Here is a 59790-nt window from a genome sequence, read left to right on the forward strand (position 1 = left end):
GTGTTCTTTGTTTGGAATATATGTAAATCTTAAGTGCGCCATACTTGAATGAGTATATTTGTTTGTTGGTTGTTGGGATGACACGATCTACTAGGCTGCCAAATCCTTTTTGACAGTGTAGATACATCACCTACGCGAAAGAAGATTTGCTCAGGAATCGAAAGGCCTTGACAGCTTCAACAAACGATAAGACACAGTAAAGTCCCTAAATACAGGCTGCCAGTTAAATGCAGAAATCACACAGCTAGAACGCAGGACAAAAGAGCTGGGAAAACGACATCAATCCAAAGGGATAATCTACAATAGTCAGACGCATTGCACAGGCATAAAAGTGGAGGCAAACGTTTGGCAAAATCAGGAAGCAAACAGGATTTGTCTGCGCATGCGTTGCTGTATTCAGCACGTTTGAATGGACAGCGCGCCTCTGCTGCATCTTCACTCATGAGACAGGTAATAGCGGAGCTCCGTGGTGCCTCTGGCCATTTGCCCAGGGGCGGAAATCCCGGGGGGGCCGGGGGGGACACGACCCCCCCATCCTGGGAAAAACATGAATTGTCCCCCCCAATATATCACTGAAATATAACTATGTAATTGAAATAATATGATGAATAATACGCAATGAAAGCAATTGTGCTGATTATAGACAGTTAATAGCGCGTTTTTAAGTTTGAAAAGATTGCAACCCCCCCCCCCCAACCCTTTTCCTCACAATGGTTTGATCCACTGCCAGTTCCTTAGCTTGCTACGTAACTGACGTGAGGTTAATCCAGTCAATCGCGCACACACACTAGCTGAATATGCAGAGCTAGCGCGCAAATATGAACTATTAAGCTAGCTAGTACCTATTCCATTTATGTGGCGTCGTCAAAGATGGAATCAGCATGCAGATGATGTTAGTTAGTGCTTCAAAGTCCCTGTGATAAGGTTAGCGATAAACTGAAATCCAAACTGAACAGAACTACACTCTCTTCTAGCATTGTCTTAAATATATTTAATGGTGTGGTTGCAAAAGCTAAATTGTCGCAAGTGAACTTTTATTTATTTATTGAATTTCACCTTTATTTAACCCGGGTAGCAAAGATTATAGCAAACACCACTGAAACTGAATTGGTGCTCGCTAGCTTTGCAAATTCAGCTATTGTTGGAAGCCAGCCAATATGAAACAAACTTTTAAAATGACAAAAGGTTGCAGCATATGTTGTGTAAATGGTGAACTCATACAGCTGTCAACTCTTGTCATTTTAATCCGTTTCACATTTGCTAGCTACCTTTTAGATCGAAGGCCAAATAGAATAAATATGTGTGTGTAGCCAGCCAGCCAGCCAGGTAGAAAAATGGCCGAAAAATAAAAGACGGACATAAGAGTATTTTTCAATACACCAAAACGCATAGTAAGAACCCTAGTAGCCTAATATCTCAAAGACTAGTTGATAAAATGTTCATAAGAAAGAAATGAATTTGTAATGGAAATGTTTGACAATGATGTCATTAGGCAGAGCAGGCAACAGATGGCACACAGACAGCAGAGTTGGGGACAGATTTGCAGGGACAGACTGGCAGAGACAGGTAGTCTCAGGTAAGTTTGTTGAGTCTTTGTTTGGCAACATTATGAAAGGTAGTCCATTTTTTTCACTTGTAAAATAGGAACATAATTGGAAAATGCCATGGATACCCCCACTCTCAACTTAAACTGGTGACTGAACTAGGATTTGTTCAAGGCAATGGTATTGCTGTTGTGATTAGTTGTGTAGTTTTGGGTACCGGTAGTTAGGAGTACGGCAAACACCTTATTTCTTTGGTTCCTCAATATACATTTACCATATTACAATGTAGGCTATGTGTTACAGCACTACTTTTGGTGTCCCCCTCAGGAATTGCTCTTGAGAAAAGGTCATGTAATTGTCCCCTCCAAAGTTGATATCAGATTTGGGCCAATGTTCAGTACACCCCCTCATCCCCCCTCCTGTAATTGGTCACAGAATCATCCACTTGATTCCGGCCACGTTTTTTCCCAACCCTTTCCCTGGTCAGTTGGTGTAAGATGTCGTCCTCGAGAAAAAGTTGTATAGGCATCTGGACCTTTTTTGGAGCTGCCTACAGATAAAGAGAGAAAAGTAGCAATCCGTTTAGAATGAAGTAGTACAATGTAACTTACCCTCATTTGACACTTGAGAAACATACATTCACATGAAGTAGTGTTCCAAACCAGCAGAAAATGTGCAGGTGAACAAAACGGTTAAGTGAATATGATTTAAGAGCAGTCAAATGAAGTTATAGTGACATAGATTGGAAGAAATGAAATATAACATGTTCTCCTAAGTCATGTGAGCATAGCATTGTGGAAAGCAATGACTTTAGAAGAGCATGTATTGAAAGGTGAAGATGATTTCCAGATTAGGTTTGTTGAAAAAGTAACGGTATCATTTGAGGTACTCTACATGAACATGTGTTTGGAGTTTTGGAACCTCTGCCTATTTGATGATCTGTTGTAGTTATTATTGTAATATTTTTTTTGGACCACATACTTGTGCAAATTGCATCAGGTTGAGGGATGAATGCGCTGTGTGGCCATTGTGAGTAGCACTTTTGATCCAGCAGGTGGCGCGAAAATCCCTCCCTATGTGGCTTGAATGATGAGCAGACGTATTCCTTACAGGCATTAATGAATTGAAGGCAAGTGTTGGCAACATGACTTCTGGTCAAGCAGGTGGCGGTGAAATGCCTCCCTATCTATATGAGTTGACCTATTCCTTTGAGCTCCTAAATGAGGTGTCAATCAACATTGCATCTCGCCTGAACCCTGTTGTGGGCGGTTTTCTTCCCTTAATTGGACATGATTCTGGTGTTCTGCATGTCTTCCTTCCTGTCTTGCAATGTGGGTTCCACTGAGGTGTGTGTTTGTGTTTGAACTCACTGGGCACTTGAATAATGGAACACCAGTCACTTTCATCATGTGGAGCTAGTTTACATGGCTCATGTCATATGGATATACACTATTCTATTCATGTAGGTCTATGGCGGTCTGGCATTCCTTTAGTTAGATTTGTGTGTACATGGTTAGATCTTACTTGTTAGACATGACTGTGCTGTTGGAGCTAGTAACACAAGCATTTCCCAACAATAACATCTGCTAAACAGGTGTATGTGGCAAAAAGTTTGGTGATTAGATTAGATGTCCACTGTCAATTATGCTGCAGTCTAATTACCACCAATGTCATTGTGGTCCAAGGGAAACTCCTAGCCTATAGGGTGTGTTATTTGTATTTACATCATTTAGCAGACACTCTTATCCAGAGCAACTTACAGTAGTGAATGCATACATTTCATACAATTTCATACTTTTTTTGTCATACTTTTTTTTTTTTTTTTCTGTGCTGGGCCACCGTGGGAATCGAACCCACAACCCTGGTGTTGCAAACACCATGCTCTACCAACTGAGCTACAGGGAAGGCTCTACATGTGAAGTACATGTGAAGTATCTGCACTCTAGCCTATAGAGGAACACAGCTGTTGATAATAGGGGAATGCAAGCAAGCAGTTGAAGGGAACAAGTGACAGAGTCTAACCTGCTGTTGAACACCAGGCCCCAACCAGGTACGCGGACAGAGTATTGTTCACTCCCAGTCCTATGATGTTGCTCTGTGAAGGAGGTTAGCATTTCAGCGTCCAATTCCTGGCAGCCTTCTCCCTAGTTGATTTGTGATTGTGAGTGATTAGAGAATGTTTGCCTTCGGTAACCAAGGTGTTTGAGAATGTTGAGGACCAGTGTTCCGAGGGGCTGACTGTGACATCATAAAGCGGAATGTAGTTAGTGTGCTGTTTGAGGGATTCCAATAGAGTCCGGTGCGCTCTTCCAGACAGTGCAGTTGTGCTTCAAGTCTGCTCTCTGTGTGGTGACTTGTAAGTGGGTAAGCCTAAAACTTTACCTAACCTTAACCTATTTCTCCTAACCTGCTATGACAAAGGGACTTCATGACAGTAGCTGTATCCCACCTAGTTGAAAGCTTGTCAGTCCTTCTCCTAAAAGGCAACCTGTGTTCCTTGATGTACTAAACCGAGGCCTGGCAGCCAGTAAGTACAAGTAAGAGACAATTATGGGCCCAATCAGTTGTAAGATGAAAGCTAGTCACATTTGAGATGTTATTCAACTGCAGTGATTGATCATATTGTCTGAGCAGCTCACAAATCACTGCAGCTGTACATAGGCCATTTCTATATAGGGCAAACAACTACCTCTTCCCCTATTGTATTGATTTGTTTATTTTGCTCCTTTGCACCCCAGTATTTCATGTAGTGTCAAATGTACCATTCCTGTGTTTTATTTGGCCACCATGGCCTATTTATTGCCTTTACCTCCCTTATCTCACCTCATTTGCTCACATTGTATATAGAGTAATTTTTCTACTGTGTTTGTGTAACTCTGTGTTGTTATATGTGTCAAACTGCTTTGCTTTATCTTGGCCAGGTGGCAGTTGTAAATGACAACTTGTTCTCAACTTGCCTACCTGGTTAAAGAAAGGTGAAATAAATTGAAATCCAAAATGTCTCCCTTTTGAAATGACCTGTTGAGATGGGCCCTCCTTCTGTGGCGGTCATTTTATGCAACATCTGAGGCCATCTGGCGGGCATAGTGCTATCTGGCCTATAAATGATCCCCATCATAGCAGGAATTCCATAATAAGACGCTTTGTTATTGGTTTGTGAAGAAAAGTACAATACAATATTTGCACATCCCTATCACCTCTGTACGCATAGGAACACTATCCCTTCATTGGGTGGGTGTCTGAGGAATGTTTTACTGCGTTTCACCTTACAGAGGTATCACCGCCCTTCCCATCGGCACCTCGGGTCCTCTTGGCTCCCTGACAGTCAGGCTGGATCGTGTCTAGGGAAGAAAAAAGAAGAGTGATGTTACATTACATGGCCTTCAATAGCAAAATGACTGATGAGGTGACATATACTGTCTTCCCTGTGGCTCAGTTGGTAGAGCATGGTGTTTGCTATGCCATGGGTTGTGGGTTTGATTCCCACGGGGGGCCAGCACCAAAACAATATTAATGAAATGTATGCATTGACTACTGTAAGTCGGTCTGGATAACAGCATCTGCTAAATGACTAAAATGTCAACAACAAAAAAACATGATGGGCCCCTTTGACTTTATGGCATTCCATGTGTATTTGTTTCCCGTTGCCTATATCTTCCCCCTTTGGATTTGACGGTGTCTCAATTATGGCATGAAGGTTTTGTGTGTTAATTGTTGCGATTATGTGTGTGGAAGAGTCACCTTTGTTTGTCCTTTCTACTTGGGACCTCTATTTGAGTTCTTTAGGCCTATCTCTATTAGGGGGGTTCAACGTGTGAGGGGCAACTGCAGTGATTCACAGCTGATTCAACTACTTATCACCTTGTCCTCAATGAGTTGAATCAGGTGCAACAACAACAACAACAACAATGTTAGGAGTCGGACACAGAGTAGTAGTTGATCCCTCAGTTGTCACAGTTTGCCTTTGTTATATCATGTTAGTTGCTTTCATTTGTTCTCGGCTCCTCCCTCGTTCCCTAGAACGAGCACCCTCCCCTTTGCAACAGAGGCCAGGCAAAAGCGCGCGCTTTCTGTGCCACTGGCTTCAATCAGGTCCACCAAATGCAGATAATAAGCGCACCGCGCACTGCGGCGTACGTCATTCATTCACTTGAACTCCGCTAGCGAACACATATACACGATGTCTGGAAGAGGCAAAGGCGGCAAGGGACTCGGAAAAGGAGGCGCCAAGCGTCACCGCAAGGTTCTCCGCGATAACATCCAGGGAATCACCAAGCCCGCTATCCGCCGTCTGGCTCGCCGTGGCGGCGTGAAGCGTATCTCCGGGCTGATCTACGAGGAGACCCGCGGTGTCCTGAAGGTGTTCCTGGAGAACGTGATCCGTGACGCCGTCACCTACACCGAGCACGCCAAGAGGAAGACCGTTACCGCCATGGACGTGGTGTACGCTCTGAAACGCCAGGGACGCACCCTGTACGGTTTCGGCGGTTAAACGCCCTCTTTTCGGAACGTCAACATCCCGACTTGAACCCAAAGGCTCTTTTAAGAGCCACCCACATCCGCTTGAAAAAGGCCAATTCCATAGTCGTAGGAAGATTGTAGATGTCCCCTATTTAGTAAGAAACCATGAGCCACTCTGAGTGGACAGGGAGTGTTAATGACAGGTGTGTATGTTCAGTGTAGCTCAGTTGGTAGAGCATGGTGTTTGCAACGCCAGGGTTGCGGGTTCGATTCCCACGGGGGGCCAGGCCAGAAAAAAAAAAGTATGTCGCTCTGGATAAGACTAAAATGTCTATGTAGAAAGTGTGGGATTTAGAGGCACCCAACATAAAGCCACCGTGAGTCGGAAGACGTGGCTGGAGAAGAACGGGATGTCTGACGGCTCCCTTTTTGAAACACACAATTCCCCACCAGTGACAGAGCATAGACGCTATGGAGTAGGGGGAGGTAGGGCGCGCAGGTCTTTGTTAGGGAAGCAAGCCTCTGAGTGGAAGGCTCTGACGCGCACTCAGCTCCACTGGGCAAATGGCAGGGGCGTGTCCACGGCCGCTAAATTTGCTTAGCTTCCTCTTCATAAGACGGGAAAGCGCCCTCCACCCCCTCATTCGTTTCTGAGAAGCAACGAGACATCAGCATCATGCCCGAGCCAGCAAAGTCCGCGCCCAAGAAGGGCTCCAAGAAAGCCGTCACCAAGACCGCAGGGAAAGGCGGCAAGAAGCGCCGAAAGTCGAGGAAGGAGAGCTACGCCATTTACGTGTACAAAGTGCTGAAGCAGGTCCACCCCGACACCGGCATCTCCTCCAAGGCCATGGGAATCATGAACTCGTTCGTGAACGACATCTTCGAGCGTATCGCCGGAGAGTCCTCTCGCCTGGCCCACTACAACAAGCGTTCCACCATCACCTCCAGGGAGATCCAGACGGCCGTGCGCCTGCTGCTCCCCGGTGAGCTGGCCAAGCACGCAGTGTCCGAGGGCACCAAGGCCGTGACCAAGTACACCAGCTCCAAGTAAACAGCCCATTCGGAGTGCTGTACTAACCCAAAGGCTCTTTTAAGAGCCACCCACCCTGTCAGTGAAAAAGCAAATCCATCAGGAACAAATGAATGTGTAGGTAGGCTGCGTTACACGGACATTATATCATTTAGTGGGGGGGTTGGCGCCTTTTTAGGTGTCTTTGTCTGCAGGACATGTCAAACAGGGGTGACATCAATTCCAGGTGAAAGGTGTTATTGTGGAATAAGTCAATAGAAGATATGGCCCTAATGATGCTGACCTGAAAAGAGGCCCTATCCAGTGGAGGAAGACTAGAATAGGAATGTGGGATTCCACTAGTGCTCCAATGACTATACAACAGGGAGGAGAATAAACAAGTGCAGACAACTAGAGAGAGAGAGAGAGAGAGAGACACTCCCTAGGCCTATATCAGGGCCACCAAGCACATGGGGCGCCAGCCTCCATAGCGCCGGCCGGGCAAACAGACAGACAGACACCAAGACCCACAGACACAAAGACCGGCACGAGTCACGCTGCGGAGTCAAGCGAGGAAGGACTGCGAGATGGACACAAACCTATGCCTGTTTAGAGAAAAGGTGAGCCTTTCTCCACCTATTGTAGTGAATCCACCTAATTCCCCTACTGACCTGAGGCTACTCAACTATTTCTGCACCACCTATTCTGTATCAAATGTGAAAGTATGTGCGGGTTTTGATACTCATCTATGCATAGGACTTAACACCCAGTCATTACTTCCCCTACCAAAGGAACCACTTCTGAACAAGACCAAACACCTAAGTGACCTCTACTACACCTACATAGGCTTCTTGCCTGTGAATTTCAGTATTAAATTGTTTCTGCTCCTAGGTCTCCCTTGGTTTAGTTAACCTTTTGACCAAAGCCCACCCAATACACTTATAACTCAACTCTGGAGCACTAAACCATTTCACCTGCCTTTGCTCATTCTCCCCCTCTAATCATGGCATAATTTGGATGTGACAGACCAGGTGGGTGTAATTCATTATTGCTCTAATCAGTACTACTGTCTGATTAGACTACAACAAATTCCTTCAACTCCCCTTGTCTGTTTAAGGTTACCTTTTATGCTTCTTTAAGTCTTTTAATGACTCTAGACTACTACTAGGCTACAAATCAATTCCATTGAATATTATTGGCCCATCCATACCCTATTGACATTTACCTTTTATAATGGTTACAGCAAGAGTAGGGAGATCCCAGGGATGGATGACTTTACTAACCTTTGCCTAATCTGCCTTCAATCACTTGAGATATTTCCCAACGAGTCAAAACAACCTTCTACCGCCTAAAATGTGTTCTCACCATAATACCCTAATACAACATTCCCCAATCTATCCTACCTGGGGAACATTATAAATGCTTAGGAAATAGCAGGCTAACAAACATGGCCTTTCCTATCACTTTGGAGGAACTCCTTTTTCTATTTACACATCATCCCATAAACACCTTTTCTAAACACGATTAACCTACCATTTCACAGTCATTACCTCTACATGGTCAACACCTGCCAGTAACTTGCCTGCAACAGTTGGCTGATTTGATTGCAAATCTATTTCCTAATGACTCTTCGTGAGAGTAGTCTTTTGGAGCTGCACATTAGTTACATCATTTCTTCTAATGTATCTGTGACATTTTGGAGCATTGGAAAGTTTCAGGAACAAAACCATCATTGATGTAGGACACCACCTGAAAACCTCATTAATATGCCATTATTTCCAACCTGAGCTGATTGAAGAAAAAACCTAATAGTGGCAGAACAAACATTTACCCTGCCTGTGTAAATACCACTCTACAGTACAAAGGGTTGAAGGCTGCAGTTAAGATTTAGCCTTGACTTTTACACTTCAATCAGGGAACAACTGATAGCATCCTTTTTCAACCAACCAGATTACCATTTCTAATCAATTCACACAACTACACACAGTGGTGTGAACGCCTGCAAGTCATTTGCCAGAAACACCTGGACGTCACATCACAAGTGCACTTACTAATAAAATGGCTCCTCAACAACCAGCACACTTCACTGGGTAGCTTTATCACAGTATGGTAAGTTAAAGATGTTCAAAATAGCATTAGGCCACTGTGACCTTTCATGTGTTTATCAATCTTATATACTCACTACTTCATATAAGCTTGACATGGCATGTCTTCAAGTAGCCTGAACTACAACTCGTGGATATAATGGCCTATTGAACACAATTGGCTAACTGATGTATGTCATATACTTTTTCTACTAAAATATGATTGATATTGACTGCATTAACATGTCATTTATTCTTCATGTAGTATATTGACACTAGCATGTGACTGATTTGGAGTAACACTCCACTTGCTACACCAAGGCCTACTGTCAACCTCTTGTACCCACATCTCAATTGTTAGGCTTTTTGAAGACTGTTAAAGTGCGTTGTTGGCATGGTCTGTATTATGACCTATCATAAAAAAATATATACTTCCAATGACATTGATACACATTTTAGCATAACTTCCCATTCCAACACTGATTTTTAGGTTAACATTTAGAGTCTGTCAACTTCACTTTGAGCTGATTACCCATGTTTCTATTTGAATAGAGCTATACGTTGGAATTAATATACTTCTTCCCACCAAATAAATAGACTTTGGAGTTGCACTTACACCTGAATGATTCACCAAGATTTATGACAGCAGTTAACTACAGGCCATTAATAACTAGGGCAAAATGACCTTAAACTTCACCACAAGTGCTTGCATATTAAGCTTCCTCGTCAATATCTTGCTGAACAGTATATTCGTTTTTGTTCAGATTGCTCAGGCAAAATCTTTGAAACTATAGGCTATTTTTTAGAAACTCTACACACTAACAACAAAACCTTACACCAAACAGCTAAACATTATACATCTCTTGCTAAAACAATCAATTCTTGCCAAACTCTTCACAAAAAAATGCTATTTTTGCATCAATACAGTAAACACAAACCATCATTTGAATAAGCACACAAAGCACCACCTACACACTGAGAGTATATATTCAAAACACAGGTTTTTCTGTGTGCAAGGCATAGCCATTTTAAAGGACGTTTTGTAATACATGTAGCAAACCAAAATACACACAGGTATCAAAATGTGTAAAGTATGGATGTGTATTCCAAACATAACACACTCAATACCAATCATTTCCTCAGTGTTCTAACAATCCTAAAACAACAAGAGCAATAGGAGAAAACCAAAACATTTGTGCTACAAAAAATACCTACATTTTTTAGCATACATCTCGCCACCTTTGTCCGTCTGGCAAGAAGACAGCGTGGAAAGTATCACCTGGAACACCGTATCCAGCCCTGGCATGACCCCTGATCGATGTCTCCGCAAGCCTCATCTATTGCCTGTAGAAGGGGTATGCATTGGTGGGGCTGGGGATCATACACCTTCCAACACCATGTAGAGAAGAATTCTTCATTACGTATGGGTTTAGGATTGCATGATGGTGAAGGATGCCATTTTGACTAATAGCCGCATGTATTGTTATGTTGCCACCATGTTCCGCTGGACGTTGATGATGGCATGGGGTCAGATTCTGTTTCTGCCACAGCCCCTTGTTTTTGAAATGTCCAAACCTGCCTTGTAAACATATATTAGCTCATGATGCACTACATCTGCTTCTAGCTCCATGACTCTCTAAAAGAGACAAGACAAAACAATGTAGCGCAGTACAAAAACACAGGGATCACTCAATATGATGTAGCACCATACACTTCCAGATCTAGTACCAATGATAGGATAGTATGGCTTACCTGCACATATTCATATCTCAGTTGTTTTACACTCTCTGAGTTTCTTTCAAAAGGGACTCTGTACAGCTGCTTCATCTTAATTCGATTGCGTTTCAGTAGACGAGACAATGCAGATAGACTCACTCTGACGTTTTAGAATATGGTGTTGTCTGCCATTAGGTGGTCCTGCAGTTCTGAGGCTGATGCAGTTATTTGAAATGACCTGATTTACAATGTGGGTCTCCTGCTCCATGGTGAACAGGGAACCTCTTCCACCAGATACTGAAAGGTTTTACTGATAGATCCTTCTCATTGTGAAAGTACAGCACATATTACTGACCCAGTAAGACTAGGGCACTTACAGTTACTTACCGGTTCTTATTTACAAATATCCAGATGATACCTGCAACAGTATAGCAGCTCAGATTTGGTTGAACCAATTGCCCAGCCCCTCTCATGCTCATTCCATGGTTGACTACATGGTCAACCACAGTCGCTCTGAGTTCATCAGTTATTGTGTTCCTGACTCCTCTTCCCCATCCTCTCCTTCTCCCAGTCAAACTTCACTTCTTCCTCCTCTTAATTCTTCACCTCCTCATCCTCCTCTTCCTCCTCTAGTTCTCACCCCTCTTACTCTCTGTCCAATTTTAGCCTCCATTGTTGGCCAAACCAAATGTTTAACTATTTATAGCCAATTTATAGTGCTCAAACTCTGATTTGTAAATGAACTTATTATCTTAAAGTATTTTAACACGTGTCAATGTGGAAAGGCAACTGGTGAAATAGTGTAGCGATGTAGAGACCAATGTTTACAGTTTTGCTAAAAGTGCCTTATATAATTACAACCTGAGTGGAAAGCAGAGAACGTGCATTCAGTTTGGCACACTTGATCAATGCATTGGCTACAAGTGTTCATGGTTTCAGAGATGGTGCCTCAAGATTCATTAATTGAAATATTCACCATTTGCTGCTTAACTTTTCAATAGGCCTATGATAGCTTTGCAGGGCACTCCCAACAGGTGCCTGTAAGAATGTATTGCTTTATTGGCCATTGGTAGGTTTCAGGGCTTTAGTCTACATTTTTCTTGATGGACTCAATTCAACCTGACCTCAGCATAAATGTTTTGATTGTCAATCTAATACTCTTGTGAATCTAATACTCTTGTCTATGACCAGAGACATTGTGACTGCCACATACATTATTTTGCCTTTTGATAATTACAAATGATAACAATGAAATATGAACAGCCCAGATAATCAAAAACAATATGGGATCTGGATCATGTATGTTTTCCCTTTTAGATCCAATATTACTCTGATCAAAACACCACTCTGCATTGAAAGTTATGCTTATTATAAGCCATGGCTGCAGCTTGCCAATGACAAGTGATAACAAACATGTAAGTCCTATAGTTTCAGATGTTGAATATAATTATTTTATTTTAAATTATCTACCTCCATTTATTTAAGTTATAAGGCATGAGGGAGTCTGGTATATAGTTAATATACCACAGCTAAGGCCTGTTCTTAGGCACAACACTTTGCAGAGTGCCTGACACAACCCTTAGCCGTGGTATATTGGCTACATACCACAAATCCCCAAGGTGCCTTATTGCTATTATAACCTGCTTACCAACATAATTAGTGTTAACGCTGCAAAATCACAGAGTATTCTAATCATGAGTGAGTTTGGGTGAGCTGATGCTGTAACCCAAAATGATTTTCAGTAAACTATTTGACCTGTATCAAACACACTGACAGTCAAGCTGAAGATGACATGATTAAAGAGAAACCAACACATACATGTACACAGAAGGCCCATAGTCTAGAGCTCACAAACTACACTCTGGAACTCGAAGCAAGTTCAACTGCATTTGTTCATTGTTCCCTTCATATCAGGGACTGATTTAGATTTGGGACACCAGGTGGGTGGAATTAATTATCCGGTAGAACAGAAAACCAGCAGCCTCCGAACCTCATAGGGTAAGATTTGAATACCCCTGGTCTAGAGGCTATGCAAGCACAACGCAACAACAGGTGGACTTACGGTGCTCTGAAGCTGCAATGGGAATACATCCTGAGAGAACAAGTAAATCTATCAATCTGCTGCCTCTACCTCAAGCTATCTTGTTGAGAGTAGAGAGGTGATTAGCTAGTAAAGACTGTGTGGAGGGGCTTTATTTTATGGCTGACTACTATGTGTGGACTGACAATTTATGACCTGTGGGTATAGAATCCTATGAGGACAAGATCAATGAAAAGTTATTGGGAAAGGACATTTCACTTAGTTACTACATTGTTTCCTTTGAAAAGATAATGTTTAATATGGATACAAACATCTGGATTTAATATTTTATTACAGTATAGCCAAGTTCAACACGTCTATGTTGCATGCCATGTATTATCTAACCCAGTAAACAAACCAAGCTACTGTATTGTATCCTCTTGTTTCTATAGTGCTTTGGCTCCACTGACGTGGTGCTGCTGACTCACTGTCTTCAGTCAGTTAGTTCAACTCTCCCCTAATACACTCCTAACAATTATGTCCTCTGATAGCATGCAATCCCTACACTACCCTCTCACTACTAAGCTTTATGGCTGACAGTTCCTATAGTGTTTTGCTGAGTAGACTTGTCATATGTTAGATAAGATGAATGTATTACTGAATTAACATTATAATGTAAATTAAAACCATATCATTTCCTGTGTTTTTAGCTGCTTCATTGGTTCTGTTCAGTTTGAAAATATTATTTATCTGTTCCTCTACTCAGCTTGAGTCTGTCTTACTAACCCACTCTGAATGCTTGGCAAAGAAAATACTAGCTTTCCTACTGTAAGCATTTGAAACAGGACAGGGGTAAATTTAAATTGAAGGCAAATTTGAATCTCAAAGAAATTGAACACTTTTGGAAAAAATAGCTTCTACTCCTCCATTTGTTTAAGTAATTGAAAATAGATAAATAACAATTCCCCCAAATACATAACATGTTAAGACCCCAGCCCTGATTTGTACTGTATGTCATGTCACTCCTCAGTCTCCCTCGCTGTCTTCCTCAGATCATGGCTGACTTTGACATTGTTCTGAAATGCTGGGGGGAAGTGGAGGTTGACTACAACACACACACACACACACACACACACACACACACACACACACACACACACACACACACACACACACACACACACACACACACACACACAAAGAATTGGTTCGAACCCGGTCAGTGGAAAACATTGACCTGTACTTAGCTTTGGCCCAGGGCGTTATGTTTTGCCTAGACTGCAGACTGTTCTGTGGTATACGGTCTGATATACCACAGCTGTCAGCCAATCAGCATTAAGGGCCAGAACCACCCAGTTTAAAATCACTTTATATCGCTTCATCTCTGTTGGAATATTTGTTTTGGAATACACAATGCATTAACACAGAGGGTGAGTGGGTGATTTATTTCGGAATGAATGTGGAGTTACAATTCATATTTTAGCGTAGTTTATACTTTTTGGCCGTTTGGGGAAATCAATGCTGGTGTTTTGAGTATGACATTGTAAAATATTTATGCATTTCAACACATTTGAATAAAGTCAACTAATAAATTAGCCTTTTACTATATGAACAGTTCGGAATGGAATGAGCTATATTTTCCAGGAAGAATGGCGCCAGAGGGGATATCTGAAGTTTTATGTGCTCTTAACCAACCCTGCTATTTGGTTAGTTTTTTTTCTCGCATTGTTTGTGTTTTATTTTGTACATAATGTTGCTGCTACCGTCTCTTATGACCGAAAAGAGCTTCTGGAAATCAGAACAGCGATTACACACCTTCGATTAGACAAAAAGAAAATCTTTAATGAGTCAGACGAGAGGGATTTACTCCTGACACCCGAACAGGGCCTCATCCCCGTCATTCGCAGGAGAAAAAGGTGGTTTCGCGGTAGATCGGGGTGCCTTGTTAGGATCCAGCAATGAGTGGCTAATCTGCCTTTGCCATTGGTACTATTGGCCAACGTACAATCGCTGGATAAAAAATTGGACGAATTAAATGCATGTATATCCTACCAACGGGACATTAAAAACTGGAATATCTTATGTTTCACCGAGTCGTGGCTGAACGACAACATGAATAACAAACAACTGGATGGTTATACGATGTACCGGCAGGATAGAACAGCAGCGTCTGGTAAGACAAGGGGCAGCGGTCTATGTATTTTTATAAACAACAGCTGGTGCACGATATCTAAGGAAATCTCAAGCTATTGCTCACCTGAGGTAGAGTTTCTCATGATAAGCTGCAGACCACATTACCTACCAAGAGAGTTTTCATCTATATTCTGTGTAGCTGTTTACATACCACCACAGTCAGAGGCTGGCACAAAGATAGCATTGAATGAGCTGTATTCCGCCATAAGCAAACAAGAAAACGCTCACCCAGGGGCAGCGCTCATAGTGGCCGGGGACTTTAATGCAAGGAAACTTCAATCAGTTTTACCAAATTTCTATCAGCATGTTAAATGTGAAACCAGAGGGAAAAGAACTCTGGACCACCTATACTCCACACACAGAGATGCATACATAGCTCTCACTTGCACTCCATTTGGCAAATCTGACCATAATTCCATTCTCCTGATTCCTGTTTACAAGCAAAAATTAAAGCAGGACGCACCAATGACTAGATCAACAAAAAAGTGGTCAGATGAAACAGATGCTAAGCTACAGGACTGTTTTGCTAGCACAGACTGGAATATGTTCCGGGATACCTCAAATGGCATTGAGGAGTACGGTCATTGGCTTCATCAATAAGTGCATCGACGACATTGTCCCCGCAGTGACCGTACGTACATACCCCAACCAGAAGCAATGGATTACAGGCAGCATCCGCACTGAGGTAAAGGCTAGAGCTGCCGCTTTCAAGGAGCGGGACTCTAACCCGGAAGCTTATAACAAATCCCGCTATGCCCTCCGACAAACCATCAAACATGCAAAGCATCAATACAGGACTAAGATCAAATTGTACTACACCTGCTCTGACACTCGTTGGATGTGGCAGGGCATGCAAACCATTACAGACTACAAAGGGAAGCATAGCCGAGAGCTGCCAAGTGACACGAGCCTTCCGGACGAGCTACACTACTTCTATGCTCGCTTCGAGGCAAATAACACCGAAACATACATGAGCCCACCAGCTGTACCGGAAGACTGTGTGATGACGCTCTCCGCAGCTGATGTAAGACCTTTAGACATGTCAACATTCACAAGACCGCAGGGCCAGACGGATTACCAGGATGTGTACTGCGAGCATGTGCTGACCAACTGGCAAGTGTCTTCACTGACATTTTCAACCTCTCCCTGTCCAAGTCTGTAATACCAACATGTTTTAAGCAGACCACCATAGTGCCTGTGCCCAAGAACACTAAGGTAACCTGCCTAAATGACTACCAACTCGTAGCACTCACGTCTGTAGCCATGAAGTGCTTTGAAAGGCTGGTCATGGCTCACATTAACACCATCATCCCAGAAACCCTAGACCCACTCCAATTTGCATACCGCCACAACAGATCCACAGATGATGCAGTCTCTATTACACTCCACACTGCACTTTCCCACATGGACAAAAGGAACACCTATATGAGAATGCTGTTCATTGACTACAGCTCAGCGTTCAACACTATAGTGCCATCAAAGCTCATCAATAAGCTAAGGACCCTGGGACTAAACACCTCCCTCTGCAACTGGATCCTGGACCTCCTGACAGGCCACCCCCAGGTGGTAAGGTTAGGTAACTACACACCCGCTTCACTGATCTCTACATGGGCCCCTCGGGTGCATGCTCAGCCCCCTCCTGTACTCCCTGTTAACTCATGACTGCACTGCCAGGCACGACTCCAACACCATCATTCAATTTGCCAATGACACAACAGTGGTAGGCCTGATCACCGACAACAACGAGACAGCCTATATTGAGGAGGTCAGAGACCTGGCTGTGTGGTGCCAGGACAACAACCTCTCCATCAACGTGATCAAGACAAAGGAGATTATCGTGGACTACAGGAAAAAGAGGACCGAGCACACCGCCATTCTCATCGACGGGGCTGCAGTGGAGCAGGTTGAGAGCTTCAAGTTCCTTAGTGTCCACATCACCAACAAACTAACATGGTCCAAGCACACCATGACAGTCATGCCCGCTTGACAGTCATGACAGTCATGCCCGCATGACAGTCATGCCCGCATGACAAAACCTATTCCCCCTCAGGAGACTGAAAAGGTTTGTCATGGGTCCTCAGATCCTCAAAAGGTTATACAGCTGCACCATCGAGAGCATCCTGACTGGTTGCATCACTGCCTGGTATGGCAACTGCTCGGCCTCCGACCGCAAGGCACTACAGAGGGTAGTGCGAATGGCCCAGTACATCACTGGGGCTAAGCTTCCTGCCATCCAGGACCTGTATACCAGGCAGTGTCAGAGGAAGGCCCTACAAATTGTCAGAGACTCCAGCCACCCTAGTCATAGACTGTTCTCTCTGCTACCACACGGCAAGCAGTACCAGAGCACCAAATCTAGGACAAAGAGGCCTCTAAACAGCTTGTAACCCCAAGCCATAAGACTCCTGAACATCTAGTCAAATGGCTACCCAGACTATTCGCATCCCCCCCACCCCCCTTTTCCACATCACTGCCACTCTCTGTTGTCATCTATGCAGAGTCACTTTAACTCTGCCTACATGTACATACTACCTCACTAACCGGTGCCCCCGCACATTGACTCTGTACTGGCACCCCCCTGTATATATTGCTATTTTTTTTACTGCTGCTCTTTAATTACTTGTTACTTTATCTCTTATTCTTATCCGTATTTTTTTGAAACTGCACTGTTGGTTAGTGGCTCGTAAGTAAGCATTTCACTGTAAGGTCTACACCTGTTTGTATTTGGCGCATGTGACTAATAAAATTTGATTTGATCCAGCTAAGGCACCCCCGGTTCCATCGGTGGCAGCCCCCAGATCCGACATCACCACCACCAACAGAAATGCCAGCACTCCCCGATGTTTCATTTGATGCTGCTGCATTCTGTAAGAACCGACGCTGGAGATGAGAAGCAGGTACGGGGAGTCAACATTTAATTGGAACAGACATGGAACAAACAATCAACAGCGTCAGCATCGGGTAACATAAGGACAGATGACAAACAATGCAGCAGCGGGGAACAGAGCTGGGGAACTGACAGATATAAGAGAGGTAATGACAGAAGTGATTTAGTCCAGGTGAGTCCTATAATTGTTGATGCGCATGACGGGGGAAGGCAGGTGTTCGTAATGATGGTGGCAGGAGTGTGTAATGCTGGACAGCCTGGCGCCCTCGAGCACCAGGGGGGAGAGCTGGAGCAGGATTGACAAGCTAGCTAGATGGCAACTTACATTGATTTCCATACCATCTAAATAACTTTCTGTTCACTGTCAAAATGTGGCTACCAGTACTAGTAGTAGATGAAGTGGTCATCAATTTGTGCCTGGAACGTTGCAGTGCACTAAATACTCTTGTCGTACACGGCTGTAACAGGTTAATTGCATTTTCACTGTTGCTAAGGTGGTTGGTTGGCTGATTGCACCTCTGCCATGACGGCGCTGCTCTGCTCTACTCTACATCTATGTGGTGGAAAGTGCATGAATTCTGAATTCTGGGAGTCGCTAATCTTCTTCTTCTATGGTATAATGCCGTTCTCAATATTAAATGTACATTCCACCACCAACTGTGCGGGTGGATATAAGGATCCCAAAAAAGGAAAACGTTTGGCTAAAATAAATAAAAGATCAAACAAACTACTAAAAAATAAATTAACTAAACAAAATCAATCTGCTTTTCTGTAAAAAAAGATTCGAATCAGGTCCCTAAACAAGCTCAGAAGTCTCCTGTGAGGGTGGGACATTTCCTAGCAACAAAAGTCCTTGTAGTGCTTTTGCCAAAAAGTCTTTGGGTGCCCCAAAAACTTCTCAGCTGCAGATATAATGGCATCCAGCTTATTGGACTTCTTAGACACTTGTGCTGTAAAATTAATCTATGTGGCTATAAATGCCACAAAATCCATCACGAGTGTATCCAGATCACCCGATTGACTTAAAATACTAGCAACTGGTTGCAACGCATCCACTTCCATATCTTCAAGATTGTTGCCTCTTGCCCCTTCGACTCTCTTCACCGCCTCAACATAGGAGATCCACTGTGCAACCCTGATCCTTGACATCTCAACCTCTTTCACCCTAAGAGGGCACTCAAGGAAGTCCAGAGTATGATCCCCACCATAGTTGCAACATTTTCCATTCACACATACTTCTATATCATACTTCTCCCATCTGCAAACATTTGACACGTGACCATATAATTTACAATTTCAATACTGTAATGTTTTGGACACAAATGCTCTCACTGCATACCTCACATATCCAAGCTTCACATATTCAGGTAGAGTCTCCTCAACAGTAATATAATACCTTTCTTCCATTTACCATACAGGTCAGGCGACGTGCACTGACCACTCCTGAGATTTTCTGACTAAGGTACTCATCATCTATATCCAACAAAACTCGAGCTATAACTCCTTTGGTAGGCGGTCTGTTCCAAAGATCAATAAATGTTACTTGTGACATGGACAATTTTGCCAGATCCAGTGCACGCTCTTCTTCTGTTCTTCATCAACATAATTAACCAAAACAATGCCTCTTCTAGTTTCCCGCTGCTTTCTTCACAGTCCTCGATATCACAAATGGATTTCCCAAATGATTCTCCTTGCCAAAAAACGCAGCCCAAGAAGAAATGCATTATTGGACTGGTCCGTGTCTTCTACTACAACTTTCGCTTGTTTTGTTCCGTTCTCTGATTTCACTATTTTCCATTCATTATCACATACTTCACTTGCCGCACATTCTGATTCAAGCACCGTTGCCATTTCCTCCTCAAAGTCGTAAATTGTGACTGACTGAATGTCTGGTCAAAATGTATATTATTGCTCAAATGTTTTACAGATCGTATCATAAAAGTAGCCATACAACATACTAGGCGGATTTTCAGACATACAACATACTAGGCAGATTTTTCGTGGTCACTTGTCCAAGAAAAGCCCTAACTAGTCGCTAATGTTTATGTTTAAGATTAGATATCAGATGTAAGATTACAGCTCGTGTTCACTAGCACGCGGTAAATTGCTGAGTGCCGTTTAGGCCGCCCAGGGTGGCTCGCTTTTTAAAATATTTTATATTTTTCTTATTTCACCTTTACTTAACCAGGTAGGCCAGTTGAGAACAAGTTCTAATTTACAACTGCGACCTGGCTAAGATAAAGCAAGGCAGTGCGACAAAAACAACAGAGTTACACATGGGATAAACAAACGTACAGTCAATAACACAATAGAAAAATCTGTATACAGTGTGTGCAAATGAAGTAAGAAGGTAAGGCAATAAATAGGCCAATAGTGGCGAAGTAATTATAATTTAGCAATTTACACTGGAGTGATATATGTGCAGATGAGGATGTGCAAGTAGAAGTACTGATGTGCAAAAGAGCAGAAAAACAAAAACAAATATGGGGATGAGGTAGGTAGTAGGTTGGATGGCCTATTTACAGATGGACTGTGTACAGCTGCAGCGACCAGTAAGCTGCTCTGACAGCTTACACTTCAAGTTATTGAGGGAGATATAAGTCTCCAACTTCAGTGATTTTTGCCATTTGTTCCAGTCATTGGCAGCAGAGAACTGGAAGGAAAGGCGGCCAAAGGGGGTGTTGGCTTTGGGGATGACCAGTGAAACATACCTGCTGGAGCACGTGCTACGGGTTGATGTTGCTATGGTGACCAGTGAGCTGAAGTAAGGCGGAGCTTTACCTAGCAAAGACTTATAGATGACGTGGAGCCAGTGGGTTTGGCGACGAATATGTAGCAAAGACCAGCCAACGAGAGCATACAGGTCGCAGTGGTGGGTAGTATATGGGACTTTGGTGGCAAAATGGATGGCACTGTGATAGACTGCATCCAATTTGCTGAGTAGAGTGTTGGAGGCTATTTGTAAATGACATAGCCGAAGTCAAGGATCAGTAGGATAGTCAGTTTTACGAGGGTATGTTTGGCAGCATGAGTGAAGAAGGCTTTGGTGCGAAATAGGAAGCTGATTCTAGATTTAATTGTGGATTGGAGATGCTTAATGTGAGTCGGGAAGGAGAGATTACAGTCTAGCCAGACACCTAGGTATTTATAGTTGTCCACATATTCTAATTCAGAACCGTCGAGAGTAGGGATGCTAGTCGGGCGGGAGCGGGCAGCGATCGGTTGAAGAGCATGCATTTAGTTTTACTAGCATTTAAGAGCAGTTGGAGGCCACAAAAGGAGTGTTGTATGGTGTTAAAGCTCGTTTGGAGGTTTGTTAACACAGTGTCCAAAGAAGGGCCAGATGTATACAAGAACGGTGTCGTCTGCGTAGAGGTGGATCAAAGAATCACCCATAGCAAGAGTGACATCATTGATATATACAGAGAAAAGAGTCGGCCCGTGAATTGAACCCAGTGGCATAGAGACTGCCAGAGGTCTGGACAACAGGCCCTCCAATTTGACACACTGAACTCTATCTGAGAAGTAGTTAGTGAACCAGGCGAGGCAGTCATTAGAGAAACCAAGGCTGTTGAGTCTGCAGATACAAATACAGTGATTGACAGAGTCGAAAGCCTTGGCCAGGTCAATGAAGACAGCTGCACAGTACTTTCTTTTATCGATGGCGGTTATGATATCGTTTAGGACCTTGAGCGTGGCTGAGGTGCACCTGTGACCAGCTCGGAAACCAGATTGCATAGCGGAGAAGGTATGTTGGGATTCGAAATGGTCGGTGATCTGTTTCTTCACTTGGCTTTCGAAGATTTTAGAAAGGCACGGCAGGATGGATATAGGTCTGTAACTGTTTGAGTCTAGAGTGTCTCCCCCTTTGAAGAGGGGGATGACCGCGGCCGCTTTCCAATCTTTATGAATCCCAGAAGATACAAAAGAGAGGTTGAACAGACTAGTAATATGGGTTGCAACAATGGTGGCGGATAATTTTAGGAAGAGAGGGTCAAGATTGTCTAGCCCAGCTGATTTGTAGGGATCCAGATTTTGAAGCTCTTTCAGAACATCAGCTGTCTGGATTTGGGTGAAGGAGAAGCGGGGGGGCTTGGGCTAGTTGCTGCGGGGGGGTGCAGAGCTGTTGGCTGGGGTTGGGGAAGCCAGGTGGAAAGCACGGCCAGCCGTAGAGAGATGCTTATTGAAATGATCGATTATCGTGGATTTGTCTGTGGTGACAGTGTTTCCTAGTCTCAGTGCAGTGGGCAGCTGGGAAGAGGTACTCTTAATCTCCATGGACTTTACAGTGTCCCAAAACTTTTGGGAATTAGTGCTGCAGGATGCAAATTTCTGTTTGAAAAAGCTAGCCTTTGCTTTCCTAACTGACTGTTTGCATTGGTTCCTGACTTCCCAGAAAAGTTGCATATCGCAGGGACTATTCAATGCTAGTGCTGTACGCCACAGGGTGGTTTTGTGCTGTTCAAGGGCAGTCAAGTCTGGAGTCAACCAAGGGCTATATCTGTTCTTAGTTCTACATTTTTTGAAAGGGGCATGCTTATTTAAGATTAGGAAAGCACTTTTAAAGAACAAACAGGCATCCTCTACTGACTGGATGAGGTCAAAATCCTTCCGGGATACCCGGGCCAGGTCGGTTAGAAAGCCTTGCTCGCAGAAGTGTTTTAGGGAGCGTTTGACAGTGATGAGGGGTGGTTGTTTAACCGCGGACCCATAACGGACGCAGGCAATGAGGCAGTGATCGCTGAGATCCTGGTTGAAAACAGCAGAGGTGTATTTAGAGGGCAAGTTGGTCAGGATGATATCTGAGGGTGCCCATGTCTACAGATTTGGGGTTGTACCTGGTTGGACCCTTGATAATTTGTGTGAGATTGAGGGCATCTAGCTTAGATTGTAGGATGGCCGGGGTGTTAAGCATATCCCAATTTAGATCACCTAGCAGTACGAACTCTGACAATAGATGGGGGCAATCAATTCACATATTGTGTCCAGGGCACAGCTGGGAGCTGAGGGGGGGTCTATAACAAGCGGCAACAGTGAGGGACTTATTTCTGGAGAGATGGATCTTTAAAAGTAGAAGCTCAAACTATTTGGCCATAGACAAATCAAGTCAAATCAAGTGTATTTATATAGCCCTTCGTACATCAGCTGATATCTCAAAGTGCTGTACAGAAACCCAGCCTAAAACCCCAAACAGCAAGCAATGCATGTGAAAGAAGCACGGTGGCTAGGAAAAACTCCCTAGGAAAAACTCCCTAGAAAGGCCAAAAACCTAGGAAGAAACCTAGAGAGGAACCAGGCTATGAGGGGTGGCCAGTCCTCTTCTGGCTGTGCCGGGTGGATATTATAACAGAACATGGTCAAGATGTTAAAATGTTCATAAATGACCAGCATGGTCAAAAAATAATAATAATCATAGTAGTTGTCGAGGGTGCAACAAGCACGTCCGGTGAACAGGTCAGGGTTCCCTAGCCGCAGGCAGAACAGTTGAAACTGGAGCAGCAGCACGGCCAGGTGGACTGGGGACAGCAAGGAGTCATCATGCCAGGTAGTCCTGAGGCATGGTCCTAGGGCTCAGGTCCTCCGAGAGAAAGAAAGAAAGAAAGAAAGAAAGAGAGAAAGAGAGAATTAGAGAGAGCATATTTAAATTCACACATGACACCGGATAAGACAAGAGAAATACTCCAGATGTAACAGACTGACCCTAGCCCCCCGACACATAAACTACTGCAGCATAAATACTGGAGGCTGAGACAGGAGGGATCAGAAGACACTGTGGCCCCGTCCGATGATACCCCGGACAGGGCCAAACAGGCAGGATATAACACCACCCACTTTGCCAAAGCACAGCCCCCACACCACTACAGGGATGTCTCCAACCACCAACTTACCGTCCTAAGACAAGGCAGAGTATAGCCCACAAAGATCTCCACCACGGCACAACCCAAGGGGGGGGGGGCACCAACCCAAACAGGAAGACCACGTCAGTGACTCAACCCACTCAAGTGACGCACCCCTCCCATGGACGGCAGACCTGAATAGTATGACAGAACTCTGCAGGGTGGGACAAGGGGGCTATCTGAGACATGTTGAACAGGACTAGGGGCTCCGCAGTAAAATAATGTTGACATTAGAGAGAGGCATAAAGCAATCACAAGTGTTGATTGGGAGAGCTAAGACAACAACAGGTGAGACAACAACGGGTAAACAGCTAAGACAACAACAATGGGTAAATGGCGATGAATGGGCAGAGAGGGTCAGTTAGCTACACACAGGGCCTGAGTTCAAGGCTGGGGCCGACAGATAAACTAAATGAAGTACCGTGTTAATGAACAGTCCAGCAGGCATCAGCTGTGTAGCCGAGTGATCATAGTGTCCAATGAGCAGCAATAGATGAAACAGGGAGCCAATCGGTAGTCGATTGCTATGCTAGGCGAGCGGGAGACATGGCGTTCAGGAAACTAGTGGGCCGGGGATAGCAGATGGATCTAGACCAACATCCACTATGCAGAGGCCGGTTGAGAACAGATAGGACGAATTACGTCAGCAGACCAGTCGTGATGGATCGGCCTTGGCTCCGTGTCGACAAAGGGTCCAGGCAAATTGGCAAGAGAGGTATTGTAGTTTGTGTACTTCGTGTGCTAGCCAAGAGATGGGCCTAGCTCGAGGCTAGCTGGTGCATGCTTCTGGGCAAGGGCGTTAGCCACAATTGTGACTTGGTAGTAGCTAGCTAGCTGCAAAGATCCGGTGTAATGGTCCAGAGCTTGCGGCAGGAATCCGGTGATGTAGTGGGGGGAAAAAAGCAGTCCGATATGCTCAGGGCTGATATTGCGCTGTGCAGACTGGCAGGTATTATCCAGGCTATCCGGGCTAAAATGCCTGGTGTCTAAGCTAAAAGGTAAAGGCCGCTAGCAGTGGCTAACAATGACTAAATAGCTAGTAGCTAATTAGCTGGCTAGCTGTTGATGGAGGTTCCAGTTATAAGGTCTAAAAAATAGCAGATCCGTACCACATTGTGTGAGGCAGGTTGCAGGAAGGTATATTTAATTCGAACATGGAAAAAAGAAATTGAAATATAATGAAATGTATACAAAAAAATGATAGACTGAATATTTACATGGGACAAAAACAAACACGTCTTACTGCTGCGCCATCTTGGTGTATTTGTATTTGTCCACACTTGTGGGCGTGTTGCCAGCATATAGCAGCACATTTGATTGTGCATCAAGAATTCAGCATAGCAAGTTTGTATGAAGGTCTGGTTATTAAATAGGTAACTAGTTTTTCCTTTTTGAACCTTTATTTAACTAGGCAAGTCAGTTAAGAACAAATTATTATTTATAATGACGGCCTAGGAACAGTGGGTTAACTGCCTTGTTCAGGGGCAGAACAACAGATTTTATTCTGTCTCTCACTGTTCAAATAAACCTACCATTAAAATTATAGACTGATCATTTCTTTGTCAGTGGGAAAACGTACAAAATCAGCAGGGGATCAAATACTTTTTTCCCTCACTGTATGTGGTAGTAGAGTAGTGGCCTGAGGGCACACACTTAATGTGCTATGAAATCTGTTGTGAATGTTTTGCAATGTTTTTAAAATTGTATAACTGCCTTAATTTTGCTGGACCCCAGGAAGAGTAGCTGCTGCTTTGGGAGCAGCTAATGAGGATCCATAATAAATACAAAAACTAGCAATGGCAGACTTGGGCAAGTGCCCAACCCAATGCGCCCAACATGCAGAAGTCGCTCAATTTCAGTTTATGTAAGAAAACAAGCAGTTGAGAGTGTAGAGAATCATCTAAAATGTGCATCTCAAACATCACATTTTCAGCTGTTTGAAGCTGGTGGACCAAACGGAAAGTAAAATAATCTAGGTGCGAGCTCTCTGCTGGCTTCCACAAGATCCCATAGCCATTAAGTCAAATGGGATGAGGGGGAGGGGGTAGAGTTGTTTATGTTGCTGCAATTCGCCTAGCTTTCTCAAGAGGAAAGCAAAGTTAGGCATAGGACCTTTTAATAGGAAGACATTTTTAATGGAAAACTCTTAAGTTTTAAGTATCTTTTGAATCTGGCATTGAACAAGCTTTGTCAAGCTGATGTAGTCATGTGAAGGATACAAGCTTCATACATTTGTGACTGGAAAATGGAATGTAATCTTTGAAAATCTCTTTCAACAGGCACACCCCCATATGTTTAACTTAGATAACCCTCAACAAGAGAGAGTATAGTCACAGTGACAAAGCTATTTTCATGTGTTGACAGATGTGAGTTCGCTGAGTATTGACGCATTGTTTGTGTAAGAGCAAGTATGAGTGTAAGTCAGTGTTAGTGTGTACGTCATTAACATTCCACGTATGTTGTCCTTTGTTGCTTTTTCTTTCAAGAGTATTCCAATTTACTGAGACAAATCTAACCTAGACTGGAGTTAAACTCTCACCCATTTTATGAGCAAGTGACTCTCTCCAAATCAGTCACTGTGCATAGGGAACTAGTCCCTCCCTTCAACAGTATCACACCAGTGAACTGGAAAGTCCTGTTTTACTGTATAGGCCGGGAACACAAATACTAACACCTTTTTTTTGCATCTCGATTGTGGTCTGAATACATGAATAGGCTGTCATTAAGTCACCAGGATACAAAATGAGCAAACCAATGTCTGCGCAAGGCAAGTCCAAAATGGAGGAAGCAAAGAATGTGAAGGATGAGAATAAGCTGTACTTGCATGAGGGGATCCTCTACTCTACAATCATGAGTCCCCCAGAAAATCTTAAAGGCTTGAAGGAGCTGGAGGGCAGACCCGATGACATTTTACTGGTGGCCTACCCAAAATGTGGTAAGTGCAACCACCCCTGCTGTTGTGGTAGTTAGCGTGAACTGGATTACATAGTGGAAATATTTTTTGCCATCAAATGAAGTGCAGAACACAGTACTGCTGTTATATAGTACTGGGAATGACAACATGTGTATAGGACTTAATACAAAATTATTCTAGATCTAAGAAACAAACAGTTGGTTGTTGAACATTAACAAATGTATCAAGAGCCCACAGGAGCATGTGCATTGGAATATGTCTCCTGAAACCACATCATGAGCATTCTTTGCAGTATTAATGTGTCCCAACTGCCACCCATGAAGATACTCAAACAAATTAGTTAGCCTTAAAAACGTAGACTACATTGGACACAAACTCACATTGTACACACACTTTTGTGGACACTATAAACTATATAGTCTGCCCTATACTGATTTTGCCAGCAAAGCCCTAATTGAGTGTGCTTTTCCAGGGTTCAACTGGATGGTTGCTGTGCTACGCAAAATCATGGCTGCAGCCTCTGGACAACAAGAAGTGTCTCAAATACCTCCACTGATAGAGTTTTTCTCTCCTGACGTGCAAAAGGTATGTATACTGTAACAGTTTTCTATAACAGAACTAAGTCAATACCTAGTCAATCAAAATCGCTCTTTTTATCAGACTTGCTTTCAATGACAGATCTTTAAATTAAATGTGATGTAAAAGTTCCGCCTAATAGACAAACCCAAAAGTATTTAAAAAAAATATATTACTCGCTCACAGTAATCGCTAATTCTTGAAATTACTTTTGGTCGCTACCGATTGAGGTAAATCAGTCTTTAGTTTTTACGCGCCACACACTGAACATTTTCAGAATAACCTACAATAGGATGCACTAGTGCCTTTAGTGCATTTCAAGGTATTTGTAATCGACCTGTTCAAAGGAATTTTTATTTAACTAGGCAAGTCAAATCAAACATTTTATTTTTGTATTTCTCATGCTCCTGCCTTTGATTATTATCATTCTGCCACTGGTTAAGTAACCAAAAGGTCGCTGGTTCAAATACCTGCGCTCCAGCAGGTATATCTCACTGGTCGCCCCCAAAGCCAATTCCTCCTTCGGCCGCCTCTCCTTCCAGTTCTCTGCTGCCAATGACTGGAACGAACTACAAAAATCTCTGAAACTGGAAACACCTCACTAGCTTTAAGCACCAGCTGTCAGAGCAGCTCACAGATTACTGCACCTGTACATAGCCCATCAATAATTTAGCCCAAACAACTACCTCTTCTCCTACTGTATTTTTTTTATTTTTTATTTTGCTCCTTTGCACCCCATTATTTATATTTCTACTTTGCACTTTCTTCCACTGCAAATCTACCATTCCAGTGTTTTACTTGCTATATTGTATGTACTTCGCCACCATGCCTTTTTTTTTGCCTTTACCTCCCTTATCTCATCTCATTTGCTCACATTGTATATAGACTTATTTTTCTACTGTATTATTGACTGTATGTTTGTTTTACTCCATGTGTAACTCTGTTGTTGTATGTGTCAAACTGCTTTGCTTTGTCTTGGCCAGGTCGCAATTGTAAATGAGAACGTGTTCTCAACTTGCCTACCTGGTTAAATAAAGGTGAAATAAACAAAATAAAATAAAAAATCACCAAGCCTACAAGGTGAAGAATCTATCAATGTGCCCTTGAGCAAGGCACTTAACCCTAATTGCTCCTGTAAGTCGCTCTGGATAAGATCGGCTGCTAAATGACCATTTCCTTTCATGTCATTTTTTTACAAATGATGTACCTTGTGGTTTTCTGCTGCATTTTGGTATGCCATATGATAACCTACTAAAACCTTTGTCCTTTCCCTCTGTTTCTTTTCAAGGTGGTGGGAGAAATGCCCTCTCCACGGTTACTGGGCACACATTTGCACCCTGATAACATTCCTGGCACTTTTATTGCGAAGAAAACAAAGGTCAGTGTTAATACCTTTACTAAAGAACATGTCACAATAACTTGAATCTAGCCTCCCTTCCATTGTGGAGTGCTTAATCTAATGCAGTCTGGGAATTTTTTATTTTTCTTTATAGAATAACAGGAAATTAATACGTTATGAAAGTGACATCAATTTCACTTCCGTATCTTTGTTTTGTAGGCTATGAATGAGCCTCAAATTTGTATCGCCAATGAAAACACAGTAATTTAAGATATAAAATGTATACTTATATTTATGGGTGAATTTACATTTTCAATGTGTTTGATGGCCAAGAAGAAGCACAGAGCCAAAAAGTTACAACTGTTTAATTGGAACTACACACATGAACTACAACTTCCAGCAGCTGCGCAATGCCTCTCTTTCGACAGCTTGCCATTTGCATTTTCATTTAACTTTTTCAGAAAGTACTGGCTGGCGATGTTCAGATAAAAAACTGCGTAATCTAATATAAAACACATAAAATGGCCTGTATCAATGGGTTCTTCGTCCAGTGAGTCCTCAGCTCAAGTAGGCACGCTCCAGCATGCTAGTTCAAATAAGACTTTTTAAACTTTTGGCGACGTGTCTTACTTCTTCAGCATCAAATATTTTTATAAAAGGCATCAGTATAAGTAAATTAATCCACAACTATCAATATATATGTATATACAGTGCTTTCGTAAAGTATTCAGACCCCTTAACTTTTTCCATATTTTGTTTACTACGTTACAACCTTATTCTAAAATGTATTGTTTTTTTCACCTCATCACTCTACACACAACACCCCATAATGCTAAAGAAAAACTGCTTTTTAGAAATTTTTGCTAATTTACTCAGTACTTTGTTGAAGCACCTTTGGCAGCGATTACAGACTCGGGACTTCTTGGGTATGACGCTACAAGCTTGGCACACCTGTATTTGGGGAGTTTCTCACATTCTTCTCTGCAGATCCTCTCAAGCTCTGTCAGGTTGGATGGGGAGCGTCGCTGCACAGCTATTTTCAGGTCTCTCCAGAGATGTTCGATTAGGTTCAAGTACGGGGTCTGGCTGGGCCACTCAAGGCCATTCAGAGACTTGTCTTCAAAGCAACTCATGCGGTGTCTTGGCTGTGTGCTTAGGGTCATTATCCTGTTGGAAGGTGAACCTTCACCACAGTCTGAGGTCCTGAGCGCTCTGGAGCAGGTTTTCATCAAGGATCTCTCTGTACTAGGCTCTGACTGGTTTCCTCCAGATGTGATGCTTGGCAATCAGGCTAAAGAGTTCAATCTTAGTTTCATCACACCAGAGAATCTTGTTTCTCATGGTCTGAGAGCCTTTAGGTGCCTTTTGGCAAACTCCAAGTGGGTTATCATGTGCCTTTTACTGAGGAGTGGCTTCCGTCTGGCCACTCTACCATAAAGGCTTCTGTCTGGCCACTCTAACATAAAGGCCTGATTGGTGGAGTGCTGCAGAGATGGTTGTCCTTCTGGTAAGTTCTCCCATCTCCACAGAGGAACTCTAGAGCTCTGTCAGAGTGACCATCGGGTTCTTGGTCACCTCCCTGACCAAGTTCCTTCTCCCCCGATTGCTCAGTTTGGTCAGTTGGCCAGCTCTAAGAGAAGAGTCTTGCTGATTCCAAACTTCTTCCAGTTAAGAATGATGGAGGCAACTGTGTTCTTGGGGACCTTTAATGCTGCAGAAATGTATTGGTAACCTTCCCCATATCAGTGCCTCGACACAATACTGTCTCGGATCTCTATGGGCAATTCCTTCGACCTCATGGCTTGGTTTTTGCTCTGACATGCACTGTCAACTGTTGGACCTTTTAAAGATAGTTGTGTGCCTTAACACATCATGTCCAATCAATTGAATTTACCACAGGTGGACTCCAATCAAGTTGTAGAAACATCTCAAGGATGAGCAATGGAAACAGGATGCACCTGAGCTCAATTTCGAGTCTCATAGCAGAGTGTCTGAATACATGTACATTTGCTAAAATTCACAAAACCTGTTATCGCTTTGTCATTATGGGGTATTGTGTGTTGATTGCTGAGGAAAATATATTTCATAAATTTTAGAATAAGGCTGTAACATAACAAAATGTGGAATTCTTGAATACTTCCGAAGGCACTGTAACAATAAACAGCATTCATCAATCTGACTCCAATATTGTGTGAATAAATGCAACTGGCCCTGTCTGTCTCTGGAGGAATCTAGTCAAGGTAGCGAACCTTGCATCACCACTCAGTATGATTGCAATGAACATGAATGTGTCTAACTTGCACCTTAATGCAATTATTAAGAGACTAGATACAAATAGCTAATTCTGCCGACCAATATTCGAGCATTATTTTATTGAGGCAAGCATATAGACAACTACCAATAGACCTACTAAATTATAAACATATAGTCAATTGAATAATGACTCTGTAAAACGAGGAATGCATTTACTCAATTCCACTAATACAATTTATTAGTCACAAAAGAATTGACACTCAAACAATTACATTGCACATGAAATACATGATACATCTTAGCCTGTCTGTGTTATTCTGTAATGTATCATGTAATGTGTCTTCAGTTCAGAAAAATCTCTAAGAGGATAAACTTTGTGTGTGGTACACACAGGAGCTTGGTAGCAAGTTCTCAAAGTATAAAACAATTCACTGCTGCCCTTTTAACCAAATTCAAGCAGAAACTCACCCCCAACCTGAATTAGCATTTAAACTCAGCAAAAAAAGAAATGGCCCTTTTTCAGGACTCTGTCTTTCAAAGAGAATTTGTAAAAATCCAAATAACTTCACAGATCTTCATTGTAAAGGGTTTAAACACTGTTTCCCGACTTGATTAGTGTAGTGTTAGTGAGCCAGCTACATAGTTGTCTTTGCTGTCTTTGCATCTAAGATAATTGTGTAGTTTAGAGTAATTATTAGTAACTAGCCAGCCGCGACGCCAGACGTAGTCAACACACCTAGTCATCATTAACCCACTGCTAGCTAGCTAGCAAACAGCTAGCCAACCGTTACCGACTAGCAGCGCTGTAGATACCAATACTTTACAACGGAACGATTTGACTAGTGCAGTGTTGGCTAGCTAGCTACATAGTTGTCTTTGTCATAGCTTGATAATTGTGTAGTTTAGTAATTACCGAGGTTAGCTAGCCAGCTATTGCCGTCCCCCGCGACGCCATTTTTTTCCAAACCCAGCCAACTAGTAACACTGTAGAAACTAAATACATTACAAAGGAACGTCTTGATTAGTGTTATGTTAGCTAGCTACAAAGTTGCTTTTGTATCATGACAAGGTGTAGTACTGAAACTATCGAGGTCACCTAGCCAGCTACACCTAGCCAGCTACACGGTCAAACAAAGTCAACAACGCAGCCACTGCTAGCTAGCCTACTCCACCAGCCAGCAGTACTGTATCATTTTCGTCATTTTAGTCAATAAGATTTTTTGCAACGTAAGCTTAACTTTCTGAACATTCGAGACGTGTAGTCCACTTGTCATTCCAATCTCCTTTGCATTAGCGTAGCCTCTTCTGTAGCTTGTCAACTATGTGTCTGTCTATCCCTGTTCTCTCCCCTCTGCACAGGCCATACAAACGCTTCACACCGCGTGGCCGCTGCCACTCTAACCTGGTGGTCCCAGCGCGCACGACCCACGTGGAGTTCCAGGTCTCCGGCAGCCTCTGGAACTGCCGGTCTGCGGCCAACAAGGCTGAGTTCATCTCAGCCTATGCTACCCTCCAGTCCCTAGACTTCCTGGCGCTGACGGAAACATGGATCACCACAGATAACACTGCTACTCCTACTGCTCTCTCCTCGTCTGCCCACGTGTTCTCGCATACCCCTAGAGCATCGAGCCAGCGGGGTGGTGGCACTGGAATCCTCATCTCTCCCAAGTGGACATTCTCTCTTTCTCCCCTGACCCATCTGTCTATCTCCTCATTTGAATTCCATGCTGTCACAGTTACCAGCCCTTTCAAGCTTAACATCCTCATCATTTATCGCCCTCCAGGTTCCCTTGGAGAGTTCATCAATGAGCTTGACACCTTGATAAGTTCCTTCCCTGAGGATGGCTCACCTCTCACAGTTCTGGGTGACTTTAACCTCCCCACGTCTACCTTCGACTCATTCCTCTCTGCCTCCTTCTTTCCACTCCTCTCCTCTTTTGACCTCACCCTCTCACCTTCCCCCCTACTCACAAGGCAGGCAATACGCTTGACCTCATCTTTACTAGATACTGTTCTTCCACTAATCTCATTGCAACTCCTCTCCAAGTCTCCGACCACTACCTTGTATCCTTTTCCCTCTCGCTCTCATCAAAAACTTCTCACTCTGCCCCTACTCGGATGGTATTGCGCCGTCCCAACCTTCGCTCTCTCTCTCCTGCTACTCTCTCCTCTTCCATCCTATCATCTCTTCCCTCTGCTCAAACCTTCTCCAACCTATCTCCTGATTTTGCCTCCTCAACCCTCCTCTCCTCCCTCTCTGCATCCTTTGATTTTCTCTGTCCCCTATCCTCCAGGCCGGCTCGGTCCTCCCCTCCTGCTCCGTGGCTCGACGACTCACTGCGAGCTCACAGAACAGGGCTCCGGGCAGCCGAGCGGAAATGGAGGAAAACTCGCCTCCCTGCGGACCTCGCATCCTTTCACTCCCTCCTCTCTACATTTTCCTCTTCTGTATCTGCTGCTAAAGCCACTTTCTACCACTCTAAATTCCAAGCATCTGCCTCTAACCCTAGGAAGCTTTTTGCTACCTTCTCCTCCCTCCTGAATCCTCCTCCCCCCCCCCCCCCCCCCCCCTCCCTCACTGCGGATGACTTCGTCAACCATTTTGAAAAGAAGGTTGACGACATCCGATCCTCGTTTGCTAAGTCAAGCGACACCGCTGGTCCTGCTCACACTGCCCTACCCTGTGCTTTGACCTCTTTCTCCCCTCTCTCTCCAGATGAAATCTCGCGTCTTGTGACGGCCGGCCGCCCAACAACCTGCCCACTTGACCCTATCCCCTCCTCTCTTCTCCAGACCATTTCCGGAGACCTTCTCCCCTACCTCACCTCGCTCATCAACTCATCCTTGACCGCTGGCTACGTCCCTTCCGTCTTCAAGAGAGCGAGAGTTGCACCCCTTCTGAAAAAACCTACACTCGATCCCTCCGATGTCAACAACTACAGACCAGTATCCCTTCTTTCTTTTCTCTCCAAAACTCTTGAACGTGCCGTCCTTGGCCAGCTCTCCTGCTATCTCTCTCAGAACGACCTAATCAGTCAGGTTGATCCTAATCAGTCAGGTTTCAAGACTGGGCATTCAACTGAGACTGCTCTTCTCTGTGTCACGGAGGCTCTCAGCACTGCTAAAGCTAACTCTCTCTCCTCTGCTCTCATCCTTCTAGACCTATCTGCTGCCTTTGATACTGTGAACCATCAGATCCTCCTCTCCACCCTCTCCGAGCTGGGCATCTCCGGCGCGGCCCACGCTTGGATTGCGTCCTACCTGACAGGTCGCTCCTACCAGGTGGCGTGGCGAGAATCTGTCTCCGCACCACGTGCTCTCACCACTGGTGTCCCCCAGGGCTCTGTTCTAGGCCCTCTCCTATTCTCGCTATACACCAAGTCACTTGGCTCTGTCATATCCTCACACGGTCTCTCCTATCATTGCTATGCAGACGACACACAATTAATCTTCTCCTTTCCCCCTTCTGACAACCAGGTGGCGAATCGCATCTCTGCATGTCTGGCAGACATATCAGTGTGGATGACGGATCACCACCTCAAGCTGAACCTCGGCAAGACGGAGCTGCTCTTCCTCCCGGGGAAGGACTGCCCGTTCCATGATCTCGCCATCACGGTTGACAACTCCCTTGTGTCCTCCTCCCAGAGTGCTAAGAACCTTGGCGTGATCCTGGACAACACCCTGTCGTTCTCCACTAACATCAAGGCGGTGACCCGATCCTGTAGGTTCATGCTCTACAACATTCGCAGAGTACGACCCTGCCTCACACAGGAAGCGGCGCAGGTCCTAATCCAGGCACTTGTCATCTCCCGTCTGGATTACTGCAACTCGCTGTTGGCTGGGCTCCCTGCCTGTGCCATCAAACCCCTACAACTCATCCAGAACGCCGCAGCCCGTCTGGTGTTCAACCTTCCCAAGTTCTCTCACGTCACCCCGCTCCTCCGCTCTCTCCACTGGCTTCCAGTTGAAGCTCGCATCCGCTACAAGACCATGGTGCTTGCCTACGGAGCTGTGAGGGGAACGGCACCTCCGTACCTTCAGGCTCTGATCAGGCCCTACACCCAAACAAGGGCACTGCGTTCATCCACCTCTGGCCTGCTCGCCTCCCTACCTCTGAGGAAGCACAGTTCCCGCTCAGCCCAGTCAAAACTGTTCGCCGCTCTGGCACCCCAATGGTGGAACAAGCTCCCTCACGATGCCAGGACAGCGGAGTCAATCACCACCTTCCGGAGACACCTGAAACCCCACCTCTTTAAGGAATACCTGGGATAGGATAAAGTAATCCTTCTAACCCCCCCCCCCCCTTAAAAGATTTAGATGCACTATTGTAAAGTGGTTGTTCTACTGGATATTATAGGTGAATGCACCAATTTGTAAGTCGCTCTGGATAAGAGCGTCTGCTAAATGACTTAAATGTAAATGTAAATGTTTTTCAATGAACCATAAACAATTAATGAACATGCACTTGTGGAACGGTCGTTAAAACACTAACAGCTTACAGACGGTAGGCAATTAAGGTCACAGTTATGAAAACTTTGGACACTAAAGAGGCCTTTCTACTGACTCTGAGAAACACCAAAACAAAGATGCCCAGGGTCCCTGCTCATCTGCATGAACAAGCCTTAGGCATGCTGCAAGGAGGCATGAGGACTGCAGATGTAGCCAGGGCAATAAATTGCCATGTCCGTACTGTGAGACGCCTAAGACAGCGCTACAGGGAGACAGGACGGACAGCTGATCATCCTTGCAGTGGCAGACCACGTGTAACAACACCTGCACAGGATCGGTACATCCGAACATCACACCTGTGGGACAGGTACAGGATGGCAACAACAACTACCCGAGTTACACCAGAAATGCACAATCCCTCCATCAGTGCTCAGACTGTCCGCAATAGGCTGAGAGAGGCTGGACTGAGGGCTTGTAGGCTTGTTGTAAGGCAGGTCCTCACCAGACATCACCGGCAACAACATCGCCTATGGGCACAAACCCACCGTCGCTGAACCAGATAGGACTGGCAAAAAGTGCTCTTCACTGACAACTCGCAGTTTTGTCTCACCAGGGGTGATGGTCGGAATCACGTTTATCGTCGAAGGAATGAACGTTACACCAAGGCCTGTACTCTGGAGCGGGATTGATTTTGGAGGTGGAAGGTCCGTCATGGTCTGAGGTGTGTGTCACAGCATCATCAGACTGAGCTTGTCATCATTGCAGGCAATATCAACGATGTGTGTTACAGGGAAGACATCCTCCTCCCTCACATGGTATACTTCCTGCAGGCTCATCCTGACATGACCCTCCAGCATGACAATGCCACCAGCAATACTGCTCGTTCTGTGCGTGATTTCCTGCAAGACAGGAACGTTAGTGTTCTGCCATGGCCAGCGACGAGCCCGGATCTCAATCCCATTGAGCACATCTGGGACCTGTTGGATCGGAGGGTGAGGACTAGGGCCATTCCCCCCAGAAATGTCTGGGAACTTGCAGGTGCCTTGATGCACTGCAGTGCTTAATGCAGCTGGTTTCTTTTTTGCCTGAGTTTACTTTGCTAGTAAAAACAAAAGACAGGAAAACACACCCAGATTCTAATCTAATCATTCCAATTCAAATGACAGGAGCGCACCCCTGTGTCGCTCCTCTTTGAACTATCCACCGTCCAACAAACAATAACACTGTTTCCCTGTAACAATAAATGCATAGAACTTACAGTACAATAAACATACAGTACAACATGTCAAAATGTATAGCTCTTTATAAACTCTTGAAACAATCCAAACATAAATGTAATTCACGCAGAAACATTTATTACGTTTTCATCTGTCTTCACACCTCCAACGGTGTCCATGCTCCCAGGGTTCTGGGGGAACGTCCCTTCATAGAGAAAGCCACAGATAAGGTGTGTTTGATCACTGTGATAGCCTACAAATGGTCTGCCATCCAAACAATGGCATAAACTGTGATTGAGTCATCACGTTGTGCTCCCATGCCAGCAAGTCGCCAGTTGCGAGTATCACCTTCTCTCATTCTTCCACTACATATTCCTCCCATTAGGCTTGTCCAATAATGCCTCTCGCTCAGACCACTACTAAGAAGCTATTTTGTCACTTTTTGACCATTTTAATTGAAGACAATCACAGTAAGGTACGTAGCCTTTTTCTGCAGACAATGACATAGTGGCCTAATGGAATATTATTCATATTTTTTATCATTTCGTAATTATACTGAACCAAAATATAAAATGCAACATGCAACAATTTCAATGATTTCAGTCAATTGAAATAAATTCATTAGGCCCTAATCTATGGATTTCACATGAATTTCACTGCAGGGGAGCAGCCATGGGTGGGCCTGGGGTGGCATAGGCCCACCCACTTGGGAGCCAGGCCATGCCGGGTGGCTGGTCTCAGATGATCCCGCAGGTGAAGATGCCGCATGTGGAGGTCCTGGCCTGGGGTGGTTACACGCGGTCTGCATTTGTGAAGCAGGTTCTTTATTTTTACTATTTTCTACATTGTAGAATAATAGTGAAGACATCAAAACTATGAAATAACACATATGGAATCATGTAGTAACCAAAAGAAAGTGTTAAACATGTCAAAATATACTTTATATTTTAGATTCTTCAAAGTAACCACCCTTTGCCTTGATGACAGCTTTGCACACTCTTGTCATTTTCTCAATCAAATCAAATTTTATTTGTCACATGCGCTGAATTCAACAGGTGTAGCCCTTACTGTGAACTGCTTACTTACAAGCCCTTAACCAACAATGCAGTTCAAGAAATAGTGTTAAGAAAACATTGAATAAATCAACTAAAATAAAAAATTAAAAGTAACTATGAAATTACATAACAATAACGAGGCTATATCAAATCAAACTTTATTTTTAACATGCGCCGAATACAACAAGTGTAGACTTTGAAATGCTTACTTACAAGCCCTAACAATACAGTTCAAGAAGAGTGAAGAAAATATTTACCAAGTAGACTAAAATAAAAGTGATAATAAAAAGTAACACAATAAGAATAACAATAATGAGGCTATATACAAGGGGGCACTGGTACAGAGTCAGTGTGTGGAGGTACAGGTTAGTTGAGGTAATTTGTACATATAGTGACTATGCTTGGAAGAGAAGTGGGGGGGGGGGAGGGGGCGCTTTCCTCTGACAACGCCTATTAGATACGTCCTGGATGGCAGGAAGCTTGGCCCCAGTGATGTACTGGGCCGTTCGCACTACCTTCTGTAGCACCTTACAGTCAGATGACGAGCAGTTGCCATACCAGGCAGTGATGCAACCGGTCAGGATGCTCTCAATGGTGCAGCTGTAGAACCTTTTGAGGATCTGGGGACCCATGCCAAATCTTTTCAGTCTCCTGAGGGGGAAAAGGTTTTGTCGTGCCCTCTTCACAACTGTCTTGGTATGTCCGGACCATGATAGTTTGTTGGTGATGTGGACAACAAGGAACTTGAAACTCTCGAGCCACTCCACTACAGCCCGTGAATGTTAATGGGGGCCTGTTCGGCCCACCTTTTCCTGTAGTCCACGATCAGTTCCTTTGTCTTGTTTACATTGAGGGAGAGGTTGTTGTCCTGGCACAACATTGCCAGTTATCGGACCCCCTCCCCATAGGCCGTCTCATCGTTGTCGGTGATCAGGCCTACCACTGTTGTGTCGTCAGCAAACTTAATGATGGTGTTGGAGTCATGTTTGGCAACGCAGTCGTGGGTGAAAAGGGAATACAGGAGGGGACCAAGTACACATCCCTGAGGGGCCCCTGTGTTAACCTCTCTAGGGCAGGTGGCACCAAATCGTCCCACCTACGTAACAGCCAGTTGAATCCTGTGGCGCGATTTTCAAATACCTTAGAAATGCTATTACTTCAATTTCTCAAACATATTACTATTTTACAGCTATTTAAAGACTCTCGTTAATCTAACCACTTTCAAAAAGGCTTTACAACGAAAGCAAAACATTAGATTATGTCAGCAGAGTACCCAGCCAGAAATAATCAGACACCCATTTTTCAAGCTACCATATAATGTCACAAAACCCCAGAAGACAGCTAAATGCAGCACTAACCTTTGATGATCTTCTTCAGATGACACACCTAGGACATTATGTTATACAATACATGCATGTTTTGTTCAATCAAGTTCATATTTATATCAAAAAACAGCTTTTTACATTAGCATGTGACGTTCAGAACTAGCATACCCCCCGCAAACTTCCGATGAATTTACTAACAATTTACTAAATTACTCACGATAAACGTTCACAAAAAGCATAACAATTATTTTAAGAATTATAGATACAGAACTCCTCTATGCACTCGATATGTCCGATTTTAAAATAGCTTTTCGGTGAAAGCACATTTTGCAATATTCTAAGTAGATAGCCCGGCATCACAGGGCTAGCTATTTAGACACCCACCAAGTTTAGCACTCACCAAAATCAGATTTACTATTAGAAAAGTTTGATTACCTTTCCTGTTCTTCGTCAGAATGCACTCCCAGGACTTCTACTTCAATAACAAATGTAGGTTTGGTCCAAAATAATCCATAGTTATGTTCCATCAGCGGCGTTTTGTTCGTGCGTTAAAGACACTATCCCAATGGTAAATAACGGTCAAGCGCACGGCGCATTTCGTGACAAAAGATTTCTAAATATTTCATTACCATACTTCGAAGCATGTCAACCGCTGTTTAAAATAAATTTTTATGCAATTTTTCTCGTAAAAAAGCGATAATATTCCGACCGGGAATCTGCAATTAGGTAAACAGCCGAAAGAAAATACAGCACGGGGTCGAATCGGGTACGCGCCTAATTCCTTTGTCCTCTGATCGGCCACTAGGCAAAGGCGATAATGTGTTTCAGCCAGAGGCTGCCTCGTCATCGTTCAACTTTTTCCCGGGCTCTGAGAGCCTATGGAAGCCATAGGAAGTGTCACGTTACAGCTAAGATTCCCACTCTTCAATAAACAGAGACAAGAAGAACGACTCCTTGTCAGACAGGCCACTTCCTGCATGAAACCTTCTCAGGTTTTTGCCTGCCATATGAGTTCTGTTATACTCACAGACACCATTCAAACAGTTTTAGAAACTTTAGGGTGTTTTCTATCCAAAGCCAATAATTATATGCATATTCTAGTTACTGGGCAGGAGTAGTAACCAGATTAAATCGGGTACGTTTTTTATCTGGCCGTGTAAATACTGCCCCCTACCCCCAACAGGTTAAGGATCAGTGTGGCAGACGTGTTGTTGCCTACTCTTACCACCTGGAGGCGGCCCGTCAGGAAGTCCAGGATCCAGTTGCAGAGGGAGGTGTTTAGTCCCAGAGTCCTTAGCTTAGTGATGAGCTTCGTGGGCACTATGGTGTTGAACGCTGAGCTGTAGTCAATGAACAGATTTCTCACATAGATGTTCATTTTGTCCAGGTGAGAAAGGGCAGTGTGGAGTGCGATTGAGATTGCGTCATCTGTGGATCTGTTGGGGTGATATGCGAATTGGAGTGGGTCTAGGGCAGGGCTGCCCAACCCTCTTCCTTCCTGGATCTACTGTCCTGTAGGTTTTCAGTCCAACCCTAGTTTAGCATTACTGATTAAGCTAGTTAAGGTCTTGTTGAGCAGCAAATTAGTAGAATCAGGTGTTAAATTAGGGTAGGACTGAACCCACAGGATGGTAGATCTCCTGGAAGAGTGTTGGGCAGCCCTGGTCTAGGGTGTCCGGGAGGATGCTGTTGATGTGAGCCATGACCAGCCTTTCAAAGCACTTCATGGCTACAGACGTGAGTGCCACGGGGCGGTAATCATTTAGGCAGGTTACCTTCGCTTCCTTGGGCACAGGGACTATGGTGGACTGCTTGAAACATGTAGGTATTACAGACCTGGTCAGGGAGAGGTTGAAAATGTCAGTGAAGACCCTTGACAGTTGGTCCACGCATGCTTTGAGTACAGGTCCTGGTAATCCGTCTGACCCTGCGGCTTTGTGAATGTTGACCTCTTTAAAGGTTTTGTTCGGCTACCGAGAGCATTATCACACAGTCATCCAGAACAGCTGGTGCTCTCGTGCATGCTTCGGTGTTGCTTGCCTCGAAGCGAGCATAAAAGGCATTTACCTCGTCTGGTAGGCTCGCAGGGGGTACCGGTACCGAGTACAAGTGATACCGGTATACAGGGTTTACCGGTACCGAGTCAGTGTGTGGGGGTACAGGTTAGTCACGGTAGTATGTACATGTAGGTTGGGGTAAGGTGACTATGCATAGATAATAAACAGTGAGTAGCAGCAGTGTAAAAACAAAGGGAGGGGGGGTCAATGTTAATAGTTCAGGTAGCCATTTGATTAATTGTTCATCAGTCTTATAGGTTGGGGGTAGAAGCTTCACCTGGAATGCTTTTCCAACAGTCCAACTGATCCCAAACCATCTCAAGTGGGTTTAGGTCAGGTGATTGTGGAGGCCAGGTGATCTGATGCAGCACTCCATCACTCTCATTCTTGGTAAAATAGCCCTTACACAGCCTGGAGGTGCGTTGGGTCATTGTCATGTTGAAAAACGAATTATAGTCCCACTAAGCACAAACCAGATGGGATGGCGTATTGCTGCAGAATGCTGTGGTAGCCATGCTGGTTATGTGTGCCTTGAATTTTAAATAAATCATTAACAGTGTCACCAGCAAAGCACCCCCACACCATCACACCTCCTCCTCCATACTTCACGGTCAGAACTACACATGCAGAGATAATCCGTTCACCTACTCTGCATCTCACAAAGACATGGCGGTTGGAACCATTAATCTCAAATTGGACTCATCAGACCAAAGGACAGATTTCCACCGATCTAATGTCCATTGTCGTGTTTCAAGTCTCTTCCTCTTATTGGTGTCCTTTTAGTAGTGGTTTCTTTTCAGCAATTCAACCATGAAGGCCTGATTCACGCAGTCTCCTCTGAACAGTTGATGTGTCTGTTACTTGAACTCTGAAGCATTTATTTGGCCTGCAATTTCTGAGGCTGGTAACTCTAATGAACTTATCCTCTACAGCAGAGGTTACTCTGGCTCTCCATTCCTGTGGTGGTCCTTATGAGAGCCAGTTTCATCATAGCGCTTATATGGTTATTGCGACTGCACCTGAAGAAACTTTCAAAGTTCCTGAAATTTCCCAGATTGACTGACCTTCATGTCTTGAGGTAATGATGGACCGTTGTTTCTCTTTGCTTGTTTGAGCTGTTCTTGCCATAATAAGGAATTGGTATTTTACCAAATAGGGATACCACCCCTACCTTGTCACAACAACTGATTTGCTCAAACACATTAAGAAGGAAAGAAATTCCACAAATTAACTTAACAAAGCACACTTGTTAATTGAAATGGATTCCAGGTGACTAGCTCATGAAACTGGTTGAGAGAATGCTGAGTGTGCAAAGCTGTCATCAGGGCAAAGGATGGCTACTTTGAAGAATCTCAAATATAAAATATAGTTTGATTTGTTTAACACTCTTTTGGTTACTACATGATTCCATATGTGTTGTTTCACAGTTTGTCTTCACTATTATTCTACAATGTAGAAAATAGTAAAAAGAAAAGAAAAACCCTTGAATGAGTAGGTGTCCAAACTTTTGACTGATACTGTATATAAAGTGTAATATTGGGATGCAAACTCAAAATGGAATTAATTTGAACTCGGTACAGGTGTTTTGTTAACGGCCATTACCATGTGTGTGAGGTGTATACTTTTATTTCAAAGTAGATGTGTTTAAGACTACCAAGAAACACTTTGACTCTGATTTAGCCCACTGCAGTAAAAGGTCATTGTTAAGCAGAAATTATTTGATATTGTGATTTGAAAGAAACATCTGTATTGGACCTTTTATAGACCAATTGCAAATAGTTCCAAACCCCTCTGCCAATAACAGCTACTTTTCAGGTTACATATCCCTCTCATTAGGCCCCTCCTGTGTAGTGGATTGATCCACACAACAGTCGTGTTCCTCTGCTCAGATGTTGCGGAAGCATGCCATATATTACAAATGCCTGGATAGGTATTTTACCACATCATATGTTATAGCAATCTGGTACCCGATGCCACAGATGATGACGTGGCATGCAACCATTGGTTGATGCATGCAACGTCTGAGCAGCTGAACACAACCTATGGTAATGGGCTGCTTAGGTGCCCTCCCCCACACTACTCAGACCCCACCCAGACAGTCTTGGGCAAAATTCTTGTTTGAGAAAATATTTTGTTTATTTGTATTTTTTTATGGAAAACTGTTACAGTAAATACATTCATTCTTACCCAGAAATGATTTGAAATAAAAATAGCTGCACTGGGCCTTTAATTGGATAATGAGTTTTAAAATTAAATGTTTGAACCATATGATACATAGTATTTGGAATGATGTAATATGTCAAATTTCTTTAATTAATGTATTGTGATGTGTAGAATCAGGGGTGCAACTTCCACTGGAGAGGGGGGATATGTCCCCACACATTCTGAAAATGCATTTTTGCCCACCCCCCCAGTTTTATCATTGGAATGTGATACAAAATGAGGCAATGGTGTGCTTTAGGCCCATACGGACACCTTCGAGCGGTCGGGTAGGCTGTTGAGTGTTTATGCGTCTGGAATAAAAACAAATATATATTTTCCCCCCACTTCTATAACCAAAGCTGCGCCCCTGCGTAGAATGAATGTGTAACGGCCGTCGTATGAATTGGACCAAGGCACAGCGGGTTGAGTGCCAATTTTGACGTTTATTTTAAATAACCACGAACACTTCACAAAAACAAGAGAACGGACGACAACATAACAGTTTGCAGGCTAACCCTAGCAGTGCAAAACAACCTCCCACAATTCCCAAAACAAACATACTCCTAATTATAGGACCTTCAATCGGAGGCAACGATAACCAGCTGCCTCCAATTGAAGGCCCCAATCCCAATTACTAAACATAGAAATTAACACCCTAGAAACATACATAGAACTATACAACATAGAACTAAACCAACACCCTGGAAACATAAATCAAATGCCCCTCTACCTAAACACACACTCAAAACCATATAAAACAAATACCCCCTGCCACGTCCTGACCAAACTCTAATTACAAATAACCCCTTTACTGGTCAGGACGTGACAGAATGACACATTTTCATTTTAGCTATTGTATTCCTCTTATTCCAATACAAATGTCAATTATACATCCTGTTGACACTTTCAATTGAAATTGAAGTCTTGCGTTGGAATTATAGAGCAATTTATCTCAATTCTAGAATAAATTAAAGTTTATAAGGTAGTGAGCTCTCCTAAAAATAGGCAAATGATCCTAAGATGTGTAAAATAAATACTTCGATGTTATGTGGAATAAATCCAGCCAATCAGGCAGGGGTATTGCACTTCCCCTGGAGTTGACAGGGGTTGCGTCTTTTGTGTCTGAATCTGAATTTACTTTTGTATTATCAGTGTTGGACTTCATAATTAAACACATATTTGTAGGTTAAAGCTGGAATCCTTAATGGTGAAACTGCCATTTCCATTTGCGATATTACAACAACAAAGAAGTTCCTGCAAAATATATATATATTTTTTTTCGAACATCATCATTGCACGTGATAGAACAGAAAATATGTACTGCATGTTACACAACGCTCCTCACGTCGGTGGGGCGGACAGTGGCTGTTTTCCCCTACTGCGGATTGCATCTTAGGATGCAGATTCCAAGTGATTGCACTTACGGTAGATAAGGAAGTTAATAATGTTAGTCATCTGCTATTGTAGGCAACTAACCAACCAACCAACATGTTCACTGCAAAATATTTTTCTTGAGAAATACCTGAAAATATTCTGTCCATGTTCATCTGAATTATGTTGTGGTTTTACGTCAAACTTTAGAACTCAATTGCACCAATAGTATAACAATTATCTGTGATAACTTTGACTTTCAGATGCTGGTTGTGTTCCGAAACCCAAAAGATACAGTCGTATCATACTACCACTTCATGAACACAAACCCTGTTTTGCCTAATGCCAAATCCTGGGATTCATTTTTCACAGACTTCATGGAGGGTGAAGGTGAGATTTATTTTTTATTTTACCTTTATTTAATTAGGCAAGTCAGTTAAGAACAAATTCTTATTTTCAATGACAGCCTAGGAACAGTGGGTTAACTTCCTTGTTCAGGGGCAGAACAACAGATTTTTACCTTGTCAGCTCAGGGATTTGATCTTGCAATCTTTGGTTACAAGTCCAACACTCTAACCACTAGGCTACCTGCCGATTTAAGGAACTCGACACTGCATTTCTTTCAAACAATACGAATGTGTTATGTTGGATAGGCTGGGTGTAATGAATAGCACAACTAGAAAATTACATTTCCTAAATGAAATGTCTGTGCTTTCTAGCTGGTCTTAAATTATTTATGGTTGTGAAATAAGTTTTAATAGTGGTAGTGACCGCTGTAGTAATGGCAGTGACTGGTTATAGATGAATAAATTGGTAGAGGGAAAGATTGCCAGCCAAAGAAATCAAATAATAATAACTAGAAAAGTACATTTCCTGAAGAAAATGTGGTGTGATGCTTGTTATAAAGTATTTATGAAAAAGTTTAGAAAATTGTAATATTGTTTTAATGTTTGTAGCTGAAATGGTAAGAATGGTAGCATTTAAAATGTCTACTACTGTGTTCTTATTTTTGGCATTTTGCCATTAAGTGTTATGCTATTTTATGGTAATTACCACCGTTTATAAACTTTATTAAGAATGTGAAGATAGGATAGCCTGAACATGAAAACGTTGCTCAATGGGTGACATGTCTGGTGAGTATGCAGGCCATGGAAAAAACGGAACATTTTCAGCTTCCAGGAATTGTGTATAGATCCTTGGGATATGGGGCTGTGCATTATCATGCTGAAACATGAGGTGATGGTGGCGGATGAATGGCACAACAATGGTCCTCAGGATCTCATCACAGTATCTCTGTGCATTCAAATTGCCATCGATAAAATGCAATTCGTTGTCTGTAGCTTATCCTGATATGGATAGGGGGCAGTACTTTCACGGCCGGATGAAAAAACGTACCGATTTAAACTGGTTACTACTCTTGCCCAGAAACGAGAATATGCATATTATTAGTAGATTTGGATAGAAAACACTCTGAAGTTTCTAAAACTGTTTGAATGGTGTCTGTGAGTATAACAGAACTCATATGGCAGGCAAAAACCTGAGAAAAAGTCAACCAGGAAGTGGAGGATCTGAGAATTGTAGTTCTTCATTCTAGTCCCCTTCGAAACTACAGTATCTGTGCTGTTACGTTGCACTTTCTAAGGCTTCCATTGGCTGTCTAAAGCCTTCAGAAAGTGGATTGAGCCTTCTCCTGTCTCTGGGCAGAGTATAGGAGCTCAGTTACTGAGTGGTCTGCCTGAGGACAAAGAGATTGGATATGCGCGTTCCCGCGAGCACGCTGTTTTTTCCTTTTCCTCCTTGAATGAATACACTATTGTCCGGTTGGAATATTATCACAATTTTACGTAAAAAATACCATAAAAATTGATTTAAACAGCGTTTGACATGCTTCTAAGTACGGTAATGGAACATTTTGACTTTTTGCGTCTCGAATTGCGCTCGCACATTACCCTTTGGATAGTGACCTGAACGCATGAACAAAACGGAGGTATTTGGACATAACTATGGATTATTTTGAAAAAAAACAACATTTCTTGTGGAAGTAGCAGTCCTGGGAGTGCATTCTGACGAAGATCAGCAAAGGTAATACAATATTTAATACTAATTCTGAGTTTAGGTTGCCCCGAACCTGGCGGGTGTCTAAATAGCTCGCCGTGATGGCAAGCTATGTACTCAGAATATTGAAAAATGTGCTTTCGCCGAAAAGCTATTTTAAAATCTGACACAGCGATTGCATAAAGGAGTTCTGCATCTATAATTCTTAAAATAATTGTTCTGTATTTTGTCAACGTTTATAATGAGTATTTTTGTAAATTCACCGGAAGTTTTTGGTGGGAATACATTTTCTGAACATCACACGCCAATGTAAAAAGCTTTTTTTGGATATAAATATGAACTTGATTGAACAAAACATACATGTATAGTATAACATAATGTCCTAGGAGTGTCATCTGATGAAGATCAAAGGTTAGTGCTTCATTTAGCTGTGTTTTGGGTTTTATTGACATATATGCTTGCTTGGAAAATGGCTGTGTGGTTATTTTGGTATGTACTCTCCTAACATAATCTAATGTTTTGCTTTCGCTGTAAAGCCTTTTTGAAATCGGACAATGTGGTTAGATTAACGAGAGTCTTATCTTTAAAATGGTGTAAAATAGTTGATTGTTTGTGGTATTTTAGTTGTTTTTGTATTACGCGCCATGCAATCCCATTGGCTGTTGGCTAGGGGTCCCGCTGGCGGAACGGGGTCCCGTTGGCGGAACGCCTAGATGCAAAAGGTTAACCTGTCTGGGCTAGGGGGCAGTACTTTCACGGCCGGATGAAAAACATACTCAATTTAAACAGGTTACTACTCTGGCCCAGAAACTAGAATATGCATATTATTAGTAGATTTGGATAGAAAACACTCTGAAGTTTCTAAAACTGTTTGAATGGTGTCGGTGAGTATAACAGAACTCATATGGCAGGCAAAAACCTGAGAAAAAGTCAACCAGGAAGTGGAGGATCTGAGAATTGTAGTTCTTCATTCTAGTCCCTTTCGAAACTACAGTATCCGTGGGGTTACGTTGCACTTCCTAAGGCTTCGATTGGCTGTCTAAAGCCTTCAGAAAGTGGTTTGAGCATTCTCCTGTCACTGGGCAGAGTATAGGAGCTCAGTTACTGAGTGGTCTGCCTGGCAACAAAGGGATTGGATATACGCGGTCACGCGAGCACGCTGTTCCTTCTTTTTCTCCTTGAATGAATACGCTATTGTCCGGTTGGAATATTATCGCAATTTTATGTTAAAAATACGATAAAGATTGATTTCAAACAGCGTTTGACATGCTTCTAAGTATGGTAATGGAACATTTTTACTTTTCGTCTCTGGTACCCGCGCTCGCACGTTATGCCTTTGGATAAGTGATCTGTACGCACAAACAAAACGGAGGTATTTGGACATAAATATGGATTATTTGGAACAAAAACAACATTTCATGTGGAAGTAGCAGTCCTGGGAGTGCATTCGGACAAAGATCAGCAAAGGTAAGAGAATATTTCTAATACTAATTCTGAGTTTAGGTTGCCCCGAACTTGGCGGGTGTCTGTATAGCTCTCTGTGATGGCTGAGCTATGTACTCAGAATATTGAAAAATGTGCTATCTCCGTAAAGCTATTTTAAAATCGGACACAGCGGTTGCATTCAGGGGTAGTCTATCTATAATTCTTAAAATAATTGTTATATATTTTGTCAACGTTTATGATGAGTATTTTTGTAAATTGATGTGCACATTCACCAGACATTTTGGTGGGAATACATTTTCTGAACATCACGCGCCAATGTAAAATGCTGTTTTTGGATATAAATATGAACTTTATCGAACAAAACATACATGTATTGTGTAACATAATGTCCTAGGAGTGTCAACTGATGAAGATCGTCAAAGGTTAGTGCTTCATTTAGCTGTGTTTTGGGTTTTACTGACACATGTCCTTGCTTGGAAAATGGCTGTGTGATTATTTTTGTCTATGTACTCTCCTATCATAATCTAATGTTTTGCTTTCGCTGTAAAGCCTTTTTGAAATCGGACAATGTGGTTACATCAAGGAAAAGTGTATCTTTAAAATGGTCTAAAATAGTTGTATGTTTGAGAAAGTTGAATTATGACATTTTGTTGTTTTTGAATTTGCCGCCCTGATATTTCACTGGCTGTGTCCCGCAGGTGGGACGCTAGCGTCCCACGTAGCCCATAAAAGTTAAATGTCAACAGGATTAAAATATAAATGTGACACATTAGAATATAATTTGTCACTTAAAATACCTTGATTAAACTATAATTGAATGAAAACATAGAATATATTAACTCAATCATGATTGGCTTGATTTAGATACCAATTTTAGATGTTGGCAGTTCAGAGATATATATTTTTTTAAATAAGAAATGACAGTACTGTATTAGTTCTTCATGGATTACATTAATTGGAAATGAGAAAATAAGTACACCAACATGAGCTTCCATTCATAAAATGTGTAGAGTAAATTGCTAAAGTAAATTCTCTGTGGTTAACAAGCAAATACTTCAATTCAGTTGTACGGAATGATTGTTCAATAGTTAAGTCTTTGCTTAGTCTGCTCAAATAGTAGGTTTAGTTTATACCAAAGATAATACCCACCAAATAGTCTTGAAAAATGTTGGCAGCATCCAGGACTAAAATGTAACACTTTTTTGAGCATTAATACGGTGGCAAAAAGTGGTTGCATTTGAGATTAGCAGTGCGGGTGAGACAAAAAAATGACCTTGTATTGAGACAATGTAAGTTGCAATTGACCGGTTAATCTCTTGAATGATAATTAAAAAAATGTAGATTTCGGCCTAAATAGACATACCCAAAAGTATTCGGATGTTCCTAATGTTTGGTATACTCAGAGTACACTATAGTGAAGATCAAAGGGATCTCCAAATTAGAATTCACTGAGACCGGGTCTGCTAGCTTGTATGATTTCCGCCTAAATACTCATACCCAAAAGTAATTATTTTTGATGAGATGGCCAAAAACAATTACTAGTAATGCTACATATTTCTAGAAAGGACTGGAACTCACCTTTCTGGGAAAGAGAGTTATATATTGCTGAGGTGTACTCACTTTTGAGGAGACAAGCTCAAGTACATAGTACAAATATTATGAAACTAGAAACAAAATCTTATTTTTTTATATTCAACAAAAGTGGGGGAACCTGTCATTTGTAAAAACGCGTAGTGCGTTATGATAAATTGCGTCCAATACAGTGGTAGCTGCACGATATCACCATAATCTATAACCAGTATTTTACATTTTATTTAATCTAATCCAGAGCAATTTATAGTAGTGAGTGCATACATCTTCATACTGGTCCTCCGTAGGAATCGAACCCACAACCCTGGCATGCTATACCAATAGAACCACACGGGACTATGTGAATGTTGACTGAATGATTTGTTTTCTGCTTTTTAATGAAAGGCTTGACCTACTCCTATAAAGGAAGCCCATTTTAATTCTTAACTTTTTTACTAATTCATCAATATGCTTTCTGATAGATAGCTTCTCGTCAATCCAGATACCCAGATATTTCTAAGCGGGAACACAATAAATGTGGGCACCATCCAGGGGCGAAAATCTGATATCAACTTTGGAGGGGACAATTACATGAAATTTTCTCAAGAGCAATTCCTGAGGGGGACACCAAAAGTAGTTCTGTAACACATTGTAATATGGTAAATGTATATTGAGGAACCAAAGAAATAAGGTGTTTGCCGTACTCCTAACTACCGGTACCCAAAACTACACAACTAATCACAACAGCAATACCATTGCCTTTAACAAATCTTAGTTCAGTCACCAGTTTAAGTTGAGAGTGGGGGTATCCATGGCATTTTCCAATTATGTTCCTATTTTACAAGTAAAAAAACTTGAGAACCTTTCATAATGTTGCCAAACAAAGACTCAACAAACTTACCTGAGACTCCCTGTCTCTGCCAGTCTGTCCCTGCATATCTGTCCCCAACTCTGCTGTCTGTGTGCCATCTGTTGCCTGCTCTGCCTAATGACATCATTGTCAAACATTGCCATTAGAATTTCATTTCTTTCTTATGAACATTTTATCAACTAATCTTTGAGATATTAGGCTACTAGGGTTCTTACTTTGCGTTTTGGTGTACTGAAAAATACTCTGATGTCCGTCTTTTATTTTTCTGCCATTTTTCTACCTGGCTGGCTACACAGACACACAGTGTGTAGGTTATTTACAGTAGGAGATGGGCTTCTATCATCTTATCTTTTATCAGTCTATTTGGGCTTCGATCTAAAAGGTAGCTAGCGAATATGAAACGGATTAAAATGACAAGAGTTGACAGCTGTATGAGTTCACCATTTACACATCATATGCTGCAACCTTTTGAAATTTTAATAGTTTGTTTCATATTGGCTGGCTTCCAACAATAGCTGAATTTGCAAAGCTAGCGAGCACCAATTCCGTTTCAGTGGTGTTTGCTATAATCTTTGCTATCCGGGTTAAATAAAGGTGAAATAAAATAAAGAAAAAAAATGCCCTTGCGACAATTTAGCTTTTGTACCGAGACCATTAAATATATTTAAGACAATGGTAGAAGAGAGTGTAGTTCTGTTCAGTTTGGACTTCAGTTTATCGCTAACCTTTATCACAGGGACTTTGAAGCACTAATTTACATCATCTGGATGCTGATCTTGGAATAAGTTGACGATAGCTAAGATTCCATCTTTGACGAGGCCACATAAATGGAATAGGTACTAGCTAGCTTAATAGTTAATATTTGTGCGCTAGCTCTGCATATTCAGCTAGTGTGTGTGCGCCATTGACTGGATTAACCTCACGTCAGTTACGTTCATTGAGTGCCTTTCAGACAGTAGACACGACCCCTCTGTTACCTTGCCAACTAAGGAACTGGCAGTGGATCAAACCATTGTGAGGCAAAGGTTGGGGGTTCGCAATCTTTTGAAACTTAAAAACGTGCTATTAAGTGTCTATAATCAGCACAATTGCTTTCATTGCGTATTATTTATATTATTTAAATTACATAGTTATGTTTCAGTGATATATTGGGGGGGACAAATCATATTTTTCCCAGGATGGGGGGGGTCATGCCCCCCCCCCCCGGGATTTCCGCCCTTGGCACCATCTGATGTACAAATGCATAAACCATCAGAGCTTTTTGGAAAATAACATATATTTAGTTTTACCTGCAGGTACCAATTTCAGTTCAACAAGGGCTTTCTGCAAAGCAAAAAAGGCAGATTGTAGCTCCAAGACAGCCTTGTCAACAGAATGCACAAACGAATAATCTGCATACAAGTGGAAGTTACAATTACCTACAGACCAACCAATGTTGTTTGTATTTATAGAAAAGTCAAAAGTACGGGCCCAAAATCAACCCCTTTGGGACACCCTTAGTAATATCAAGGAAACCTTTCAATTGGTGAAGAGGAAACTGAAACCACCCAAAACAAACAACAACTGAAAAGGGTTGTAGTAAAGACTGTAAAACATTTCAAAATGAATATACAAGGATTTTGGTGATGTCAGTTGTTGTTTTCACAGGTCCAAAAAGTTGATCTTCGCCTTTGATTTGTCCCGCTTGCTTTTCTGCCTAGGTGAAGTTGGAGATTGGAAGAACCATCTAAGTGAAGCCCAAAGTAAACAGATGGACAAGGAGTTTGAGAAGCACCTGGCTCACACTAAACTGGGGGCTAAGTTAAAATATGATATTTACTGCAAGTAGGGAGTTGAAATTTCCAGATCCAATGCAGAATAAGCATTTTCAAAAGATTGAAATAGAAAAATGTTGCTCATGCCTACAGTAGGTCTAAACCTTCTGTAAGAATACTCAAAGATAAATTTACAACGCAGAGAACTAAAGATCAATGCAACTAGTTGTTTTTCAGTTCAACATCTGTTTAGAATCTGTGTAGGGGTTCCAGTTTGGACTCATAGCTACATGTGGCAAGTTTTCATTGGTCCAAACTATCTACTCATTGAAGCCCGAAACAGGATTCTTTGTATTTGGCCAGTTTTACTGCAATGAATTCTAATTGGTTAACCTCAGGCTAGGTTTTGGTATAAACTACATCCTGTCTCTTTGTTCAATGGAGAAACAACAAGAACAGGGAAGAATGAACATCAACCATCCACTTTCCAGCATAACAACTATGATTTGTTCTCTTTGAATAAATATATTTTTCTCCCCCTGATTTGTTTTGAGGTCTGTGTTGTCAAAGAATAACATAAACAGTATAACCAACCAAATTTTCCAGCAGCATTTGTAGTGTTTTTCTTCTATTTTTACCAGAATATGAATAGTAAACTGATATGAATTTCATAATAAGTTAGTTAGTTTTGGAATAAAGCATAACTTAATTTTGTTGGGTGTTACAGAAATTATGTCTGTCTCCATAAATGTTGATTTAGCTTGTTTGACTTCAGACTGTAATAACACAATGGAACTGGAGCTATGCATTGGATGAAAGAAGGGACTAGCTTTATAGACTGTTGCTTTATTTAACCAGTGTCACGTCCTGGCCAGTATAAGGGTTAATTGTCATTGTAGTTTGGTCAGGACGTGGCAGAGGTATTTGTTTTATGTGGTTCGGGGTGGTGTTTTGGTAAAAGGGCGTTTGATTTAGTATTTCCGGGTTTTTGGTTTATGGTCTATGTTTATGTATTTCTATGTGTAGTCTAGTGAGTGTGTTTCTATGGTTGGTTAATTGGGGTTGGGACTCTCAATTGAAGGCAGGTGTTTTCTTTTTGCCTTTGATTGAGAGTCCCATATATTAGGGTGTGTTTGTGGTTGTCATTTGTGGGAGATTGTTTCTTGTTTAGTGTGTGTGAGCCTAACAGGACTGTCTAGTAGATCGTGAGTATGTTGTTTATTATTTTTGTGTTCACTTTTGAGTTAATAAAACTTCAAGATGAACATTCATAATTCTGCTGCATATTGGTCCTCCTTTTCCGACGATGATTTCGCCATATCGTCTGACGACGAAGAAATCCCTGACAACCAGAGAATCTTGTTAATGCAAGATTACACTAAGAACATGTATGCACTAAGAACATGTATGGGCTGCATCCCAACACTCTTAAAAAATATATATACTGCTCAAAATAATAAAGGGAACACTTAAACAACACAATATAACTCCAAGTCAATCACACTTCTGTAAAATCAAACTGTCCACTTAGGAAGCAACACTGATTGACAATAAATTTCACATGCTGTTGTGCAAATGGAATAGACAACAGGTGGAAATTATAGGCAATTAGCAAGACACCCCCAATAAAGGAGTGGTTTTGCACAGACCACTTCTCAGTTCCTATGCTTCCTGGCTGATGTTTGGTCACTTTTGAATGCTGGCGGTGCTTTCACTCTAGTGGTAGCATGAGACGGAGTCTACAACCCACACGTGGCTCAGGTAGTGCAGCTCATCCAGGATGGCACATCAATGCGAGCTGTGGCAAGAAGGTTTGCTGTGTCTGTCAGCGTAGTGTCCAGATCATGGAGGCGCTACCAGGAGACAGGCCAGTACATCAGGAGATGTGGAGGAGGCCGTAGGAGGGCAACAACCCAGCAGCAGGACCGCTACCTCCGCCTTTGTGCAAGGAGGAGCAGGAGGAACACTGCCAGAGCCCTGCAAAATGACCTCCAGCAGGCCACAAATGTGCATGTGTCTGCTCAAACGGTCAGAAACAGACTCCATGAGGGTGGTATGAGGGCCCAACATCCACAGGTGGGGGTTGTGCTTACAGCCCAACACCGTGCAGGACGTTTGGCATTTGCCAGAGAACACCAAGATTGGCAAATTCGCCACTGGCGCCCTGTGCTCTTCACAGATGAAAGCAGGTTCACACTGAGCACGTGACAGAGTCTGGAGACGCCGTGGAGAACGTTCTGCTGCCTGCAACATCCTCCAGCATGACCGGTTTGGCGGTGGGTCAGCCATGGTGTGGGGTGGCATTTCTTTGGGGGGCCGCACAGCCCTCCATGTGCTCGCCAGAGGTAGCCTGACTGCCATTAGGTACCGAGATGAGATCCTTAGACCCCTTGTGAGACCATATGCTGGTGCGGTTGGCCCTGGGTTCCTCCTAATGCAAGACAATGCTAGACCTCATGTGGCTGGAGTGTGTCAGCAGTTCCTGCAAGAGGAAGGCTTTGATGCTATGGACCGGCCCGCCCGTTCCCCAGACCTGAATCCAATTGAGCACATCTGGGACATCTTGTCTAGCTCCATCCACCAAAGCCACATTGCACCACAGACTGTCCAGGAGTTGACGGATGCTTTAGTCCAGGTCTGGGAGGAGATCCCTCAGGAGACCATCCGCCACCTCATCAGGAGCATGCCCAGGCATTGTAGGGAGGTCATACAGGCACGTGGAGGCCACACACACTACTCAGCCTCATTTTGACTTGTTTTAAGGACATTACATCAAAGTTGGATCAGCCTGTAGTGTGGTTTTCCACTTTAATTTTGAGTGTGACTCCAAATCCAGACCTCCATGGGTTGATAAATTGGATTTCCATTGATTATTTTTGTGTGATTTTTGTTGTCAGCACATTCAACTATGTAAAGAAAAAAGTATTTAATAAGATTATATCATTCATTCAGATCTAGGATGTGTTATTTTAGTGTTCCCTTTATTTTTTTGAGCAGTGTATTTCACCTTTATTTAACCAGGCAGGCCAGTTGAGAACAGGGTTTTGTTTACAACTGCCTCAGTGCCATGTTGTGCAGTTAGGCTACTTTTCAGGGCAATTCAGTATCATGCTCAATGAAAGACATGTAATTTGATGTAAAAAGAAATGTGCCAACATATCCCCTGACATTCACAGGCAATGGACACAGGGACATTCTATGGGTGAAAGGAGCCTAATCAAGCAGTTAGGATCATACCCTCTGGTAGTGAGGACAGTGAGCTTGAGGACTGTAACAACGATGAAGAATGGACCCCAGAATCAGGTTTGAGAGGCTGTAAAATATTAGTTTATGCCCAACTTGTATTATTTCATGAAAAGAGTGCTTGTTTATGATATTTGTATTTGTATTTTTTTATTTCACCTTTATTTAACCAGGTAGGCCAGTTGGGAACAAGTTGTCATTTACAACTGTGACCTGGCCAAGATAAAGCAAAGCAGTGCGACACAAACATCAACACAGAGTTAAACATGGAATAAACAAACGTACAGTCAATAACACAATAGAAAAAGTCTATATACAGTGTGTGCAAATGGCATAAGGATGTAAGGCAATAAATAGGCCATAGTAGCGAAGTAATTACAAGTTATCAAATTAACACTGGTGTGATAGATGTGCAGATGATGATGTGCAAGTAGAAATACTGGTGTGCAAAAGAGCAAAAATGTAAATTAAAACAATATGGGGATGAGGTAGATAGTTTGATGGCCTATTTACAGATGGGATGTGTACAGCTGCAGCGATTGGTAAGCTGCTCAGATAGCTGATGCTTAAAGTTTGTGAGGGAGATATAAGTCTCCAACTTCAGCAATTTTTGCAATTTGTTCCAGTCATTGGCAGCAGAGAACTGGAAGGAAAGGCGGCCAAAGAGGTGTTGGCTTTGGGGAGGACCAGTGAGATATACCTGCTGGAGCGCGTACTACGGTTGAGTGTTGTTATGGTGACCAGTGAGCTGAGATAAGGTGGAGCTTTACCTAGCAAAGACTTGTAGATGACCTGGAGCCAGTGGATCTGGCGACGAATATGTAGCGAGGGCCAGCTGACGAAAGCATACAGGTCGCAGTGGTGGGCGGTATATGGGGCTTTGGTGACAAAACGGATGGCACTGTGATTAGCAATGCTGTAGACTGATGCTGAAATTGATTCTGAAGTCAAATAAACTTTACCCTACAAAAGTATGCTCAACTACCATGGTTTTCCATGCAATAAGAGGGAAGTAGCCTATAAACTGATCATAGCTCAAATGTTATAACATTTGTGTGTGTTGCTCAAAACTCATTATGGGGTTGGTTATTACTGTCACGTGTGCTCCCTCTCCGGCCTCTAGGTCACCAGGCTGCTGATTATTGCACACAGCGTCACGCGCATTAGCGCCTAATGACACTCACCTGGACTCCATCACCTCCTTGATTATCTGCCCTTTTTATGTCACTCCCTTTGGTTTCTTCCCCAGGCGTTATTGTTTCAGTTTCATGTCTGTGCGTTGTTCGTGTTTCTTGTTTTGTATTGTTTCATTAATTTATTAAATTATTCACTCCCGGAACTTGCTTCCCGACTCCCAGAACACACGTTACAATTATGGTGCAATCAGTGTGTAGTGTAGTGGTTTCGATGTATATTCGCTTTTTTGATTGAGTTTGCCCCACCAATGTTCCCATAAAAAAAATATGGCATAGATATATTAATTAGTTCACATCATAGAAAAACCTATAAATGTTTTGCAACAAAAGAAAGCAGGTTTTTCTTATTGGACAAGTTGACATAGTACTTCCCCCCCAATTTCTGCCCGTGTGCCTCTATGTCTAGTGAATACAACCCTGTCCCTGAGATTACACATGGTAACCCCAACACTCGCTGCAACAAGTAGATTCACTTGTCAGTCACAGTCAATTGTCAGTCACTAGCTACAGACTGCTACAGAGCCTCATTTTTATGATATAGACAACTTTGACTTTGTGGCTTTGGCAACTACTGACAACACTCCTCTCCTGCCTGCCTGTGTCGTGACGTTGTATTAGTTAATGTGACGACTGTTGCTCATCGAATGATTAAAGGTTTCTAATTGCGTGATTAAATGAATCAAGCAATTATTAACTCATTAGTTTTACTGAGTTTCTATTTCCCAAATTAACTCAAAGAATATCAGAATATAGATTTTACAACAGTCGCCAATTAATCAATTTCCTCTACAGTCTCATTCTGAACGTCGCATAATCCGCGAATCTGCACGGACCCGGGTCCCACCAATGAGTTCTTACCACACCAATCTTAGTTGATTATTTATTTCCTAGAAAGCTAAAATTATGAAAAAAGATACACAAAACACAGTCTAGGCTATTGATTAGGACTTAGTATAACGGGCCAACACACTATGGCGCGTGTTACCCAAAATGGGGATTTAAAAGAGAGAGAAAAAGAGAAAGTACATGAGAGAAATATACATTTGGGTGCATTCGTCAGCTATGCTTATTTTAACCCTAGCCTTGCCCCGAACTGCCGCTCTTATGGGTCAGAATATAATGATGTAATTACGTGTTGGAGGTCTCAGATGGGAAGCTCCGCGTGGGTCGTTTAGGCTTCTCAATGACGCACTTCTCCGGCGCAACTCTCTGGTTGTCCTCACGATGTCAGTGTTCTTTTGGCTTAGTGGTCTGATTCCTCGCCCTTGCTCTGATAGGGGTCTTCTGAGGACAGAAAGCTCTGTAGCTCAGAGCTCACAGCGTAGGAATGAAACAGCGTAGATACCACGATTCGATGGGGAGTGTAGGCCAGGTGTTCCAGCTTCAGTTCACCCGCTTAGACACGGCTACTCATCCATAGCGTGGGTAGAAAAATATTTCTTTGTCTTCTTCCTTGTGTTGCGTTTTAGGGTTCGTTGACTTTTTAGACCTCGGCTGCAGCTTGGGTCACTTAGTCTGATCTGTTCATTCTTAACTCCCATGTCTAATACCCTTGGGTCAGAAGTGGGCGTAACCGCCTTTAGGGCAATTCTCTGTGCGTACCAAGTTAAGAGGCAAGGTCTAGATTTTACTCAAATCCAATTTTAGACAACTAACTTCACATTTCATCTTTACCAAAACATTCTCTTTGATTTGGACATTTTCCACACAACGTACAATGTATAAACATCAGGCATATACTGGGAAAACTCTTAAAGTTACAATGTTTTCGTAATAACGTAATCTATTAACCTTTAATAACAAAACAAAAATGACATACATTTTTATATTCCATCTATCGTCATGACCACCATTGTGGCTGACGGAAACCATTTTCCAAAGTCCCTTTATTGCATGTTTAATGTTCTGAGGCTGGTTCTCCATAGTGAGAGGACAAAGGAATTTTGTCAGTGGCCTAAGATTTATCATGGGCGTGAGGGGTCATAAAACCCCACATCTTCAGACCCCTAGATCTCTCCTCCTCTGTTGGGGGTGAGAGATAATCTGTAGGGTTGTGGTCTCCTGTAACCTGACCTGATCAGGACAGTCATGACACCTGCCTCACGAGAGAGTGAGCACATAATTTCTTGGAAAACAAGGTGTGTGTTAATAAAATAATTTTGGATATTCTATATAGCTATAGGTTGGTCTTCCTCTAAAAGTACTAATGTTATCTTCAGTTAACATTAGCGAGCTAGATTGATGCAGCCAGCAGCTAACAATAATAATTTAGACTCACTGAATATATGTGTTTGGCACAGAAAGATTAAATTATCTAATGCTGCTACCCAAGGCCAAGAGATACAGAAGTTCGTGAAAAGGTTAGTCAGCCAGTTTGTTGGTCCAGTAATGTTGTAATTTATTTTATTTCCACTGTTGGTGATTATTCACAAATGTTTCTGGTAAAAAAAAAATACAAATTCAACAATAGAAGCACAATAGAGAACAAAAGAGGAAAGGCTCACCCCCACTTGTGCCAAATCATGAGGATACCTGGACCTATGGAGATGTGCCTTTTATTGAGTAAATTAAGTATTAAATGAGGTGAAAAGAACACTGGAGTAAGACTTAAAATAATGAATAATTACAGAAGAACACTAGGTCAGATTATGAAATAATATGTTTTATGAAACATTTAAAAAAAGCATTGTTACAAAGTCTACTGTGTATAGTGTAAAATACTTTTCTACATTGAAACCTGTCTGTCTTTAAAAAAATGTGAAAGTCCCATGCTTAACATTGTTGGTTTATAGAGTGAAATTCATATTTAAAGACATTGTAACCATTTTTTGCATAACGCTCAGCCCTGCTATTGTAGTTCGCTACACTACAGAGTGTGTTGTCCATTGAAGTTGAAATTAAAAATAACTAAGTTTGTGGTAGTTTAAAAGGGTTTGATCCACCTTAGGCCAGGAGTGTTTCCAATTCACATGACCCAAAAAGAAAACCCCCAGCCTTATAGTCATAGCACTGATGAAAAAGGAAGCTATCTATAATGGTCCTGTGTGGCTCAGTTGGTAGAGCATGGTGTTTGCAACGCCAGGGTTG

General features: G+C 42.6%; 3 protein-coding genes across 3 annotated transcripts; all 3 read left to right on the forward strand.

Annotated features, from left to right (window-relative positions):
• Positions 1-5665: 5665 nt before the first annotated feature.
• LOC115208441 (histone H4) lies at positions 5666-6307 on the forward strand. The gene has a single exon (XM_029776501.1). The coding sequence runs from the start codon at positions 5725-5727 to the stop codon at positions 6034-6036; it is 312 nt and encodes a 103-aa protein (XP_029632361.1). The 5' UTR covers positions 5666-5724; the 3' UTR covers positions 6037-6307.
• A 317-nt stretch (positions 6308-6624) lies between these two features.
• LOC115208440 (histone H2B) lies at positions 6625-7100 on the forward strand. Its single transcript, XM_029776500.1, has one exon. The coding sequence runs from the start codon at positions 6682-6684 to the stop codon at positions 7054-7056; it is 375 nt and encodes a 124-aa protein (XP_029632360.1). The 5' UTR covers positions 6625-6681; the 3' UTR covers positions 7057-7100.
• A 19271-nt stretch (positions 7101-26371) lies between these two features.
• On the forward strand, positions 26372-52859 carry LOC115208442 (sulfotransferase 6B1). The gene is made up of 5 exons (XM_029776502.1): positions 26372-26746; positions 27198-27310; positions 28590-28679; positions 44833-44959; positions 52211-52859. Exons 1-5 carry the CDS (start codon positions 26554-26556, stop codon positions 52336-52338), a joined length of 651 nt encoding a protein of 216 aa, XP_029632362.1. The 5' UTR covers positions 26372-26553; the 3' UTR covers positions 52339-52859.
• The last annotated feature ends 6931 nt before the right edge of the window (positions 52860-59790 follow it).

The sequence above is a fragment of the Salmo trutta genome, chromosome 14 (genome assembly GCF_901001165.1).
Source record: "Salmo trutta chromosome 14, fSalTru1.1, whole genome shotgun sequence".
Taxonomy (NCBI): domain Eukaryota; kingdom Metazoa; phylum Chordata; class Actinopteri; order Salmoniformes; family Salmonidae; genus Salmo; species Salmo trutta.

What these genes read in the sequence shown, in the direction of transcription:
- LOC115208442 (XM_029776502.1), top strand. Translation starts at nt 26,554, where the DNA reads ATGAGCAAACCAATGTCTGCGCAAGGCAAGTCCAAAATGGAGGAAGCA. An exon ending in GGTGGCCTACCCAAAATGTG is followed by an intron (nt 26,747 to 27,197) that starts GTAAGTGCAACC and finishes GTGCTTTTCCAG; the next exon opens with GGTTCAACTGGATGGTTGCT. An exon ending in TCTCTCCTGACGTGCAAAAG is followed by an intron (nt 27,311 to 28,589) that starts GTATGTATACTG and finishes TTTCTTTTCAAG; the next exon opens with GTGGTGGGAGAAATGCCCTC.
- LOC115208441 (XM_029776501.1), top strand. Translation starts at nt 5,725, where the DNA reads ATGTCTGGAAGAGGCAAAGGCGGCAAGGGACTCGGAAAAGGAGGCGCC.
- LOC115208440 (XM_029776500.1), top strand. Translation starts at nt 6,682, where the DNA reads ATGCCCGAGCCAGCAAAGTCCGCGCCCAAGAAGGGCTCCAAGAAAGCC.